The 72,089-nt window shown below is 34.9% G+C and overlaps 4 protein-coding genes across 10 annotated transcripts; all 4 read left to right on the plus strand.

The window, feature by feature from the left end:
* Positions 1-2,735: 2,735 nt before the first annotated feature.
* LOC115982551 (polygalacturonase At1g48100) lies at positions 2,736-8,511 on the plus strand. Of its 2 annotated transcripts, XM_031105178.1 has the most exons (8): positions 2,736-3,115; positions 3,161-3,359; positions 4,268-4,399; positions 5,454-5,681; positions 5,776-5,820; positions 5,905-6,112; positions 6,855-7,045; positions 7,888-8,511. In XM_031105178.1, the coding sequence occupies exons 1-8, from the start codon at positions 2,766-2,768 to the stop codon at positions 8,278-8,280; spliced, it is 1,746 nt and encodes a 581-aa protein (XP_030961038.1). In that variant the 5' UTR covers positions 2,736-2,765; the 3' UTR covers positions 8,281-8,511. The 2 variants fall into 2 exon arrangements, with proteins under 2 accessions (XP_030961038.1, XP_030961037.1); XM_031105177.1 differs by having other exon boundaries at positions 2,736-3,359.
* Positions 8,512-11,525: 3,014 nt separating this feature from the next.
* Positions 11,526-15,197, plus strand: LOC115981175 (1,4-dihydroxy-2-naphthoyl-CoA synthase, peroxisomal). The gene is given in 10 exon segments (XM_031103345.1): positions 11,526-11,624; positions 11,626-11,696; positions 11,698-11,779; positions 11,844-11,966; positions 13,216-13,317; positions 13,537-13,575; positions 13,786-13,914; positions 14,646-14,783; positions 14,919-15,012; positions 15,148-15,197. Coding segments are annotated over 10 exon segments (927 nt in total).
* A 9,298-nt stretch (positions 15,198-24,495) lies between these two features.
* On the plus strand, positions 24,496-41,033 carry LOC115982555 (phosphatidylinositol 3-kinase, root isoform). Of its 6 annotated transcripts, none has more exons than XR_004089655.1 (19): positions 24,496-24,766; positions 25,572-25,668; positions 26,125-26,221; positions 26,668-26,826; positions 26,932-27,141; positions 30,103-30,281; positions 31,642-31,789; positions 34,273-34,368; positions 35,136-35,271; positions 35,524-35,645; positions 36,091-36,285; positions 36,442-36,612; positions 36,703-36,840; positions 38,640-38,794; positions 39,530-39,673; positions 39,824-39,971; positions 40,063-40,246; positions 40,436-40,562; positions 40,935-41,033. XR_004089655.1 is itself a non-coding variant. In XM_031105185.1 (18 exons), the coding sequence occupies exons 1-17, from the start codon at positions 24,655-24,657 to the stop codon at positions 40,198-40,200; spliced, it is 2,445 nt and encodes an 814-aa protein (XP_030961045.1). In that variant the 5' UTR covers positions 24,496-24,654; the 3' UTR covers positions 40,201-40,246; positions 40,929-41,033. The 6 variants fall into 6 exon arrangements, 2 of the variants coding, with proteins under 2 accessions (XP_030961045.1, XP_030961044.1); XR_004089654.1 differs by having other exon boundaries at positions 40,466-40,562; XR_004089653.1 differs by having other exon boundaries at positions 40,063-40,562; positions 40,929-41,033.
* Positions 41,034-46,255: 5,222 nt separating this feature from the next.
* Positions 46,256-50,571, plus strand: LOC115982558 (ADP-ribosylation factor 2-like). Its single transcript, XM_031105186.1, has 7 exons — positions 46,256-46,404; positions 46,915-47,084; positions 48,466-48,536; positions 48,737-48,856; positions 49,792-49,910; positions 49,997-50,078; positions 50,281-50,571. Exons 2-7 carry the CDS (start codon positions 46,937-46,939, stop codon positions 50,284-50,286), a joined length of 546 nt encoding a protein of 181 aa, XP_030961046.1. The 5' UTR covers positions 46,256-46,404; positions 46,915-46,936; the 3' UTR covers positions 50,287-50,571.
* The last annotated feature ends 21,518 nt before the right edge of the window (positions 50,572-72,089 follow it).

Consider the following 72,089-nt stretch of genomic DNA (forward strand, 5'->3'; position numbering starts at 1 on the left):
CAGGAGAGTTTGTGTTGCTAAACCTTTGAGTGTGATCTCAAAGTCACAAATGGGGGTGTTTTTGTTTTGCAAAGGCCAAAGAAAGAAGGAGTCCGTGAATTCGGAGTTTGCATGTGGTCATGTTAGTAAGTTCTACTGGTAGGTAGCAATAAGAAGTCGAGCATGGGGGCTTGTAAGTCTTATTGTATGAACTTCAATTCTTTCTAGTAGATTTGCTTTTTACCTTGAAGATAGTTAGGTTAAATCATCCCCAGGTTTTTTACCGGTTTGGTTTTCCTAAGTTATCATATCGTTGTGTTTTTTATTTTCCGCTACTATGCATGATATAATTGTTTGATTGTGATAACCTAGACTTGGAATTTGGACTAAATAACAACTTGGCTAATTAACTAGGTTAATCCAATTGTGTTTTAAGGGGTCTAAAAACCAACAGTAATATTAGGTGAGTTGTAAAATGAAATAATAAAATAAATAAAGTGGTATTTGAGGATGTAGGATAGAGTTTTTTTTTTTGCATCATCAAGTGCTAGTGCTCTTATTGCAACACTTCATTGTAAACAACCAAAATCTCCATCTCATCTCACAAATGTCTATATGATCATTCATTGAAAGTCGATAATCAATTGTTTTTTCTGTACACGCATGGAAAAGACAACTAAAATGGTGAGTTGAAGACAAGATTTTGAGTTAATTATATATGTGATTATGTTCTCTCTCACAGTATAATGTAGCAACATAATCACTGCTACTGAGTTCTGAGCTGTAAGAAATCTCAGCTTTAGCGTCAGATTAATTTAGAATTCCAACTCACTAACTGCACTTTCATGTGACTGTGGCATAGCCTGGTAGGTTAAAGAAACACTTTAAGTGGTCCTTTTTGATGAACAAAGATTTCAGGGTTATTCGTTCAATTCACTCAAATCCCAATCTTCAAAAGCAGATAGCCCGATTCCACAGTTTTTCCGTACTTTACATAATTGATGTTATAAAAGTACACCACTTTTTGAATCCTGCTGGAAAAAATCACAATATTTCTTGTTTGTCCTTTTTAATCGTTATCTCTTCATCAGAGTGGTACTCTGCAAACAGGTATATTAAACATGTGATCTGAAAACATAAAAGGCTATTTCTTAAAAAAAAAAGTTCTTGAATTAAATTATTATTGATTGGACATATATACCATACCCCTTGTATCTTATTTTCGGTTACTATTATTGAATGAATAATACATCATACAGCAAAACTATGGGCGCATGAAGGTTTCCTTCAAGTACCATAGGCAGTTTCGAGCTGTATACTATTTTTCCCTTTTATGTATTGGAAAAAAATTTTTACAGCATATTCATGACGTTTTCCAACAAAACTTAAGTACCGAGTTGTTATTTACTGTTTGGATGTTTTAAATTAAAATTAATAATAATTTATCATTTATAATTTGTTGTAAAAGTATAATGAAAAATGTTATATTCACGACAAAACTTAAGTAACAAGTTGTTATTAATTGTTTGAGTTTTTTAAATTAAAACATATAACAACTTATCATTTATGATTTGTTATAAAAATGTAGTAAAAATATTGTAAACAGTATCACTTTTCAGGAAAAAAAAAAATCAAAATTTAGATAGCCACATATTTTCTCGGAGGCAGTTTCTTTCAGTTACTTTCTTTTTTCTTTTTTTACATTCTTTCTCTTTCTCTCTCTTCCATCATTGGGAAATAGGAATTTTTTTGCTTGAACAGAAGGGAATAGGGGAGGAGAAACAAAAACTTCACATTTGTGATAACAAAGCAGCCTCAAGTTTTTTTCTTAGCCATATGGGTGCGGGGTTAAGAAGACAAAGTACAAAAAGTCTTAGCCCGTGAAGGGTGCATGTGACCGTGTAGAGCTGTTATAATCAGTGCCGGCCCTTGACACCTCATTACATTAGACCCACTCACGTGCCGCTTTTTGGCTTTTACATCCAATGCTAAATTATTATATAAGTAACATTAAAATATGTATATCATATGAGTAATGCCAAAGAAAATTTGGGAAACATAAAACTTAGGGGCAAAAGAAACTTCATCGATGTATGGTTTAGAAGAAATTGTGTGCACTTCACTCATTTACATAATTTCTTAAATAGAAATATAGAACCAAAAAAAAAAAAAGTTGAATATGCTAATTAATAAGCATTTGCTAATCCACAATTGGTGAGCCACACTATTTTCATAATGGAATGACAGGTTTTTTCCTTCAAATTTTAGTTTATTATGATGAACTTTCTTCTTAATCAAGATTGTTGTGTCAAGCTTTGAGCTGGAAAGAAAATGAAAACTCTCATACCACGATAGGTACATTTGGCTTTCATTGTTATGAATTATGATAACAAAGTCTATATGTGTCAATAAACTGGCATTCCATCCAATCCTTAGTATTTGTGTGAGAGTGAGACCGCAAGTTCATGATCCTGCTAGTACTGCTATCTAGTATGTGTGTGAGTTACTTTATCATTAGAAAAAACAAAAATATAAAACACAAAGCTTGGCATATACTGATAATTGATTAACGACGTGTTGGGTCAAACAAAATGGATGAATCACATGCCAATCACATATCGACATGTGGCTAAATGGGACCCTGTTGTTGAGCTAAAACAAATTCCAACCAAAATTCACATAAAAGATAACAAGATAATTAATAAACGAGAAAAGAAAAAAAAAATGAAGGAATTAAAGAATGAAACGTAAATGCCTATACCAATATCAAAACTTTATCTCTGCTTATGTCTGCACAATACTGTTCAGCTTTGGAGTTCTCTTCCTATTTAAACACAACCATCACTCATTTTGGCTATCTGAAGAATCTCTCTCTCCCTCTCTGTCTCTCTCTCTCTCACACACACACACAAACACACACATTTGTGCTAAACATGATGAGAGGTTTGAGCTTAAGAAGCCTCACATTCATGCTTTTCATTGCTTTTATACTTTGTTCATCAAATTTTGAAACTTGCAATGCCAGAAGAGGCAAGCATTGGAGGCATAGCAGAGGTATTTCGGCTTCTTTGTTTAAGAAGAAAGGAAAGAGTCAAGGAAGTAGTAATAACCACCATAGTGGAGGATCAAAACCAAAATCTCCTGCTCACAAAGCTTCACCGCTTCCAACTCCTAAACCAAAATCTCCTCCTCACAAAGCTTCACCGCTTCCAACTCCTAAACCAAAATCTCCTCCTCACTCTCCTAAACCAAAAGCTCCGCCGCTTCCAACTCCTAAACCAAAAGAAGAGTTCCCATCAAACCCGCCTGCGGGTCATTCTACCACCTTTAACGTGCTAGATTTTGGTGCCAAAGGTGATGGAAGCACAGATGACACGAAGGTGATTCCCAATTCTCATCAAATGCTAAAGAAAATATGTCTAATGTTGCTTTGTAATATATATGGTTTACATGCAAATATTCGCAAAATTTTTTTTTTTAAAATAATTACAAAATTTTCAATTTTGCAAGAAAATTCAGGGGAATGACAGAATTACCATTGAACAAAAAAATATAGAAAATGGGCAATTCATTGTAGCTTTTTCATCTAAGGTGCAATGCAAGTTGCTTTGGTGATTTTAAGGATCATTTGGGGCACAATAGCAAATTGAATTTTCATATGAGTTTGTAAAACCAAATAGGGAAGATATTTTCTCACTCGTTAGTGTACCTTCCATACATATAATGTCCATAATTTCACACATATCGTCTATATTTAACACATAAAATAGCAAGTGTGTATGAAATGCACACTAATTAGTATGTAGTAATCAATGTCCAAACAAATAAGGGTAATATAGATAAACTATAATTTCACATGCACTATCTATATTTTCAAAGTATATTGATATTTAACACATAAAATAATTAGTATATATGGAAGGTGCACTAACAAGTACGTAGTAATAGATGTTCAAACAAATAAGAGCGGTATAGATAAGTGTGTTGTCCCCATTCTCGATGGAAAAAATGTATAGGTCCCAATAGTTAAACAATAAACCAAAAGAATTAAAGATACAAAAAGATAAAAGACACAAGAACAAACCAAAGCATGTTGATGTGGGGCCCACAAAGGGAAAAAAAAAATTGATTCCCGTTATGACAGTTGGGTTGGGTCACGAACTCACGAATCCAACAACTATTGTATACTGTTTTGCACACACGAACACCAACCGAATTATTTAGAAAATCAGTTATTGTTAATACTGTCATACAACTAACACAAAAAAAATGTTATGGTGCATCGCAGGCATTCCAAGCTGCATGGGCAGCTGCGTGTAAAATAGAGGCATCAATGATAGTCGTTCCAGCAGAATATGAATTCCTCGTGGGACCCATCTCATTCTCTGGTCCGTACTGTCAAGCAAACATAGTGTTTCAGGTAAATAGCAACACAATATAAAATTTCTCTACCATAGAGGAGTAATTTTATTGGGTTAACATTCTGAATTCAAATACTTGTTGGGTATGAGCATGAAGGATCTCTTATCCCATTTCTAAGGCCTCTCATGCATTGAAAGGAATGTCTATGGTCTCCTATCTCTTGTCTCCTAGATAGTATTTTAAGTATCTGAATATATGCATCATTCTTTTCACATTTTATGAGACTAGATAATATTTTAAGTATCGAATATATGCATTATTCTTTTCACAATTTATGAGTCTCACACAACTATAAGATTCACATGCAGCAAAATGAAAGATGCATATATTCAATATATAAGATAATTATTACATGCCTACATCCCCTCAAGTATTGATATCTCCATTACTAAACTGGCATAAGGAAGTGTTTAGGGTCCCCCCCCCCCCCCCCCCCCCCCAGTTTTCCATTTGTACCCCTCAAGGTCCCCCTTCCCCTCTAGGCCACTCCAGCGTACAAATGTCAAAATCTATAATAGTACATCTTCTAACTTCATGTAGAACAAGAGACAATTTTTAATGCGGTGAGGTTTGTGCCCTGTTTGTGTCCAAAACTGAACATGATGTGGACTTACAATGGGTAACACAAACCCTTTCCACTGGCAGTTTGTGCTAAAAATTTATAAGGTACAATGGTAGATACTTGTGTAAATCCTATATACACACTACACAGGATGACAGGACAAAGAGCAAGGATGAAACTGAAATCTTATCTTTATGTCTTGTCAAAACAATATCCACCAGTAAAATTCAGAAAGAGTTTCATCCTTGTAAAATTCTGAATGATTATTTTTATCTTGCATGAAAATAGTCAATTGCATAGACAAAAATTTATAATCCGGCCAACTAACTACTATAACAATGCTTTCACCTTTCACCTGTGATCATCCCAAGTAGTAGCTGTGATTGATAATTGATCTTGTCTTCCATAACCATTACCATTACCATCCAGTAATGCATAAACAACGACTGACAATTGAAATTAAAGACTGAAGAGAGTATATTTTTCTCAGCTAGATGGGACGATCATTGCTCCAACAAACTCCAATGCTTGGGGCAAAGGTCTCTTACAATGGCTTGAGTTCACAAAGCTGAGAGGAATTACAATTCAGGGAAATGGTATCATTGATGGAAGAGGCTCAGTCTGGTGGCAAGACGCCCCGTTTGATGATCCTATAGATGATGAAATAAAACTTCTTGTCCCATTAAACAGCAGTGTTGAAGAGAATCCACCAATGCCGGTAACAATCTCCCTCACTTTGTATATTTCCCTGCAATTATTGTCTCAATTATCAGAAGCTAATCATTTATGCATCTCATACAACTGTGTGGTAGGTAAGCAGCAACCTTGGGAGGATAATGCCAAGCATCAAGCCAACTGTGAGAACCATTTCAAAACTTCTAAATTCCAAGCATATTCCATGACCATACAATCCTTTAACATGATGCATTTTTATTGCACAGGCACTGAGGTTTTATGGGAGTTTTAATGTGACGGTCACAGGCATAACAATTCAAAGTAGTCCACAGTGCCACCTCAAGTTTGACTACTGCACGGGAGTGCTGGTCCATGATATAAGCGTCTCATCTCCCGGTGACAGTCCCAACACGGATGGAATCCACCTACAGGGCTCAAAAGACGTTCTAATTTACAGCTGCAATCTCGCTTGCGGTAATTAATTGCTTCTACATGAATAATTAAGTTATTCAATAATTGTTTAGTCAATGTTGTAGACCACATGCTGAGGTAGGGTGAAGATTATGACCTGCAGAGTCAAATATTTGAGGATAAATAATTTGATGCCAATATAGAAATTACAGACAAAAAAAATATGGTAAGTGACATCCGTGAGATAGGATCATGAGCAAACATGGCACAATCTTATCTTGTCATAGCCTTATTGCTAAGGGCAACAATCTCTGACCACTTATAGCTTAGGACATGGCTCCTCTCACATTTCAAGCATTGCAGCCACCTATTATACGACACATGTCATGCCCTGAACCATTACTGGACCATCCAGTATAGGATTAGGTCTTGAACCCTACAGATAAAAGAAAAATTTTTTGTTGTATTTTTCTCAACTTTTCTTGTCTTTTATCAGCAAGTAGAACTTCTGGCTTCCATTCCTTCTTCCCTTTGTTTATTTATAGTTAAAAACAGGGCCAACCTAGAAAACATAGAATGGACCTAAAAAGGTCATTACATCCAGTATAAGCTAAATTTAGCTCTTCATAGCAAATCCTTTGAGCATGAAATGACAGCATCCATATAAAATTAAAAGCCCAAATATTATACATGGCACTGAATGTAAAATAAAATGTGATGTCAGATATGACAAGGATAATGAACATAACTAAGTCATGTATATAAGCTGACTTTAACTTATAAAATGCCTGAATGACATGTGCAGGAGATGACTGTGTTTCTATACAAACTGGATGCTCAAATGTATACATACACAATGTCAACTGTGGGCCAGGGCATGGAATCAGCATTGGAAGTCTAGGAAAGGATAACACCAAAGCCTGCGTCTCAAACATTACTGTCCGAGATGTCATTATGCACAACACAATGAACGGTGTCAGGATCAAGACATGGCAGGTATGGATACCATCTGTCATTCTATATGATTGGAAAACTCAAGTTAGAAGTAACAAATCAAGACTCTGCTTAAAGAGGCAGATCCAACTTTTATAAAATCAAAAAACATTGAAAGCTGAGCACTTCATCTTTTGTTGGCTGCTAAAATGGCTCAGCCAATATATTCCCTTTTTATGAAAATTTAAGTTAGCATGAAGGTTTTGAGTTTCAACCATTTTTATTGACTACAAGTGAATTTTAGAACTTTCACGTTTCTTAACTTTGACCCAGTTCAACATATAGTTTCCAAGAATTTGACCACTATGAAAACTTCGATATTCTTTTTTTTTTTTTTTCATAAGTAATAAGCTTTATTGAAAATCAAATATACTTTATGTTCACGAATATGAACACAAAGGATCAAAAAGTACAGCAATCTCAAAAGAAAAATCTAAGAGAAACTTGAAACTCTAAAATAGAAGAATACTGTGTGAAAACCCAAACCCAGGACCAATTAAAAAGAGTATGGGCAAACAAAGTTTTCAATTGATCCAATGAGCTCTCCATATCTTCAAAAGTGCATCTATTCCGCTCCTTCCAAACAAGCCAGCACCATAATCCAAATATCTGAACCATGCTTACCAAACAAATCAAAACATGGGACCTTTCAAGAACACAATGATATTCACCATAATTTAAAATGATTCCAATCAAAATATGGGGACCTTTCAAGAACACCATCTGAATGATGAACACACATTGTTCCTAATGCCAAATATAATCTCTAAGTTGTTACTTGTTACACATGCTAGACATAAGCCACCTTTATCTCTGACTCATGATTTCAAATGTTAAATTTGCAGGGAGGATCAGGCTCTGTGCAGGGGGTACTGTTCTCAAACATTCAAGTTTCTGAAGTTGAATTCCCAATTGTGATTGACCAATACTATTGTGACAAAAGCAAATGCAGCAACCAAACATCAGCCGTAGCTCTATCAGGAATCAATTATGAAAGGATAAGAGGGACATACACAGTTAAGCCCGTACACTTTGCTTGTAGCGACAGTCTACCATGTGTGGATGTATCACTAACTGCCATACAGCTAAAACCGATGCAAGAGAAATACCACATGTATGATCCCTTCTGCTGGCAGACTTTTGGAGAGTTGAGGACTCCCACCATGCCGCCAATTGGTTGTTTACAGATAGGCAAGCCATCAAGCAACCGGATTCAATCCGATCATGATCTCTGTTGAGCTCAAAAAGATTTATTATTTCACGGTGTAGTTACTTGTGTGGTCGGCATGAGTTCCAGACCCCTTTCGCACCATTAGCTATTTAGGTAAATCATGTATACCATGACAGTGCTAGTTTACACGAATTCTTCTCTAGCATGGTTATATAGATTCAGATTGTGAGAGAGTACACAGACATTGCTTTTAGCTGGAGTCCCATAATAGTGTATAAGTCAAGCTTCTTTGTTATAATAGATTTCCAAAGTATGAGATAGTATACAAATTTCTCTATTCAAATTTGCGATAAAAGAATATCCTCTATACATATCCAGATTCAAGTATATCACCATCAAAATAGAGCAAACAAAGCTACATGCATTTGTGAAACAATACCCATGGTTAAGTAACATGTAATATCACAACAACTTTCATGAATCAATGGGAAACAGTGAATTTAATCATGAACTCAAGACCATCTATTATGATACTACCACAATAAACTGCACTTATCCCAAAAGCGCAAGCAGATTGGAAATGATGAATTTAATCGCTTAATTGTTAATAGGGTGGTCCCTATGGATGAAAAGATGAGAGAGAGCCGCTTATGAGAGTTTGGTAACGTGCAAAGGAGAGAGATTAACGTACCAATGAGGAACGGTAAGTTGATTCAAGCCAAGGGAACAAAAAAGGAGAGAAATACCCAAAATAACATTAGTAGTAGTAGTAGTAAAAAAGAACGTGCGAATTATGGTGATTATGATCTCAAATAGAAGAGAATGGCAGTAAAAATACATGTGCCTCATCAAGAATAGTCGGTTAAGGATCTATAACCGATCCCAAAAAGTACATTATACACACAAGATAGTTGAGAAAATGTAAGTTGATTTAAGTCAAGGGAACAAAAAAAGTACAGAAATACCTAAAATAACATTAGTAGTAGTAAAAAAGAACGTGCCAATTAAGGTGATTATGATCTCAAATAGAATAGAATGGCAGAAAAAAATACATAAGATTGATCTTGTATAGTCAGTTAAGGATCCATAACCGTGTCCAAAAAATACGTTATACACACACGCACAATAATATTTGAAATTATGACATCCTTTACCATGAAGCCAAAAAACCAATTAGTTTTTAGTGGCTGTGCATTTCGACACCAGTTCACGACAAGAGACTTTAGTTAACTTTGAGTTAACTGTAACCTATGACAAATTACATAATAATAAACAAACAAGATCAAACATAAGAACCAAAACGAAATGAGCGAATTCATTATCATAATTTAATTAATTAATGAAAAAAAAATTAAAAATCGAATTCATACATGCATATATCAAAGCTTCTCTTTAGAATTTAAATAGATGGTATTAAAAGTAAAAGAATTCGGAGTAATTGAAATTGAGAAGTACCGAATAGCTGGGTTGAGAACAAGGTGATGTGACATTTTTCCACCGTTTTTTTGACTTCTTCGCTACTCTTAGAGTCAGAATTCAGAAGCCAGTGAGCTCGAACTCGAATAATATTTGATCTGCAATTGGCTTCACTTAGATGCGGCACCGTTTGAGGGCTTTGAGAATTGAGCCTTCAATTCATGGGCGGTGAAATCACGCCTCCACCGACGACTTGTAGTACAGATGTCAATTTCTGGTTGTACGATTTTGGCCTGCGTTGTTTTCATTTTATTATCTCTTTATATATTTCAAATTTTCCATTTTGACGCTGCATGTACTGTTTAGGGGCTTTATAGCAGATTTGTTTATAATATGTTTTGAGTTTTTAAACAATATTACATGAATTTTAATACATTTTTTTATTTATACATATTTTTAAAAAATTTGAAAATTATTGTTTAAACACACATACCAAATGCGCCTAATTGTTTTTGTCTTGGTTGTTTTTAAAGGTTTTTTTTTTTTTTTTTTTTTTTGCATATTCAAGTTAGCTTAGTTGGTAAAATTTTTAATAATTTTAAATAAAATGGTTATATAAAATAGATAAAAGTGGTTTTTTTTTTCCAGTAATTACACCTAATTTTCATCTCATGTAACAATGTCTCAAGTATAAAATGTATTTTGTCAAGGAAAACAATTTGTTTTCGATGTGATGTTTTTGTTGTAAAAAATATTTTTAGCATTTGGCATGTATGAAAAATCACAAGTTTAAATAAAAAATTTGGTTCTCTCTCATAATTACAAACACTTAAAACCTTAAAAAATGACACTTTGAATTGTTTTTGTGTTCCTTGTAAAATTTAGAGGCATACCATGAGCCCATGATCATTTTGGAAGTTTTAGGATATATTTTCATCATTTTGATAGTTTAGGGTGTTTCCTTTCTTTTTTTCTCTTTTTTTTTTTTTTTTTTTTTTTTTTTTTTTTTTTTTTTTTTTTTTTCTTGTGATTTTAGAGGTATTTTAAACATATTATATTAGAGGTTTTTAGGGGAATTCTATCATTTAAAAAAATTTAAGGGTATTTTCATCCTTTTATAGGTTTTAAATGTATTTTTGTCATTTTAAAAGTTTCACGATTAATTTGGTCATTTTAAGAGTGGGTTTGGATTGCACTAAAATTTCATTTCAGCGCGTTTGCGTCTCTATCAGTGGGTCCTGTGCACTGTTCACAAGACCCACAAGTTGTCTAATTTAGCAAAATTTTTATTAAAACTGGGTTATACGACACTATTCACACGTTTAAAAATTATTTTGTTACAGTATTTTTAGTTTTCAACAATAAAGGGTATCTAAATAAACCCTAAATGTTTTAAGAATATTTAAAGGTTTTAAGTGTATTTTAGTTATTTTAGAAATTTTAGGAGTATTTTTCTCACAATAAAAGTTTCTAAGATGTTTTAGACAATTAAGAGGTTTTCAATAGTATTTTTGTCATTTTCATGGTTTTAATGGTATGACGGTCATTTTAAAGATTTTCGGTACATTTCTATCAATTTTAGATTTTTTTATTTTTTTTGTTAAAAGTGACTAAAATGTCTTACGTCTTCTAAATGCATGAAACACTTTTTTATTTTTTAGAATCTGATTGGTTTCACCAAGTTTAATGAATATTTGAACTTTTTTTTGTTCTTTAGATAAAATTGATGAAAGCTGATGCCATTTCCAACAATGCACCTTATCTTATTCGATGATGTCTGTCATTAGAAATCTAAACCAGCATCTTCTCTGCAACAAGAGCCATCAAGCTCAACCCCAACAGTAACTCTCATTTTCAATAAGTAAAAAACCAGAGCAATTAATTCTATCTCCTTCAATGGCACACACTGCAGAGAAGCACTTGAACACAGCGAGAAGAAGAATGGCTTGTGTGACCAACCATTTCATTCCGCTCGATCATTTGCCTCCAATTACTTGGTTCAAATATTGAATTATGTAACACCTCCATGAACGACAGCTACCATAGGATCCATGGTGAAGTTCCCACTTGCTTGTGATGATGAGTCCGGCAATGAGTTTCACTTCACTGACATTATCTACGAGAAAGCCATTGGCGAAGGGTTAGCAAAGGTCAAGCATTTGTTATGGAACTGAATTCTTAAATATGTAACTGTCTCACAGTGGTTTGTAGCAGATAACTAGTAATAGGACAGAGAGACGAAATGCATTCCGGCCACTGACAATTAAGGAGCTTAGTCGTGCATTTGATGATGCGAGGAATGATAGTTCAGTGGGAGTTATCATTCTTACTGGGAAGGTATCTTAATCTAACTTACTTTGCACATCAAAGTATTTTTTACGTGCTAGTCTAGATTGCAACATCTACATACAAAACTTAATTATAGACTTTATAGTTCCTTATGTTCACATTTTAGGTTCGCAGTTAAATTCAACCAAAAGTATGCATTGGTCAATGAATCACATTGTTAAATTTAATTGTTTTTGTGAGAAGATAACACATTTTGTGTTGTTTGGGTCAATGTAATCACATTGTTGAATCCAATTGGGAAACTAAGGTACAACACTTAAAAGAAATTGTACCTATGTTTTGCGGCCATTCGTCTATATATGCTTGTCTCACCTGATTGTTTAGTATCTGTCAATTCTAGTGTCTGTTTGTTAGTGAGTTCCATTATTGTTTAATTCTATTTAGTGGTTATATAAAAACATAAAATTCTTTTACAGTTTTACTTCAATTTCTAGCCCTTGTGACATGGGTATGTATAGTGCCTATCATTTTGGAACACAATGACCATCGTGATCTCATGCATTGCTAAAGGATGCTGTGTTGGCCCTTCATGTAATGCTTTTGGAGTATAGAAAAAGAGAGAGATGAGTTTGTTAAGTTGTTTATTTTGATCAAACTCAATAGTAGCACCCACTGGTTGTCTTTAGTCAGTACTATTATTTTCGGCTTTGTACAGCTTTACTATGAAATTATTGAGTACTATTATTGTCATACTACTTCAGAACCATGCACCTTGCTCATGTCTACCTTCTTGTCGTCTCTAGTGAATGCAAAGTAGTCTCAAATACAAGTCCTTGTGATTGTGTACCGACCCTACTTGCATATTTATTTTGTATTAGCTATGTTTTGTGTGGGATGATAGTTGTCATACCACAAAATCTGATAGTGACCAAGTCTCTTCTTGTTCTGCAAAATTAATTCAATTTTTAAGCTAACATGATACAACCTTGATTGTTTTTTCCTCATTAGTCTGTGTGTTGAGGAAGGGGGGCTGTTCTTCAAGATGAAATGAATGAAGATATGTCTGCAAGTTTTGGGCATGAGAAAGACTACTCACCTGCATGCCCAATTTGAAAACTATTGACGTATTTGTGTTTCCTATCTATCAAGGAAAACAAATGGTCCTTTTGCCTTCTAAGAAGGATTGAAAATATGAATATGTTGGATGTTGGTGCCACTAATGTATAAATTATATTGATATTCTGTATGTCCATGGAACCTGTATTGATTTGCTGTTGTTAATGATTTAATGCTGTAGGAAACCAAGGCATTTTATAGTGGTGGTGACCAGGTGTTGAGAACCAAGGATGGTTATGATGACTATGAAAATTTTGGTCGTCTTAATGTTTTAGATTTACAGGTATATGGTTTATCCTAACACAATTTATCCTCTTGACTCTATTTAGTGCTTGCATAAGTCCCTTGAGGCCTTGATCCCCCAACCAAAACCTGGTTGAGCATGAATCTTCATGATTAACCCTAAATATTGCTTCCAATTGTAACCCTTGAGCCTTGATTAAAAAATAAAAATCAAATGCTTCATGGCCAGTCTTCTAATTTTTGGTTTAATCATTACAAGGTACAGATTCGTCGTCTTCCAAAGCCAGTGATAGCAATGGTATACTCTGCTTCATTCCACTTTGCATCTAGTCTTAATGCTGTCAATCTCATGGACTCCTGATGTAACTGAGCTGTGTACTTTATGATATATATATATTAGTGCACTTCAGTGTTACTTAGTATGAGGTTGACAGTTCCTTACCATCAGACTTGCTACCTATCAATTACTTTGTTCACAGTTCACACCTATCCTAAATAGTAAAATCAGGTGGCAGGTTATGCTGTTAGAGGAGGACATGTGTAACACATGGTCTGTGATTTAACCATTGGAGCAATTAATGCTATTTTTGGTCAAACTGGTCCTAAGGTAGTTTTTTTTTTTTTTTTTGGGGGGGGGGTAAAAGAGGGATCTCATTCAAAAGCTAAAAAGAAGACATTGAAATCGAGCTAATGCTTTGATCATACAGGGTACCAGCAGCATCCAGACTAGGCAAAAAGGAAATATCAGGAGGTTCCATAAGAACAACAAAATCTTGTGTCAAAAGAGCTCCCGTCGAGAGAGAGCATCAGCACATCTATTGGTTTCACAATAATAGTGCTGAATTCTGAACATAGGGATTTGCCGAAAATCTGAATTGTTGATTGGTGTGCTACAACTATTCAGTCATGGTTCACAAGAGATATCTTATTTGGCACCACTCAGTTGTTTAATTTTTAACAATTTTTAAAGGACGGAATACTAGGACTTCAAAACTCACAAGGTTTTTTTTTTTTTACAACACCAAATGTCACTTAATGTTAGTAAATAACTATTGTTAGCACCGTAAGCCCTTGATGCAATGGTCACTCCACAAGTATAAGTGCTTGTGGGGTGTAGGAAGTAAGGGCCAGGAATCAAGTTTTATAAAGGGAGCTTCACATGTATATACACTTAAATTAAGTTAGAATAGAATTTCTATCTTGTATTAAAAAAAAACAACAACAACAACAACTGTTGTTCTAATGCTTTGCTCCTTATGTTGTCATTGGTTTACTTATAATTTTGCTCATGTGGCAGGTTTTTAATTAAGTGAGTTATTTTTATATTTTAAATTTTTATAAATTTGCAAACCAAATTTTGTTAAACAGAATGGCCCTAAAAGAACACGTGAGATGCGGTTTTTGGCAAGGTTCTACACAGCTTCCGAAGTATATAAAATGGGACTTATAAACATTGTTGTACTGGTGAGTTCATTTCCAGTATAAGAAAACCTGAAAATTGTTGAGGTACAGCATCCGTAAGATGCCCTTTCTCATGAACTATGAGTCCATGAACACGGATATCCTCATGGATTTTGTTTTATAATACATCTGGGATGCGGAGCTTACACAAAGAAAATCATATAGTCATTTTATGATTAGATTAAATGGTGTCAAGGGAGTCTAAGAAACAGCCCAACTGCAATTCGGGTGCTCAAAGCAGCTCTTAATGCAGTTGATGATGGCCATGCTGGCTCCAGGAACCTTGAATATTTGTTCATCAAGTCAGTGTAATTGCCTGCTAACTTTTATAGCCACATTGGCTATAATTGCTTCCATTTTTCTCATTGTTGTTTTCCTTGTATACTTTTCAACTAATGTGTTCTCATTATGCAGGAAATTGGTAGAAATGTTGCACTCCTATTTCCTCGACAACCTTAGGTATTATTGTATTGTGGCCATTTTTGTGGAGTTCTTTGGTTGTTACATGGTAGAAATTAATATTATAACTTGTACCAATATATTTTCTATTTCGACCATTATTGATTTTGCTTGTGTTATTCCTTCTTAAAGAGGCAAATTAAGACATAGCCATTAATTTATTATAATTATTTTTGAAACTAATATTTGTAGTTAAAAATTCCTTTTCATAATCTAATTCATACATTGAAACACATAAGTTAAGGAATAATTTAGTTAATGGTCATGCATCGGGTATTATGGTTTTTCTCTTTTATTTCTTTATAGAATCAAATAAATTCGAATTAACTTTTGAACATTCGGTTTTATCTCAAATTTCAGTAAAATAGAAAAATTTATCTCAAATTTCAGTAAAATAGAAAAATTTATTATCATGGCTAGGTATATAGACCAAACAAGAGAACACAACAATTAGAGATTTTAGCTTTGAATTTTGAATCTCTTTTCATGGAAGAGTTATAAATCTTTTTCCATTAAAAGGTAGAGCTCAAGAATCTTGTTATATAGCCCATGGTTTTAATGGATATTCTATAAATAGATTTTGATTTTTTTAATTAACGCAGACTCTTCTCGTGCTGTAAAAACAGAAAATCACATAGAACTCAAAGAGAGCTTTGAGAGAGAAAAGAAAAGTTGCATTTACTAATCAAGAAACGGTTAGAAAACTTGCATTTACTAATCAAGAAACTATTACTGAATTAGTTACAAGATAATTAGCTTACAACTGCCTATATACATGAAAAACAGAGACTAAAACTTGGCGCTAAAATTCAATAACTAACTCTCAAAACTATCCACCAATGATACAATGACACCTGGAAGAATAAGTAACCAACTCTCCACTAATTCAAACGGTGCGTTTAACCCTTTCCTTTCTTTTGCTTCTTTGCCGTTTTACACTTAAACTCTTTGTTACTGTTGTTGTTCTGATTCTACATTGTTTGTCGTTGAACTACCATTTCAGCTTCAACACTTCCCCTCAAGTCCAGTGTCTTAGACTCTGTGACTTTAACTGAACTAGCTTCCTTCAAGAATTTTGGTTGGAAAATATCTTTCAATCCCAACTTTCCTGACAACCTTGTAAACGATGTCATACCTAAAGCCTTAGTAAATATATCAGCTACTTAAGAATTGGTTGCTACATGAAAAGTCTTTATTTTCCCTTCCAAAATTTTGTCCCTGACCAAATGACAATCAACTTCTATGTGTTTGGTTCGTTCATGGAAAACTGGGTTTGCAACTATGCACAATGCTACTTGATTATCACAAAACAGCATTGCAGGGGCTTGTGATGTTCAATCTTTAGATTTTTAAGTAGTTGCATTACCCAAGTAATTGCACAAGCTACACTAGCCATTGCCTTGTACTCAGCTTCTGCAGAGGACCTAGACACCACTCCTTGCTTCTTTGATCTCCAGGATATCAAAGAATCCCCAAAATACACTGCATATTTTGTGAGAGACCTATGAGTATCAGGACATCCAACCCAATCTACATCACAAAAGGACTTAATATGCAACTTTGTATTGCTAGGGAAGAAAATCCATTTTCCTAGTGAACCTTTGATGAATTGAAGAACCCTGTGTGCTGCTAGCAAATGAGGTTCTCTAGGCTATGACACAAATTGACTCAATCTGTGCACAGCATATGTTATATCAGGCCTTGTCAAAGTTAAGTATAACAATCTTCCTATAAGTCTTCTATACATCCCTGGTTCTGCAAGAAGTTTCCCTTCATACTTAGACAACCTTAAGTTTTGTTCCATAGGAAATTTCACAGGTATGCAGCCCATAAAACCTGTATCTTTGAATATCTCCAAGGCATATTTCCTTTGGTTTAAACTAATGCCTGCACCAGTCCTTGCAACCTCTAAGCCCACGAAATACCTTAATGAACAAAGGTCCTTTAAACCAAATTTATCATTAAGCAACTTCTCTAAAGCAGTAACACAAGTGAGATTATTTCCTGTAAGCAAGATATCATCAACATAAACCAAGAGTATAGTGAAAGAAGCACCTTGTGAATGTGTGAATGGGGAATAGTTTGATTTGGATTGTACAAAACCCATCTGCAAAATGGTAGTTAAAAACTTCTCAAACCATTGTCTTGGAGCTTGCTTAAGACCATAGAGACTTTTATTCAACTTGCAAACCAAACCCTCCTCCTTGTTGTGGAAACTAGGTGGTAAGGACATATATACATCCTCAACCAAGTCACCATGCAAGAATGTATTATTAACATCCATTTGATGCAAATACCACCCTTTCACAACAGCTAAAGAAAAAACAATCCTGACAGAAACAGATTTAGCAACTAGGGGAAAAGTCTTAGAATAATCTAAACCATGCTTTTGAGTGAATCCCTTAGCAACTAAACGAGTCTTATACCTCTCAATTGATCCATCAGGTAAATACTTGATCTTGTAAACCCATTTGCAGCCTATGGCAGTCTTACTAGGTGGCAAAGGAGCTAAAGTCCATGTGTTGTTCACCTCCAATGCCTCAATCTCTTTGTCCAGAGTAGCCATCTATTTAGGATATTGAACAACCTGATGAAAGGAGGCAGGCTCTGAAAGAGTAGCACTGACTACTAGAACAAAGGACTTAAAAGAAAGACTCAAGTGAGAATAACTCAAAAAATATTAAATGGTTTATGGCAGACCAGATTGTGGTTTAGCACTAACAGATTTACAAGAATAATCTGATAGGTAAGATGGAGGAATGTGAGGTCTAGTGGATCTTCTTAATTGGGGCTGTATAGGTTGATCAATAGGAATTATAACAGAATCATAATTTGATATAGGGTTTGGTATGGAAGTATTAGCATTAGGATCATCTAATGGGGTAGGATCTAAGATAGAAACAGCAGAATTATGAGCATCTAATGATACTGGTATAGAAGTGTCATTAGAATTAGAATGATCATGAGTAGTGGAAGAAAATAAAGGAGAACCAAAGTCAGTGGTACAAGGAACATCTGAAGTTGCATGAGGAAAAACAAAGTCATCTAAGTAAGAAGTGGAAGGATGAGAAGCAAATGCATAAGCAAAAATAGACTCATAGAAAACAATGTCCCTGGATATGAAAATAGAATTGGAATCAAGATCTAATACTTTGTAGCCTTTAATGCCATGTGGATAGCCCAAAAACACACACTTCCTAGCCCTAGGTGCAAATTTGTGCCTATGATTAGGTGAGGTGGAGATAAAACACAAACAACCAAAACTCCTAAGATGTGTATAAGATGGTGGAGTATGAAAAAACATTTCATAAGAGCTTTTGTTACTTAGAGATTTAGAAGGAACCCTATTTATCAAGTGGACTGCAGTGGGAATGTAGTCACCCCAAAAACACAAGGGAACCTTAGATTGAAATCTCAATACTTTAGCAACATTAAGTATATGCTGATACTTCCTCTCAACAATGGCATTTTGTTGAGGAGTATCAACACAAGATAATTGGTGCAAGATACCATTGGAGTGAAAGAAGCCTTTAAGGTAAAATTTTGTACCATTATCACTTCTAATGGTCTTAATGTTGTAAATTAAGTTTTAACCATATTAGCAAAACTTGGAAGTAAAACTTGGGTATCTGATTTAAGTTTGAGAAAATAAACCCAAGTGCATCTTGAAAAATCATCCACAATAGTAAAAAAGTAATTGTAACCTCTAACAATGCAGGTAGCAAAAAGACCCCAAAGATCACAATGAATCAATTCTAAAGGGGTAGAAGATACATGATTACTAATGGAAAAATGAAGTCTTTTTTGTTAAAAGAAATGACAAACATCACAGCATGAAGCTTTATTAGAAATATCAATGTTTACAACATTTTTCAACAATTGAAGTTTAGAAAATGAAAGATGGCCTAATCTAGTATGCAATAAATTTGTGCTTGAAAAATGACTAGTAGCAACAGTAAGAGCAGAAGAGCTTTGCTAACTAGAAGAATCCAACAAATACAAGCCATTGTTTTCTCTACCCTGACCAATCATGCTCCATTGAGCAAGGTCTTGAATAAAGCAGCAATGACCAAGAAAAATGAGACAACAAAACAGATTTTTGGTAAGTTTACTAACCGAAATTAGGTTAAAATCAAAAGATGAAACACACAAAACATTAGTCAAAACAAGAGTAGAAGAAATATGCACATTGCCAACATGTGTGACTAAGGCTTATTTTCCATTTGGCAAATAGACACAAGTATTGACAATTGGAGTAATAGAGGTAAGTTGAGTCACTAAATGAATCATATGATTAGTGGCTCCAGTATCTATAATCCAAGAACTAGATTTATAAGCAATCCTATCTACTACTTGAGCAGAAAAAACTGAATGAGAAAAATTAGGTGGAATCCAAAAAGGATTACTTGAGAAATTAGAAGAACAAGAAGCTGAATTGGAAGTAGAAGGCAAGGATGATTGAAGTGTGACAGGTGCAAATGTCTGTAGTGGGGTAGAAATGGTATTGGGAGTTATGACAGATGTAACTTGACTGGTTTAAGTGCCAATGCCTGAATCTACACCTATATACCCTTTTAGAAATGTGAGTAATTGCTCACATTGAGCCTGAGAGATAGGGCATTAAGTCTGAAAAGATTGAGGACTTTGCTGCAGAAAAGAACCACCAAAAGAACTATCAGATGCACCTTGTGTAATACCAAAATGTGTACTTACAATATCATTCTAAAAACCAAATTGAACACCAAGAGGAGTATTCACCAAATTCTGAAACATGCTGTCAAATTGGACTCCAAAATTAGGTAATCCAATGGATTGAATAGTGGAATTAGCATCAAACCCAAAATTGCCTGAAACTTGATTAGCCATTGGCTTGTTACCCCCTTTAGGCTTGTATCCAGGAGGGTAGCCATGGAGTTTATAAAACTTATCTACTTTATGCCCAATAAAACCACAGTAAGTACAAATAGGTCTTTCATTCTTTCCTTTTTCACCACCTTTGTTATGACCCTGATTTCCTTGAAAAGATCTATTGTTATTCACATAAATTGCCACAACATCCAATTTTTGAACCATATTAACAGTATTTCCTATACTTCTTCTTTTCTCTTCTTGCAAAATCAAAGAACACACTTTGCTAAGAGAAGGAAAAGGCTCAATGAGCAAGATTTGCCCAATGAGGTTTCCATAGCTATCATTCAAGCCCATTAAGAAATGAAATACATGTTCTTTATGCTGTGCATCTAACTGAGATGACTTAGAACCACAAACACAAGCACAAGTGCAAATTGTGAAAGGTTGATAATTGACAAATTCATCCCTTGAATTTGGTAAAATAGGAACTCACTAAGAGTGAATCTTGAACCAAGTGTGAAATCTCCTTTTGAAGCTCAAACAATCTTGGTGTGTTCTCCTGAGATAGCCTATCTTTAATATCAATCCACAAGTCTTTTGCTAAATTGATGTACATCACACTTGCCTTGAGATGAGGACTAAGTGAATTGGTCAACCATGAAAGAATCGTAGTGTTGCATCTACTCCAAGAATTGAACAAAGGTGAGGTTGGATCTGGCTTTGGAATTGAACCATTCACAAATCCAAACTTGTTTCTAGCACTCAAAGCCAAAAACACAAATCTTGCCCAACTCATGTAATTCTCCGAACTAGTGAGAGGTTGAGATGTGAGAATTAAACCAAGATTCTCATTTGTTGGTAAAAAGAAAGGATTATTGGTAGATTCATTTGCCATAACTGCACTTGTAGGTGGTACAATTGAAGACGAAGGTACACTCGATGAATCTGAAGCCATGAAAGCTAAGAAAAAATCTAATTCATAAAGAAAACTTTGTTTGGTAGGAAGGAAAGTGAAGGAAAATTTGCTCTGATACCATGTAAAAACAAATTATCACAAAGAACTTGGAGAGAGCTTTGAGAGAGAAAAGAAAACTTGCATTTATTAATCAAGAAATTGTTATTGAATTAGTTACAAGATAATTAGCTTACAACTACTTATATACATGAAAAACAGAGATTAAAACTTGGCACCTAAATTCAATAACTAACTCTCAAAACTATCCACCAATGATACAATGACACCTAGCAAAATAAGTAACCAACTCTCCACTAATTCAAACAGTGTGTTTAGCCTTTTTGTCTTTGCCATTTTACACTTAAACTCTTTGTTACTGTTGTTGTTCTGTTTCTTCACTATTTGTCATTGAACTACCATTTCAGCTTCAACATGTGCAAATCAAACTCTTTTGATTTTTTTAGTTAAATTAGACTCTTCTTGTGGAAATCAAACTCTTACAAAACACGTAAGTTAAGACCAAATGAAAAAAATAAAAAATGATAAAATAACGGATTTTGCTTTTTAGGTTTTTTTATAACTAATTGAGCTCTCGATATGTGGTGCATTTTAAAATCGTACTAACACAAATATCACTAATTTTTTATTAGTTTCCTCCAATATTTCAATAATTTTTTTTACTAAAATTTATAATCTTTAGTGTTTTATTTTATAGACAAGCTATAAAGACAATAATAGTGGTTAGTGATTTGATCATATTATATGTGTTTACATGATATAATGACTGATACATATAGGCATGTTTTATGCCTACTTAAGAATGCAAATATTGTTTTAATAAAATAAAAATGCAAATATCCTTCAATTAATTCTTTTACATCATTGATGGTGTGTTATTAAATTTATTTATTTTCCTTTGTTTTGATTGTTGCAAAAGCAACTAAATTTGAACAAGAATATCACATTTCAAATCACTACAATGTTAATTCCATACATAATATATATAATGAGTTAAGAAATCTAAATGATTAAGATTAGTTTTTGTGAATTTACAAAGATATAATTTTTTTTCACTTTTGTGTTAATTGTTGTCAAAGGTAACTAAACATAAGGAAGAATGCCACATAATTGTATCAGTTGCTCTTCAACTATTGTGACATAATATAGTTGAAAAGCAATTGACATAATTAGGTGTGAAACTCCCTCCTAAACATTTGAATCTCGACCTCTACCAGTGGCAGAGCTAGGGATTTGTATTTGGGGGGGCCAAGTTTAAAATGAGAACATAAAATTTTCTTCCGTATATGCTATATTTATATTATGTACAATGAAAAGTGCTATATTCATAATATTTTCATTATACTTTTACAATAAAGTTTAGGTGGCAAGTTGTTACTTGTTTTAATTTGAAACCACCATTGAAATTACTTTTTTACGCATCAATAACAATAAATAATAACCCATCTCCTAAAATTTATTGTGAAAATATTTTTAAAATGTTGTGTACATAGGATTTTTCTATATACAGTAATTTAAAATAGAATTATAAGAAAAATGCTATGATCATTGAAGGTATAAAAACAAATACGTGAATAACCAACTGTATATTTTTGTCAAATTTATAATAATATATCATATTTATATGTTGTGGAGGCAAGAAATTAAACCGAGCTTAATAACTTGGCTAAGAACACAATTAATTTAGATTATGGGCTTATAACAATCAGTAATGGGAAGTTTGAACAAGAATTCATAATTTATCTCATCCTTACACAAGTATGTAAAAAAATAAAAAGGAAAACTCTTATTCATATCCTCCTTTTTTGTTACAATTTTTACTCTTAATGTTTCACACTTAGTATTTTATGTGTCTCTCTCCTTTTTCTCTCTCTTCCTTTATCTGAGTCATTTCCTTCTTTTTTATGTTTTGTTCTCATCCACCTAGATAACTTCTGGTCTTATCGGGCTCTTCTTTTTTGGTTTTTCATAATGAACGAAACTTTCCAAGGCTTCTTCTTACTATTCAAGTGTCCACCCGGATAATTTCTAGTCTTATTAGGCTCTCCTTTTTGGGTTATTCATCATGAATGGAGACTTCTAGGGTCTTTTTTACTATTCAGGCTTGTCCCTCTGCATTAAATGCGGTGATGGCAGGCAGGTGACCTTCATTTAATGCAGGGGTTGTTGTGGAAGTATTTGGAAATCTCAAACAGCTTCCTTGGTGAATCTTCTTTGGTACTTACCTTAGTAGTTCAGACATTATCTTGAAACTAGGCTGGGACTTACCTTGGTAGTTTGGACACTACTTCTGAACTAGGCTAGGACTTACCTCAGTAGTTCAGACACTACCTCGGAACTAGGCTAGGACTTACCTCGATAGTTTGGACACTACCTTGGAAGTAGGCTAGGAAGGGGACTGGGCCTGATCAATAGTTCGAGGTTCTGTATCTATTGTTAGAACAGATCGGTCTATGTTGTTTTTGTTTCCTACATTTAGGCCATTGCTTGAAATGGGCCCAGCATTTATAATAAGGCCGAATGTTTAGCCCACTACATATGCTATATAATATAGTATATTTATCATTTCAACAAAATATTATTGCCATTTTAATATTAAAAAAAATGCTATGTTTACAATATTTTGCAACATTTTCATAATAAATGCTAAGTGACAGGTTATTATTAGTAATTACTAATGAGCAAAAAAAATTAATTTAAATTGTGAATTTAAATTAGAATTTATAACAACTTACCAATTATAATTTATGAAGAGTGCTATGTCCACAATATTTTCACAACAAATCATATGTAGTAAGTTATTATTGGTTCTAATTTAAATCCACAACTTAAAGTACTTTTTTATCCATTCATAACAACCAATGACAACCTATCACTTAAAATTTGTTATAAAAATATTATGAAAATGTTATAAACATAACATTTCTCATAATTTATTGTGAAAATATTGTGGAGATCACCTTTTGCTTTTGAAGTGTATAATTTTAAAACCATACACATGTGGTCTCCTTGGAATTAGAGCAAATAGTAAAGCATTTTTGGGCTTATAAATTTGTGAAGTACTAAAGGAAAGTAAGACGAAAAGAAGAAATAGTTTCCAGTTAAACTCGTAAATTACATTCCTATGAATTAAAAAAAGATTTGGGGGAACTATGATCCCCTTCGGTCATAACGTGGTTCCACCACTAACCTTTGTCTAATTGCCTCCTATTCATAAGAATTTGTATTTATAAAGTGACCATCACAATAAAGAGAAAACGATGAGTTATTTGAAGTTCTCACTTCTCCCTTGTCGGGATTTTAGTTTTGTAAACAAATATATATTATTTAACTTCCTAGCCCATAACGGTGCTTATTGGGCTGCTGGGATGGTCTGCTAAACATCAGACTTTCAGGCTCTCTCCCCGCCCACGGCCCATCTCCTTAATTACCAAAAATATATACATAAAAAAAAACGTAACGTAAGTACTTCGGTTCTATACGTTAACAAGGCATCTCTTGAATCTTGATCCCCACAAACCAATTTAAACCCAAATGCCCAAAATAAAACCAATTCAAACTCAAATACCTTAAATCAAAAACCAAATATAACGAATCAAAGCAAGAAGAGGAAGAGGTAGCAAGCAAGCAAATATGAGCGGGAACGAGTTCCGGTTCTTCTTGTCCTGCGACATAAATCTCCCAGTAACCTTTTCCATTGAGAAATTGGAAGGTATTTTGCCCCCAATCAAGTCAACCAATTCAGGTACCTTCTTCTTCTTCTTCTTCTTCTTCTATAATTACATCTCTTATGTTCCGTTTGGTTACCAAGAAAATTTTCAGTCTATTGGGGATAATTGAATTTTATTTATTTATTATTGATTTATGTGCTTTGAACAATATATTTATTTCTATGTGCTATTGGGTCTAACGAATTAGATTTAGAGTAGAAGCTCAGCTCAATAAAGGACTCAGCTAATCAACTTTAATTTTGTGCCAAGTGCCCCAACTTAGATTTCAAATCTTCTCTAATTTTATGTCAGTTGCCCCAACTTAGATTTCAATAAATGACTGAATGTTAATTACTTCTTTGAAAAATGTAATAAAACTTTTTTTTTTTTTTTTGTATCATAATAGCAAAAATTAAGTTAAGAAATACTAAAAACTAAGTGTATAAATGGGTCAATGAATTACTTTTTACTAAAATGGGGCAATATGCATGTTCTACTAAATTATTGATATTAATTTAAATAATTTTTTTAAGTACCCAAATTTGCAAATCATTAGTGTCAATAAGCTCTAGCGAGGTCGTGGGTTCAAGACCCACCGGGTGCATGTGTAATTACTAATAAAGAAATATCTGCAAGTCTTTTCTGCAATCCGCTGTTTTTGCAAGCTAGTTCGAAATTTGAATTGGAATGATATTACTGACTGATTATCATCTGTAGTTTTGCTTGATAATCTATTGAAAATGCTATAGATCAGTGATGTGAGCAATACGCAACACAGTAATGCTTTTTAAAACCGTTACAACTTTATGCTAAACTGTGTGCTATTAACTTCTCCTGCAGAAACTGAGTCTGCTACAGAGGAGAGGAGGGTAGAGCTATATGTTGAGTGCACGTTGTACATTGATGGTGCTCCATTTGGCCTTCCTACAAGAACAAGGTTTTACATGAATTCTTTTTGTGCTTTTCATTCTCAGGAATAAAAAAGAGGTTTCAATTTTGTGGTGAGGTCTGTCTCAGCTGGTCATATGGGAAGAATGGCATCCACGTATACAAGCAAGCACATGAATGTGCATATTCTATATATATGTATATGTATATATATATATATATATATATATTTTTTTTTTCATTTCTCGTCTTTCTTCCCCTTTCACCCCTCAACATGAGTTTGGCTGTACTTGTAATTTAATTTCCTGTTTTATCGACTTTTAATTTCGTGATTTTTTCCCCTAAATTTTATTTAGGCTGTTAGGCATTGGTAGAATGCAAGATCTTACGGGTTGAAATCATGCTACTTCTAACGTATCAATTGAATTTTATTGCATTTTTCTTTTAAAAAAAATATCAATCCTATTGCTGTCTTATATCTATTGAATTTAATTTTTGGTGCCAGGTTGGAATCAACCGGACCTCCATCTTGTTGGAATGAACTCATAACATTGAGCACAAAATATCGAGACTTAACTGTTCACTCACAACTTGCTTTAACAGTAAGTTGGCAATAATCTGCTTATGTTGTTGTTATCTCCAATTTATCATTGTATAAAGTCAGGTGAACTTATCAACATGCTCCTTTCAGACTCATTTAGCTATCCTAAAGAATTCGGGCAAAGGCATGGTTCAGTTTAGTGGCTGCCTTCTACTGTACCTTGAATGTTTTGTTGCATTGTTAGCAATCACTAGAGTGTAAACAAGAGGTTTTATTTTTAGCAGTAAAAGTAAATGTTGTAGATGCATGACTATTCTTTTTTGGTCCACATCTTCTGTGGTCCTACTCAGTGCTCACCCTTTTGTTGCTCTACATTTCCATCATAGTGTAGTCAGTTATATATCTTGGTTATTGTATTAGTTCGTAATACATATCAGTTTCCTTTTTTCCCCCACTATTGAGATCCTAATAGCTGAGCTTTTATCCTAAATCTTACTGGGAATATAGGTTTGGGATGTTTCGTGTGAGAAAGATGAGGGATTAATTGGTGGAGCAACAATTCTTCTCTTTAACAGCAAGAAACAACTCAAAACAGGGAAGCAAAAGCTTAGGCTTTGGCCAGGAAAAGAAGCAGACGGGTCCTTTCCTACAGCTACTCCTGGAAAGGTTTTCTTATCACTTTATTAGGATATAGCATTTCAAGCTCTTTGCCTTGCTAGTTTTATGAAATAGTTAGATCTTTTTCTCTATAGTGTGGTTTTTTTCGTATAGGTCCCACGGCATGAGCGTGGAGAGTTGGAGCGCTTGGAAAAGCTTGAGAATAAGTACGAGAGGGGACAGATTCAACGTGTTGATTGGTTGGACCGCCTCACAATTAAAGCTAAGGAGAGAATCAAAGAGCGTGAAAGCTCTAAAAATGGAGGTTCTCATCTGTACCTGATTGTTGATTTCTGTAGCTTTGAACATCGGGTTGTTTTTCAGGTAGTGCCCATCTGCAATTCACAAATTTATTTGTTGCCTGATAATTTATTTAATTGCTTTTGACACTGTACTATCTGTGCATGTGTCATGAGACTCATGAGTATCTTTGCATCCTTCGTATTTTTTATGAGTTTACTTCTATCAAGTAGTTTATGTTTTTTGGGATAGAATCATTTTATTTTTATTTTTTATAAGTAATAAGTTTTATTGATATCAAAAAAGGAACACCCTAGTACATAGGGAGTGTACAGGTGGTCAAGAATTCAAGTACAAAAATTACAAGAATCAAGGAAATCAAGAAAAGAAGAGAATGATTGGTTTCGCATAGCAACCAACCAATCCAATAAAGTTCCTAAAAAAAAAAAACTTGAGTTCTAGTATGGATCTCTCATTATCTTCAAAACACCTACTATTTCTTTCCCTCCAAAGAGACCACATTAAACAATGGGGAACAATTTACCATATATGACCATTTCAATGATGAACAAACCTGCCTTGCCAACAAGCTAGTAGCCCTACAACGGATTGCGGCATAACCCAGCTTACTCCAAATAAACCCAAAACCATAGACCACAAATCTATAGCAACCGAACAATGAAGAAAGAGATGGTCAACCGATTCACCATTACACTTGCACATGTAGCACCAATCCAATATCCAAACCTTCCTTTTTCGTATATTGTCAATCGTCAAACATTTTCCTAAAGTAGCAGTGCAAACAAAGAAAACTACTCGAGAAGGAATCTTCTGTTTTCAAATACTTTTCCAAAGAAAATAGTAGTCATTAGAGCCCACTAAAATACTATAATAATCATTAACCATGAACCCCTTATATATATCAGGTTTCCAACACATCTTATCCTCACCAAACCCCCTTACTGAAGAACCATATATGGTATCCGTGATTTCTGACATAGCCTCTAATTCCCAAGCATGCACACCCCTAAAGAAACTTACATCCCAAAAGAGGACTCCATTAGTGGACTTCGTAAGTGTAGCCACACTAGCCTCCTTATCTTAGCAAAATCTAAACAATTCAGGATAGTTGATTGCAAGAGATGTCTCACCACACCAACGGTCTTGCCAAAACTTCACCCTAGACCCATCACCAGTATCATACAGAATATAGAGTCAAAGAGAAGGCCATGGGTATTATCACTCTCTCCCCTTCTATTGTCGTATCTTTCTCGTGGAAAATGGTGTGGCAATTGAAGGTTCCTCCTCGGGTAGCTTTTTTCTCTTGGACTGCTTCTTTAGGCAAGATTTTAACTACTAATAATCTTCGGAAGAGGCATATTGTTGTACTGGAGTGGTGTTATATGTGCAAAAGGTGCGGGGAATCTGTAGATTATCTATAGCATATGAGATCTGGAGTATGGTCTTTTGCTTGTTTGGTATTGTTGGGTGATGTTGCAAAGGGTAGTGGATTTGTTGGATTCTTGGTCATGCAATTTCAAATGACATCACAATAGAGATATATGGAGGATTGTGCCGCGCTATTTGATGTGGTGTATATGGTGGGAATGGAATGCTAGAAGCTTTGAGGGATGCGAATGGTCCATTCTTGAGTTTAAGTCTTATCTTTTTTACTCTACTTGAATGGTGTTTAGTTTTACCATCTTTTTCTTGTCTTTCCCTTCTTGTTTTTCTTGATCTTTGTAACTTGGTATCTTGATGTTTTTGCCCCTTTAGTACGTTTCCTATGTACTGGGTTGTGTTATTTTTTTTAATAAAATCTTTATGTCACTTACCAAAAAAAAAAAAATTCCACAAACCAACACCATATGGACCATTAACAGATCTGGTACACCAGCCATCCCATACACATCCATATTTCACCTCTATCACTTGCCTTCAAAGGGCATCCTTCTCAATCCCAAATCTCCATAGCCACTTCCCAAGTAAAGTTTCATTAAAAAGTCTTACCTTTCTTATCCCTAAGCCACCCGAAGAAATGGGAGAACAAATAGTAGCCCATTTATCCAAATGAAATTTGGGTTTGTCACCAATGCCACTCCATAAGAAATTCTATTGAAGTTTCTCAATTCTGTTAGCCATAACAGCAGGTATAGGAAATACAGATAGCAAATATGTGGTTAAATTAGATAGAGTGCTTTTGATTAAAGTGACTCTACCTCCCTTGGATAGGTACAAATGTTTCCATCCCGCTAATCTCATTTCCATCTTCTCCAGAATCGGGTTCCATAATCTCTTATCCTTGAATTTAGCACCAAAAGGAAGACCAAAATAGGCAAATATTTCATTGGAAGAGTACCTTGCTTGCAGCCAAGGACATTCAACTATAAGTCAATATTATGCACCACTCCAACAGGAACCAATTCTGACTTGCCCATATTTATCTTTAGACCAAAAATTGCCTCAAACCAAATAAGGATCATATGGAGAATCAAAATCTGATCTAGATCAGCATCACAAAAAATTAGAGTGTCATTTGCAAAGAGGAGATGAGACACTGCCAAGGATCTTCCCCCTAAATTACCCACACTAAAGCCTGACATGCGACCTTGACATGTAACCTTCATTGATAGCTTTATCTAACATTCTTCCAAGGGCTTCCACCAAAAAAAAAAAATAAATAAAAAATAAAACAACAACAACAACAAAGGAGACAATGGATCACCTTGACTCAACCCTCTGGAGCTCTCAAAAACCCATAGGTTTTTAATTATGCCTGCATTTAGATTAGGCACCTGTGAACTTGATCTTAAATTTTATCACATCTTAAAACGACTTGGATTTTGGTTGTGGTTTTTTGTTGAAATGCCATGTAATTGAATTTATTTCAGATTTATAGTGTGGATTGACTCTTATCTTCTATTCTTCTATTGATCCAAGATTTTTTTTTTGGTTAAATTATTGATCCAAGATTTATACATGGTAGCAACTTTATTTTCACTTTTATTCTTAATCTGAAGTAATCTTTTTTTGTTGGAAATGTAGGAATCAGGAGCAAATTTCTTATTACCATCTCCTCTAATGTCAACAAATGAAATTGTTATTGTCTGGGACCCAGAAGTGGGAAAGATAAATCCCTCTGAGCACAAGCAACTAAAGCTCGCTAGGAGTTTAACCCGTGGTATTATTGACAGGGATCTTAAACCAAGCTCTAATGAGAGAAAGTAAGCTTGAATTTATTATTTATTTATAAGTAAGCTTACTTATCAAAAATTTATTTATAAGTATGCTTGAAATTCTTACATCAAGATTCAATTGGGTTAAACTCAAATTATTGGTTACTTTTGTTTTATTTTTCTCAATATCCTCCTTATACATTATTGGTTTTTTTTTTTTTTTTTTTTTTTGGGATTCATTTTTTTAATGAAACTTATTACTTTGAAAAAAAAAAGAACAGGAATCATGTATAGGCATATATGTTGAGATGCTTGACTCGCTTCTTGATGGAAAGCAGTTTGGCTACTGCAACATTAATAATTTAATATATTTGATTGTGGTTGAATCTAGGAACTTCAAAGCAAATGATGGTTTTGTGTAGTAGGAATTTGTTTGTGATAATATTTGTGTTATAGGAAGCCCTAGATGATCAGAACTGTAAACATCTTCATCATTCTTTATAAAATATGAGGGGACTATCTAATAAGTTGTTTGTTTGTGGATATGTATTTAAGGTGGGTTGGTGGATAAAGCTTGGTTGTCTAGGTTGGATAATTGAGCCTTGCTTAGGAAAATCATGTTTGACCCCTTAACTGTCATGTGACTATGCTAGAACTGGCAAACTTTGGCCCTACTATGCCCAAGCTAAACAGGTTTTACTTTGCCTCTGACTTTAGTGTCTTATATAAAAGTTTAAACATAAATTTTTCTATATGTTTAAGTAATTTCCTAAAGTTATCAACGGTTTTGGTATTGCATTTAATTTGTTTTTTAACACTAATTTCCTATTGTGAACAAGTTGGAAAGATGTTCCTGGTTGGCCAGTTTTTGATAGGCCTGACCTCTTTATCTTGAAGAAGGGTTTGAACTAATATTCTTGTTTGACTTCAGGTTCAAAGTCTGCAATTAGCACTTAGACCTTCAAATCATCTTCCTTAATCTAAAAATATTAATATGTGGAGTAATACAGTCCTGAACAAATAGCTCTTAAATCACTTGAAAACAACCAAGTGTCATGCCTACTAGGAATACATTAAGCATTTATGTAAAAGTATGTTTATTTTTTTTTAAATAAGGTTTTTTTTACTAAAGGTATCAAATTGAAAGGAAAAAGAAATGTATTTGAAATGTAATACATGGGACTCAAAAAGCCAAATCCTGTGTGAAAGAATACTTAAATTCTTCAAAATTAATGATTTTGGATCTTGCTGGAGTTATGCATTTAAAGCACATTATTACATTTGGATAAATTCAAATGATAGCTAGAGCTAGATTTTCGTTTTTTCTTTTCATTTTTTACCATCATTTTGTTCATTGAAATTCTTATTTTATTTTATATATATCATTTTTGCATACTCCTTGTTGAAGGTCAATACAAAGAATACTGAAGTACCCACCAACAAGGACTTTGAGTGGAGATGAGAGGCAGCTACTTTGGAAATTCCGTTTTTCATTGATGTCTGAGAAAAGGGCTCTCACAAAGTTTCTCCGATGTGTTGAATGGAGTGATGTTCAGGTCAGCCCTTTTTTTTTTCCCAATTATTTATGGACTGTATAACTGAAGCTTTAAAGACTTACTTTCGTTCATTACTTGTTTTTCCATCACATCTTTTATTGTGTATAACTTTTATTATATTATTGGCCCATCTGTACATTTAAGCGTCCCCCCACTAATCAAGAGGGGTAGAAAGGTAGGTGGTGGTGGTCAGAATTTGAACTAGATATTGATAGAGTGGTTAATCTATATCCTCTTATTTCTTTATTGTATCATTTATCCTCTGACTTTTATCAAGATTGTTTCAGCATCTGCTTTTCACACTCTTCTTCTGATGTAACTTATCTTCTATATATTTTTTGATGTGAATGATCATGTGTGTAAGGCTTCCTCTAAGAGAATTACAAATTACATGTAATAGCATAAGATGGAAAAAGCTATTATATCTTTAACTTTTATTCCTCCAAATGTGGAAAACTTAGATCATTATTTGAATGACATAAATGCTTGTTTTAATTAACAGTCCACATTATAGACATTTTTGAGATTTTGTAGTGGCATTCTTCTCTTTTTTTTTTTTTTTTTTGGTTGCAAGTATCGAAAATTTTATTAAGAATAAAACAGACCCATGTACACTGGAAATGTACTATCAAGAACCCAAACTACAATGATCAAACAAATCAGGAAGGGAAAATCCAATTTTTAAAACATGACTATACGACTAACTTGAAGCAGTCTGAATATGGTGCTTGACAAGTTGCCATAACTTGAGACCATTTTCAATATCATCATCACTTGAAGTCACCATGCACCTATGAAACCTTGCTGATAGTGGATGGGTGCTTTAAAGCTTTACCAGGAAAGGAGAACTGCTAAAGTAAATAGGATTGACTCTAGCCTACCCCTTAGGCAAGAGACTTGTAACGCCGTAGAGCTTCTAGCTATATTGTTGATTGATACCCTGCTGATTTAGCAATTATAAGTGGGTTTTGAACTGTGTTCTTTGGGGGAAGATCAGTCTGAAAGACCTCATAAGCGGGAATTTTATTCCTTTCTATTCTCGGGACAAGTTATTTCAAGAATGTTCATATCCTCAAACATATAAACATATAGAAGCTCAGGATTTGACTGTATCCTTAAGTGATTCACTGATAAAAATACTCATTCAGATATTTATTATAAAAAAAAAAAAGGCGTATTGTTGTTCTTGATTGGTGCTACATGTGTAAGAGGTGTGGAGAGTCGGTGGATCATCTTCTGCTTCATTGTCCTTTAGCCTGGGAGTTGTGGTCATTGGTGTTTTGTTTGTTTGGGCTGCATTGGGTTACGCCTCTTAAGGTTATTGAGTTGTTTGAATCTTGGCAAGGTAAATTTGGGCAGCATCGCAATATAGATTTTTGGAGACTTGTGCCGCACTGCTTGATGTGGTGTATTTGGAGGGAAAGAAATGCTCGCTGTTTTGAGGGATGTGAACGGTCCTTGCTAGAGATTAAGTCTTTTTTCTTACACACTCTCCTTGGTTGGAGTGTGGCTCTGTCGCATTTTTCTTGTTTTTCTCTTCCTCTTTTACTTGATCATTGTAACTTGGGTTTTTGATTTTCGCCCCCAAAGTACATTCCCAATGTACTTGGGTTGGTTTCTTTTTTTTGTTTATTAATAAAATTTTTTAGTTATCTATAAAAAAAAAATAAATAAAAAAAAAAAATAAAAAACTCATTATCAGATGGAAATTAAGATGTTTCTTTCTTTCTTGACATATTAGCATAAAAAATCAATGTAGTTCAAGAAGATTGAACTATGAAGCAGGGACTTGTCCTGACTTGTTTTTGAACAAAAAGGTAGTCCATTCACTGCACCTTAATTTTCAGGTGATGTCACTGCCTTTGTTAGTTTACACAAGGAGTTCGTGCCATAGCATATGCTCCCTCATGCCCTTGAGTTAGAAATCTTGTGTTCAAAATTATTACCTTGAGGATATGGACACAAAATGGAACTTGGAACCTGGTGTACTAGGTTTAGGGGCAGAGATCCAGTGTGCTAGTCTTCCAGTAGTTTCGTTATATTGTTTCTTTCATTTGCCATTCTAGTCACAATGATGCAAAAACGGGGGAAGCTCCCCCTAGCCATATCATGTATAATCCCCCAATGGAGATGGGATAAATTTCAGGTCTCAGGTACTGCACTTTTGACGGTATGCCTCTAGTTATCCGTCATTTGACTGTCTTTCACATATTATAACACTTCATTGTAGATTACTGTATAGTTAACTAATTTTAATATAAATTATGCATCAGTTTATACTTTTATTTTTGTATGCCATCTTTTACCAATAAAATTGCATCTCTCTCTCTCTCATGCTTGTATTTTCTTTAAGGAACAAGTTTAGATGACTTTTTTTAATGAGAAATTTTTATTCTGATTAATTAAAATAGACTATCACCAAAGTTCAAAGTACTCAAAGATCTAGATCATTCTAAAAGATTGTTGTGTCAATGTATGTGCAGGAAGCAAAACAAGCATTAGAATTGATGGGTAAGTGGGTAATGATTGATGTCAGTGATGCGCTTGAGCTTCTATCTCCTGTTTTTGAAAGTGAAGAGGTACGTGTCTGAAAGATAAGGCCTTTGTTTAACAATTTTCTCAATGAATTCCTTTCTCACTCTCTCTATGAATGGCTACATACACATACATGCACTTACATATGATTGCGAATTTCATTTGTGCTTCAACTAATGGATTAAAGGTGTCAATTTTGATTGATGTCACCCTGCCAGCCATTTTTCCGATCAGTTATAGTAGGTACTAACATATTTTCTTTGATATTCCACCTTCAGGAAAGTTGTAGTAGGTAGTTATCAAAGAAAAATAATAGCTCTGTGCTTTCTAATTGGAAGCATGTTGGACTCAGCAGAGCCATTGCAAAAGTCAATGTGAATTATTTATTTGACACCCATAATAGCTGAAAAGAAGATCAAGACAGGGTTTTTCCTTATTTTCACAGATAGGATATCCTGATTTATTAATATTTCACCTTACTCTAGTCAGGCCTCTGATGTGGTTGCAGTAAGTTGGACTGAGCCAATCAATGTTAATTCTAAGAGTTATTACAATAATTTCTTTCTAAGAAATCTTACAATTTAAGAGAGAAAAATAGATATAATAATTCATGGTTGATGTATGTAGGACTCCCTCTGTCCCATATGGGTATTGAACATTTAAATAAAGTAAACCATAAGTGGGAAATTTATAGGACTTCATTTTTGCATCCCAAAATAAAATAGAGGACTAACAATTTGGAATGGAGGGTGTAATATCTCACACATTTTATTTCTTAATGATAATGCCTAATTGTAGTACCTCTTAACAGGTACGTGCATATGCTGTTAGTGTTCTTGAAAGAGCTGATGATGAAGAGCTCCAGTGTTATTTACTTCAATTGGTTCAGGCTCTACGGTTTGAGCGCTCTGATAAATCTCGCCTTTCTCATTTCCTTGTGCAACGTGGTATGCACCATGTTGTACACATATTATGCGTGTGTGATAGCATCTCTCCTTTATCATTTCCTTGTGCAACGCATGTGCATGCGCATTTGTGATAAAATCTTGCCTTTCTCATTTCCTTGTGCAAGGTGGTACACGCTGTAATGTTCACGTATATTGTGTGTGCTCATGGGTGTGTGTGTGTGTACATGTTTAAGTGCTACACATTGCAGTTAAATTGTTGTGGCATCTGAGAGTTCCCATGAACTTTGACAGCATTACGCAATATCGAGTTTGCTAGCTTTCTTCGCTGGTATGTTGCTGTGGAGCTTCATGATCCAGCCTATGCCAAACGTTTCTATTGTACCCATGAAATTCTGGAAGAGCATATGATGAAGGTTTGGGATCATAAACTTTCATTTTTTGAGTGTTATGTCTATTCTGATCAGGATAAGTATCATATTGGTTTTTGTTTTTATTATCAGGATATGTAATGTATGCCCTTATCTGTATCCAGTTGATAAAATGCAAACAAATCTTTCTTTGGGTATTCAGAACTTATAATAATCTAAAACATGAAAATATCTTCCTTTAGCTACATCTGCTGCTTCTAGCATAGGAATATAAAAGGATAGAAGTTATAAATACTCATTCTATGAAAATATTTTAATTTTCATACATGACAATTGCTGTGTGGAACATTATTCTCTATAAAATGTAACTGTCTATGAAAATGGTATCATCCCAATGTAAGTGTGATGGTATGAATGAATGTCTTTGTGGTTTTGGAAATGTATAATTTAGCATCTCTACAGTCTTATAATTTTGTCTACTTTATAACAGTTGGCAGCTGGTGTAAATGGAGATGAAGATGGATTTAAATTGTGGCAAAGTTTGGTACGTCAGACAGAATTGACTGCTCAGTTGTGTTCAATTATGAGAGATGTAAGAAATGTACGTGGTAATACTCAGAAGAAGATCGAAAAGCTTAGACAGCTGCTTTCTGGTCTTCTTAGTGAACTTACCTATTTTGAAGAGGTATTATTAAATTTAACAATCTTTTTGCCTGTTGTTCAACTCATCTATCAAACAATTGGGGCTTAATCAACTTGAACTATTGTATCTGGTTAATTCTTGGAAGCTGCTCAAATTTTATCAGTTATATTAAATTCTGTTAGCTTACCACATTTTCAGCCGATTCGATCACCAATGGCTCCAAATGTCCTTATTACTGGGATTGTGCCATCCGAGTCATCAATATTCAAAAGTGCACTGCATCCCTTGCGCCTGACTTTCCGAACAGCAAATGGTGGAAGTTGCAAAATCATATTTAAGAAGGGAGATGATATTCGTCAAGACCAACTGGTAGCTATTAAACATTCCCTCTCTTTCTTTGACACACAGATGTGCATGTGATAACATGACTGAGGTTATATGGATATGCGGTTCCTGTAGGTTATTCAAATGGTATCACTCATGGATCGATTGCTTAAATTGGAAAATCTTGATCTGCACTTAACTCCGTATAAGGTTCTAGCAACTGGACAAGATGAAGGCATGTTGGAATTCATACCATCCCGTTCTTTGGCACAGGTATTATGTCCTATGAAGTTGCTTCATTGATATGAGTACTGTGTACAATACCATTTACTTTGTATTCTATAAATTTCACTTTCAAGGCATCATTCTTATCTTAATATTTCGATGATGATCATTAAATATTAAATAATAGGAATATGGCATGGTAGATTCTATCAATGTTGATTGTCCTTTTTGGTCTCTTGGAAATGTTGTGAATTTCACAAATATTGCCACTAAATATTTGTGATTTTTTATAAGTATATATGTGATGTTGGAAGGAAAACATCTTCAAGAGAGATATGAGTATTTTTATTTTTAATTGTGGTTATTTTAGACTAAAGGAGGACCTGGGTTATTTTAGACTAAAGGAGGACCTGGGTTGCTTAAGATTGCTTATCTCACACTAGATGAGCCAGAGATGGAGATAAGTCTTGTTGAGAATGATGACTATGTTGATGACGATGATGTTGTTGTTCTGTGATAATCTTGAAAGTTTAAAACTTGTTATCCTTTTATGTTTTTAGTTTGATGTTGAACTTGTTGTTCTATGGTAATCTTGAAAGTTTAAAGCTTGGTTTCCTTTTATGTTTTTAGTTTGATGTTGAATGTAGCCTATTTAAACTTTTGGTTTGTACACTGAACATTTTTTGTGTATTATTGTACTACTTTTGGGTGTTAGTTTACTTATTTGTAGTTCTTACATAATTTAAATTCTAGACATAAACGTATTTTATGTCTAAAAAATATGCCTAAATATAATATTTAATTAATTATTTAATTGCCGTGTCCACGCCGTGTCGTATCCTTATTTTTCAAAAATTACCGTATTGCTATGTCCATGTCCGTGTCGTGTTAGTGCATCATAGATTTTAGTCAATTATAGTTACTTTATATGGGTAAAAGATGCAATTTCTCACAAAAATTGCTGACATTTAACAGAAAATAGATGTCATTCTTGATTTTGAAGTTTTAAATTATTTATATTAGTCACATGATCAAGTATTTTGTAATCATGTTCATTAATCAGAGGCAAGATCCAGGGCATTTGGATTGCGGGATTACATGCTGCAAACCCTGGAGCATGATGATCAACTCTGATATCATGTGTCTTGAAAAAAAACTATTAGATTATATAATCAAATATGCATGCTTGCATTTATGAAGAAAATTTATGATTGATCATATAATTTTTATAAAGATGAACCAAGGTTGCAATTACACACCGACATTGTATAATATTAAAATACATATTCTTGATATGGGATTTTGTGTAACTAGCACATAGCCAGCTAGAACAGACAAATGTTTCAGAGTATCTACTTTTATGAATGCAACCTGAATAGGATTTTAAATTATTAGTGTTGAGCGTACTTGGATGATTTTGACCTCAGAAACGTTGACTTTGTTATGAGAGGCTGTTGGTGCCTAGGTGCTTATGATGAGACCAGTCCTACTATGTGCTTAAAAATTACACAAGTGGCTGTAATTTTGGTGGACTGGGCAGTTGATTTCTTGGCATAATTTTTATCCGAGCACATGCACATGTTTTAATAATTTTCAATTATTTTTACAAAGGAAATTAGATGGAATCTGAACATTGCAAAAAATAAAATTGTGACTTTGGAACATTTATCACAAACATTACCTTGTTGATTAGCAATAACATTCTTTGGTCTTTTTTAGTTACAGTGTTGATTTATTCTTGAGATATGCTTGCACGTATATTTGACCAAATGTTATCCTCCTTGTATCATGTAAAATTTTGCAGTGGGTTAGTAAGATATGTTTTTTTGTCTTTTTTTGGTATCCAGATTCTGTCGGAGCATCGTAGCATTATAAGTTATCTCCAGAAGTTTCATCCGGATGAGCATGGACCATTTGGCATTACAGCTACCTGTCTTGAAACATTTATAAAAAGCTGTGCTGGCTACTCTGTTATCACTTATATACTGGGCATTGGAGACAGGTAACTATTGTTTACAGTTGGTTTCATTGTAACCATCTACATGTGCAGCTTGGTACTAGTATAAAATTTAATGGCTTTATATTTTTCCCTATATAAAATTCATCCCATTTCTTTTTAAAAGGTGAAAAATGCTTCATCATTAGAAACATATAACCATTTTCTGTCTCAAGTTCTGTTGCTACATGTATTTCTTAGTGCTGATGCAAGTCATGAAACTTAGTAATTTTTATCAACATGTCTGCAAGTGGACTGGGTTTATTTGTTTAGACTGACTACAACCAAAGTCATGGCTACTTCAACCAAAAAAGGTCTACCCCCTATTCAAACCGAAATAAGTACCTCATTTCACTTACAAAGAAGTAGTTGGAGCTGGGCTTGAACTATGAGAGTTAGGTTTGCTTTTGTTTCATGTTTATAAGAGTGTTCTGATCCCTTATTTGATCAAACCACTCCTAGTGTTCAGTTGATATTGCGTGTAGAATATATAAGGTCATTGGACATGTTTTATGCTGCAACATTTAAATTGAGCGCGGAGTTTTTCATCCCTGATTTATAATAGAATGCAGTCAGTCCCTTTTATTGACAATTTTCTGTACCTGTTATTGTCTGCTCTGTGAAATGGTGGATGGTTCACCAGGAAAGCATGTTGACATTTCCAGTTCTTATGACCATTTGGAATATGCCAATTCAAAGCACTATTTTTTATTTTAAGACATTGGTTTTTTTGTTCCATAGGCACCTAGACAACCTTCTCCTCAGAGATGATGGGCGTCTATTCCATGTTGATTTTGGTTTCATTCTTGGCCGTGACCCCAAGCCGTTTCCACCGCCAATGAAGCTTTGCAAAGAAATGGTTGAGGCTATGGGTGGAGCTGAAAGGTAAATAGTTTTTAACTCTTTGGTGTTTTTGTTTATGTCATCTTTGCCAGATGAAGTTGCATTAAACTTGTGACATCAAAGGCCCTTAGCTTGGTGCTGCAAAATCAGTTTACAAGAGTGCAAATTGCTGATTGTTTTTTCCTCCTGCAGTCAATATTATACAAGGTTCAAGTCCTATTGTTGTGAGGCATACAACATTCTTCGGAAATCTAGTAACCTAATTTTAAATCTGTTTCATCTCATGGCGGGTTCCAACATTCCTGACATAGCCTCTGACCCTGAGAAGGGAATCCTTAAGGTGAGTTTCTTTATGTTTGTAATCTCATTTTAATTATGGTAAACATTTGTTTGTGTTTTGTGTTTTAACTGGGAATGTTGATGTCATACAGCTCCAGGAGAAGTTCCGCTTAGACTTGGATGATGAAGCCTGCATACATTTTTTCCAGGATCTTATCAATGAGAGTGTTAGTGCATTGTTTCCTCAAATGGTTGAGACCATTCATCGGTGGGCTCAATACTGGCGCTGATCCCCGAAACAATTTGGGTATTGTAAATGCATTTGTAAATAGCCAGGTGATTTCTAGTGTCTTTAAGTTTCAGTTTGCACTTTTTGCATATTCTTCCAAACAGGTTTACTGGAAATGAACCTGTGTTTTTCTGGCATAACTAATGAATTAAGTTATAGTTAATTTGTATGTTTTGCTGAAAATACAAGCTTCAGCTGAGTTGAACTTATAACCAAATCTTGTCATTTTTTATTAGGGTTTATAATTAACCGGTTGAATATGACAGCTCTCCAGCTGATACTCTGGATGGATCTTAAAAATGACAGACAAGAAGGATAGAGAATATGATAGCAATCATCTTTAACAACCGTATAGGAATTATGGTAATTTATTTCTTTGTATACCTTGTTTAGTGAATTTGAAGCAATATATGTGACTCTCTATTTGGATGAACCATAGTTGTCATATTGTTTGGTATAAGGACCATCTCAAACCTTTTTCACATACTATATCTGCATCACAACCAACTAGTTTGGTATGGGTATATATTCTCCTGACCTCTTTTTGTATGCACTTACGGCATGCACATGTTTAGGGTTTTCCAAATTCCCCCTAGTTGGACTCTTTTACTAGATTTTTTACTGAATCTTTGGTCCTATGTGAAAATTTGAGGGAAGTAATTTGGTAATATGTGATGTGTCGAATTGAATTTCTGAAATCACTTCTTTTGCTTTCCCCTCTCTTTTAAGTTTCAGATTAGTAGCCGCAATTTTAAGGTTGAAATGGATCTTTTGAAGCTGCAGACTTGAATGTCATCCTGAAGGATGAGAGAAAAACACACCCCCACCCCCCCCCCCCCCCCCCCCCCAAAAAAAAGGCAGTGAAGTGGATTATCAGTATATATAAATTCTTTAATTGTTCTTTTTATCTGATCTAGGTTTGGATCTAAATATCACAGTATATCTAAATTCTTTTATTTTTCTTTTTATCTTATTTAGGTTTGAATCTAAATATGTATGATATAACTTTATTGAAATGTATAGAAACTCTGTAACACGTGTAAATAAAGTTACACATCTAATTTGAATTCATCCTATCATCTTTACTATTGCGTCAATAATAAATGTTTAGTGATACACCGTTTTGTTTCTTTTTTCTTTTTTGGTAATAACTTTTGAGATAAATAAAAGATGATTATGAGATCAAACTCTCCCTGCCAAAAGAAGTGGGTCTGGGAGATTGGAGATGGGGGGAGGGGCCAAATCTATTACAAAAGGGGCCCAAAAAATAGGTGAGACATTAGCAGGTAACTAAATACACGAGAGGAAGAATAAAATTTAAAGATTGTCAAAAGAGTTAATGTCATTTATGATAGATGACATTAAGTGTGAGTTTGGATAGCGGCAGTTTCCATGTTTTCAGCGTTTCCACGTTTTTGGCTGGATCCCATGGCATTGTTTACGACCCAGCCAAAAACACAAAAATTCGCATATCAATGCATTTTTGAGTTCTGCGGTACTATTCACATATTTAAAAATTATTTTGTTACAGTGTTTTTAGTAATAAGTTTTCAGTTTTCAGAAAATAAACGAAATCCAAACAGACCTTAAAAGCAAAGCATCTCTAAAAATTAATATGATCTAGTCGTGTCTGAAACACATTTGGCAGCAAGTAGTGCAGCTCTAGCTTCAGCCTAGAGAGTCATTATAGACAAATAAATCAACCCAAGTATGAGTTGTATCCTCTGTGATTACACCAAACAACAGCAAGGAAAACGCTTTGTTTTCTTACAGCAATGTTAAAATATATCATGTGCCAGCCTGAAGGAAGAGACTATATTGGAGTGGCGAAAGAGCGGTGGAGAAAAGAAAAAGTAAACTCTTAATGATTGTTTGTGGAAGGTATATACTCTCATCCAATTGGCAAGGACATGTTGAGGGGAAGTTGATACACCTTTTACAATGTTTTCGTGAAACAACAGTTGGTCACCAAGGACGACAACAAAGAGTAAATGTTTTGGGTCTACATAGAGGGGAGGTTTAAGAATAGCTTGTGTTTGGAAGAGATATAGTATTATATAGAAAGTCTAGGTACCAAAAATAAAATGTCACAATATTTTCTCAACGCCTTTATTTTTAGTTGTGGTGGGTTTAGATATAGTATTTTATAACTTTATTTATACTTATGGTGGATTAACATCTAAACTATTATGAAAATGTTATAACATTTTATTGTATATGTAGTGTAATATGGAGCATTCAAAAATGGAAGGTAGTAACGGTGGATGGGCAATGGGAGTTAAGCCAACGAGGGGACATTATGTGAAGAGGTGGAGGGTGGTTTTCTCAGGCATGTCACACAAAAGGACTACTTTTTGTTGATATTTGGGAATAAAAAGTCTATGGCACATAAAATTCACCAAAATATATATATATATATATATATATATATTTTTTTTTTGAATCTCCATTGCTGTGTGTATTATGGTAGGATACAAGTGAACTAAATGGTAAAGGGGGTGAATTTTTCGATACCTATAGCAAGGCTCATTTGGGAAATAAGATGCAAGGGTAGTCTTGACAAACAAAACCTTCCATGCAAATTTTCAGCATAAACATTTTTGAGTGTTCATATCTGTACTTTCTAGAGAAATTTCTTAGTCATTTTCCAAGATTGGTCTTGTGGATGACAACAATGATAACAACAAAATCTTAAATCCATAATTTTGGAGTTGACTATAGATGACATATTAATTGGGATCGGCCGAATTAGTTGTTTTGACTTATGAAGTAACCATTATTATTGAGGTCTAAGTTCCAAAATGATTTATCTTTGGGCGGATAGGAGAGAGAGGTAGAGTTGCAACTCTCTGAGGCTGTATTGAAAAATCAAAAAGTGAAGAAATTTTGTTTCTAATCTATTGCATGGATTCTAGTGGTTTAAAGTAGGAGATCCAATTAATATTGCATGATTTTGTGCCTAAAGGAGAGGGGTTGATGGATCAATTAATAGTTTAGTTGACAACGGTAATGGATACTTGTAAAAAAAAATTAGGAAAGATATCAAATTATCAATGTTGTATTGATCACATACTCTCTAATGTTAAAGTAAACTCTCTTTTTGGGAAAGAAAGTTGATAACTTTTTGATAATCAATGCATACCTTGATAATAACCTAGAGTTTGGTTTATAATGACACTTGATAGCAATTTATGAGTGATTTTTATTTAGGGTTCTTGTTGTTGAGGTAATTTTAAGGTAATAAGTGTAACTATAAGCGAGATTCTTGGGTACATGTTTTTACTCACACATTTAAGTTGACCAATCTTAGGCTTACTCGAGCTAAACTCTTGATTGGTTGTTCTAAGTATGTTTGAGTTGGATTGAGTTTGAAGTGATTTGGCTAAGCTAAATAAGTAACATGAATCCTATGTTGATTGTATGTGTATCAAGGATGAAGTCATCTTTGGTTCAATTTGGGTTTGTTTATGCCTTCCTTTTACTTCCATGGATAGGATGAAAAATAGTGTGTTTTATCTTAAAAAATAGTTAATTATAAAAACCTCCCTTGATGGGTTTGGAAAAATGATACCTTTTTTTTTCTTTTTCTTTTTCTTTTTTGAATTCAAAAATGATACTTTTCTTCTTTAAGATTCCAACTAAAACAACATATTGATCATTCCATTAGTAACAGTAATGGAATATTCTAAAATTTGAAAGTTGGTAAAGTGTGTATGGTATAGCTAGACAGCTAGATTTGCGGATATGTTTTGGAGTTTCTATTTGAAGTGTTTATTTTTTTTGGAAGTTTGGTAACAAGGAAGGACAATATTTTACCTAAAAAGCTTTTACTAACCAACAATCATAGTTAAGGTCTGGTCAATGAAATCTTTTCAAAGTTTAGAATATTTTGTTACTGTTATTAATAGGACTAATATATTGATTTTCTCCAAATCTTAAGGGAGAGACTGCTGTCTCTCTTATAGTCTGTTTGGATTGAAGGAGAGAGAAAAGGAGTAGAGTAGAGTAAAGTAAATTTGACTCAAAATTAACCTATTTTTAACCAACTCTACTCTACTCCCTTTCCTTCTTTCATCCAATGGGCCCTTAAGTTTTGGAGCGGATCTCACTACCCTAAACCTCCCTGTAATTCCCCCCCCCCCCCCCCCTCCTTCCCAAAAAAAAAAAATGGCATGTATCATGTATGTTTTTTTTTTTTTCAAAAGTGTAATAGTGATTGCATATGATTCTTATTTTCTTAAGTAGTCCACACCATCTAACATTTTTCCTCTCTCTAATTACTTAACCTGAGCTTCTAGACTTATAAAAAAAAGAAGAAGCCATCTGAGCTTCCCTCCCATTTCTCTTTCTTATTTAAATCTGTGGGTTTCAAAAATTGACTTTGAATTGGAACTAAAAAAACGACTTTCTTATAAAAAAATTCTCCTCCTTTTTCCCAGTCGGAAACACAATGACTCCTCTGGTAAATTGACATCGCATTAACCAATTAAATCCATCAAGCAACTCACATTCTCTCCCTTTACTGTATTAATTAGGGCCATGCAATTATTAACAAAATATTTTAAGAAAGATTTGACATAATTTTTATCAAAAAAGAGAGAAAGTTGTCTAAATATTATTATTATTTTTTTCTATAAATTTCTAAAATGGTCTACTAATAAAGTGGCGTCTATTAACATTTTCCTATTAAGGTTGTGTTTGGCATTGGCTTAAAAAGCCATATTTTTTTACTATTTAGTTTATTATTCTAATTACCTTTTAACTTTATTTACAGTACTTTCAGATTTTTAACAAAAATTTTTCAATTTTTAACAAAAAGTTTTTAATTTTTAACTAAATAAAACGTTCTCAAATGGACACTAAATATGAGCATTCCCGTCAAAACTTCTAAAAATTTTAGTATTTATCATCTCAAAATCCTACTTTATCTATTTTAACATACCACTTTTCAATACATCTAATATCATAAGTTTTATATTTTTTATCACTTCATTAAAATATTATTTCTTTATTATTTTTAATTATTTTTTATTCTCAATCTCTCTCTTCCTCTCTCTTCCTCTGTCCTCTGTGTATGTCTTCTCTCAAACCCACTTCCCACACCCACTGCCACAGCCACCACCGCCCACAACCTCAACCCCTAACCACCAAAATCACAAACAAAAAAAAAAAAAACCCAAAATCAAATCACAAACCCAAACCCAAACCATAAAACTCACACCCACCCACCATCAACCACCATCGGTTCACCACAAAAAACTATCAAAAAAATACCCACCACAAACCATACCCATCCAAAACCAAATCACAAACCCCCCCAAAATATGCTCAAATTGGAACCCAAGGCATGAGAGAGAGATAATCATAGATTGGCAAATCGAAGACAGATCAGCATAGGAGAGAGATAATCATAGATCGGTGTGAGAGAGTGATAATTATAGATCGGTGAATCAAAGACAGATCGGCGACGAAGAGGTAGAGATTGACAACGATGAGGACAGATTGGCGATGAAGAGGCAGAGTTCGACGACGACGAGCAAAGATCGGCGACGAGTAGAGATGATGAACCACGGAAGAGAGAAGAGAGAAGTGAGAGAGAGGAAAGAGAGATAGAAATATAAAAAAGAGCCGTTGGTAAATATAAAATGATTTTTTTATTTTTTTTTACAATCTAGCTACAATGAGCTTGTATTGATACAAGTTCACTGTAGTTGTGTATAAAAAATTTTGCCATTTGAAATCTTTGATGGAGTGACTTTTTTTGTATGTTGATGATAAAATTTAGCATATATTACTTTTGGTAACCTTAATAGGAATGCTCTAAAAGTCCGCAAAAGTTAAGGGCATTATCGTCAGTCAACTTTCCAAATCAGGAGAACCCTCTTTGGTCCTCCGGGCATTCCCTTTTTTAGTGTCGTGGTTGTCACCCATTGGACAGACAACGTAACCCCCACATCCACGCACGATCCACAAGGTCATTTTCGTCATTTCACCAAAAATTAATAATAATAATAATAAATTTGCTGCAAAGAAAGCAGAAGAGCCCCTGGTTTTTCGATTTATAAAAGCCCAAACCTTTAGTTGACGATCTTCACCACTCCCCATTTCACGCATTCCTGTAAAGCTCATTTTTTTTCTCTCTCTCTAAGCGTTTTTTGTCACTAGATCCCTCTGCGAAGCTCTCTCTCTCTCTCTCTCTACGAAGGTAAAATTCCAAAAGCCTCGTTTTTCTTTCTCTTTCTTCGAATAATCGTGAATGCTTGCTTGCTTTTGATTCATTTTCCTCTGAAAAAAGTTTTTCTGAATTTCGTTCGATTTCGATACGATCTCTTCTTCTGTGATTTGAAATTTTTTTCCTGTGAATTTTTTCCATTCGGTTTTGATTTCCGCTTCATTTCTAGGGTTCGATTTGAAGGTTTTGTTGTGATCTGAAGGTTTTGTTGTGAAATTCATTCGGATCTGTTGTATTTTAGTTCTGCATGCATGTAATTTTTCTTCGAAAACGGAATCTGATTTCGCTAAAGGTGCTTGATGTGTCTGTATGGCGATGATACTACTTTTATTCTCGGATCTGTGCGATCCAGTTGAAAACATAAGTTTATTATGAGATTTATCAGCTTAGATTTGCATGAGGAAAGTTTATCGAATCCGAATTGTGACTGATGATGATTATTGATATTGCGATATGTTAAATCTGAGTGTAAAAACTGTGTAGGGATCCATAGCCAGAATCAGAAATGGGGCTGACATTCACGAAGTTGTTCAGCCGGCTTTTTGCCAAGAAAGAAATGCGAATTCTGATGGTTGGTCTCGATGCTGCTGGTAAGACCACCATTCTCTACAAGCTCAAGCTTGGCGAGATCGTCACAACCATTCCCACCATTGGTGAGTTCCTCAATCGATTCGCTTCCCCGTGCTCATTTGTAGTTTTTGTTAACAATTGATATATGTTTGTGACACTTCCAATGTTGAGAGATTCTAGCTTACCGTGATATACTCAAATGTGTTGCGTGATTTTAAGTGTGATGATAATGCTCTTTACATTTACTTCTTTCATTTCTAGTTCAGGTAGTTTTTCTTCAATATTCTGTTGTTTGATGTTGCGGTTCTCACCACTTTAGAAAGGCCCATTTAATGTTGTAGAAATTAGATGAAGTAATTGGATGGTGTGCCTTATTTTTTGGAAGTATTTCTGTTGTTTAGGCACGCTTAAAGATTAAATCTCAAAACCCCAAGGTGTATCTAAGCCCTTTGCTTGGCCAAAATGAAGCTCGTTTAGCGAAGTGGACCTTAGGCATGCTCTTTAGGTGCTTTTTATTTTATTTATTTTGGCTACATAATATATATGAATCTTTGAATTCAACCACTCGGTTTTGAAGGAAATGACATTGATCATTGATTTATTATACAAATACTATTCTTAAGGTTCTATATTACAAAAATAATTTTTTGTTTGCTTATCGAAAGACACAAACAAGGATAAGTTATTATTCTTGTGCATTTTGAACTTTGCCTTTTGGATTTATTTTCATTGACATACCTCATTTTGATAATAACTATCATAATTTTGTTTTCTATAAATCATGAGAATTATTTAAAATGTTATGCTCGAAACTTTATATGACTAAATTACTATTGTATTGTCCATTGATAATTATTTTCAAATTTCCTATGTAAAAAAATCTAAGAAAATTGAACCTACAAAATTTGTGCAATTGCACTATTTATTTGAACTAATGGGCAATTTTTTTTTTTTTCATTTTTCCCCATTATGTCATGAATCTTTCTACTAGAGGCTATTATTCATTAAAAAAAGTTGTAACTAGTGCATAAAACTCTTACTTTTGTGGGGTTTGGGAGAGTTTATTGGTAGGCAACCTTACTCCTGTCGTTTGATTTTCTTTTGTTGTAGGGGCACATAATTACATGAGTATATGAAAATTCTCAGTATTGTAGTACTCTTCAGTAGATTGGAAACAATCATGATATATGCTTAAATCACTTAAATGTATTTAAGCATATATAAAGAATTGATGAAGATAAAATTTTATGGTTCACCTAAATCACTTAAAAGAGAATGTATAAAGCGACCAGTTTTATATGGTGATGCTCTTCTGATTGTTTTCTTATTCTTTCCTTTTTATGCTTCCATTAAGTGGACAGGATTTATGATACTTATAAAAAAAAATTTGAAAACTTTTATGATATAGTCTTGATTAAATTTATGGTGGATTAGTGTTATTTAGCAAATATGCTTCATTTACAGGTTTCAATGTGGAGACTGTGGAATACAAGAACATCAGCTTTACTGTCTGGGATGTCGGGGGTCAGGACAAGGTATGGAGTTGAGATCCTTCTTTCAGTCTCACCCTTAACTATTGAAAGGATTTTTATGCCCATAAATACCGTTAGATTTAGGTTCCTCACTTGCTTTTAAGGCCTGAAGTTTGATTCTTTTGGATGAGATCACCTTTCTTTCCCTAAAAAAGTTACCTTATAATGGATTGATCATGATTTTTTTTTTGTTTGTTTTACAGATCCGTCCCTTGTGGAGGCACTACTTTCAGAACACACAGGGTCTTATATTTGTGGTGGACAGCAATGACAGAGACCGAGTTGTTGAGGCGAGGGATGAATTGCATAGGATGTTGAATGAGGTATTTCAGATGGGAGTTAAAATGTTGTTATAAACTGGGTTGAAGATAGTCATACCTATAAAAAAAGGATTTTTAATTAGTGGATAGAATTTGGAGTGAATATGTTCATAGTAAATACAATGGCATGATAATATATCATAAACATGCTAGTAATGATGGAAACTCTTTAATGTTGATTTTTTAAATTATTATTTACTATCTGATTATGTGATCCATCACAAATTTTATTAATTTTCCAGCCTATATGACCTATATTTTATGTAACAACTTGTTATGTTTTTTATATTGCCTACAATATTATTTATTGTAGTATAGTTTCATTTGGAATAATTGTGCTTTGACTTTTGAGTAACATTGATTATCAATAATTGTTTTCTGATGTTAACTTTATAATTTATTGTGTTCTATTTAGATTTTTGTAAATTAAGGATTGTTTGAAAATAATGAAAATTCATTTATCAGTTAGTATTGAATAGTCATTGATGCATTTATCAGTTTGCCATTTCTGTGTAGTGAATTTTCTGCCAAAAATAATTGATAGCTAAAGCATTAGTTTAGCTCTGTAATTTGGTGGTATATGCTATAGAAGTAGGTGCATCATTAATAACCCTATTCACATGGCAGAAGTTGAATGTACCTGGAAATTTTCATTCATGAGGTCCAATATATTGGTTGTAGTTAAGAGTCTTATGTGGTATTTGATATAGAGCAGGTTCCAGATTAATGACTTTGCCAAACTGTTTGTGCTGTTACTGAGCAAAAATTACTTGGAGGGATGAATTTCATTGTCAAAGATATATGTCTCTTGTTTTGATAAAGTTTCTTTTCCCATTGAAATTAGACTCTTGAAAAGTCTTTATTATTTTTAAAAAAATTCAGCTTCAGTTTTTTGTATACGAAAGATCATCTTAAAATCTAATACTATATGGTTTTAGGACGAACTGCGAGATGCAGTGTTGCTTGTATTTGCTAACAAACAAGATCTTCCCAACGCAATGAATGCTGCGGAGATTACTGATAAGCTTGGCCTCCACTCTCTCCGGCAACGTCACTGGTATGCTTTATGTTCATGTTGCAATGCTGTATTTCATAACAATATCTTGTCCGAAGTGGTTCTAATATGATTCATGGTCTTTCCAGGTACATCCAGAGCACCTGTGCAACCTCAGGAGAGGGGCTTTACGAGGGTTTGGATTGGCTCTCTAGCAACATTGCAAACAAGGTAAGTTTTGACACTGATTGTCAAATTTACTATGTTTGGAATTTATTTTAGCCATCATTTTCTCTACCTTTTTGCTTCCTGTTTTATCCTCTTCATTTTTGGGAGAAATATATTCTTTTAGTTGTGCATTATTGTACAGAATTATAATGCATTTCTCTTTTTGATGGTTGGTTCTTCTTTTTCTTGTTTTCTTAAATTGTAGGCATAAAGCTCCTGGGGAGTTGTTTTGTGCACTGGCAATTCTGGATGCAGGGGTGAATATTATCTAGTTCTTTTAAAAGACAGTTGGATTGTGGTTATGGCTTTTTTTATTGCGGGAATTTCTCTTTTTATTAGGAACTTTGTGGCTATATTGTAATAGAAAAATGTCGTGGGATATATATACTTGAGCTTTTGGTCTTGGTTGTATGCAATTCTCTTAGCTGTAATCAGAACCAATTTGTTTCAACATTTTAATTGGTTTAATACCTATTATGTTGATTCTTGAGGTTGAGAGTGTGTTTTGTGTGTTAGTGAGTAGATTCTGCACTAGAGTATTTTTCCTTTTTTTCCCTGGAATAACCAGGGCAGTCTTTTGTGGATTATGAGACCAAGGAACTCATTCTAACATTTGAAAGCAGGGAGTGGTAACTGATCTATGTCCTCATGACTAGGTTAGTGCGAGTGCATGTCCTATTGTGGGCGATAATTGCTATGGTAGGTGCTCCTTACTGTTTTCCTGGGAAGCCGCTGGTTCTCCTTTTCCAGCTCCCTTGATTTAGGCATGTTCAGTAGCTGAAATTGCTGTTAATGACTTCGGTTGTCGTCATGATTCATTCATTTGCACGTTTTACCCAACTTGCTTTGATGCTACCATTGAAAGTGTTACACGCTGCAAGGGAAGTATATTACTATTAGCTCTGCTTGGATCAAGTAAATATAACAGTAAGCTGTCCCATACATACGAAGGTGATGTTTCCACTTTCCATGCTGCCAATGATATCAGGTACGTGTTCAATGAGCATCACATCAAGAGATTCAAGACGTAAAATGGAAGGGTCATTGGATTGGTTGGTCGGCTAACTAATTCAAACCGGTGATGTGGCCACTATAACTTGTCTTATTTCTTTCTTTTCTCTCATTTGTTTACTTTTTTTATTGGATATCTCTATCCCGAAGCTGCACGCTTTTTTATTCCATATAGTTACTAAAAAATAGCTTTAAAGGACCGTGCCTTTTGGAGTACCTTGATCCTTAACTAAACTTTGGAGGCAGCAAGTCTAGATAAGTGATAATAGATATACTACAAACCTTATTGCCTAAACCTTACAAGCTACTGACATGTATCACCAATCACAAATTGTTGAGGTGACACAATCATATTCTTGTCGAATTGTTTGTAAGCTTTTTGCAGTAGGTTCAGTATTTTCCAAGTCTAGGAACACACCGAATTTCACATTTTTGTTAATTGTTGAGTTGGAAATGATCATCTTCCTCACGGGATGAAATGAATGTTTTCACTCCTCAAATCTTAGTTATTTGTGAGAGTTTGGTGATTAAATTACATCTTTTGCTGTTAAAATTTGGGATTATTTAAGGGTCATCAAATAGCCCACAGCTCAACTTAGAAACCTGACGGCCCACCGGGCTAATGGGTGGCCTGGTCCGTTTTATTAAGGTCCATGGATAGCCCACTAGCCCAATGGGTCAGGCCGTGAGCTAGTTTTTATGCCCATGGGTATCTGGTGGGCTAGCCCAGTTGCCCAACCCGTTGCTCAGCCCATTGGCTTAACCCGTTGGCCCAGTCCAATAACTCATAATTCATAATAAAAATATATAGGAAGTGTATGAAGGATTGATCTTGAGATATTATAGATGAATTTCTTAAGAGAACTCTCTCAACCACTAAGATATTCAAAGTAATTGTGCTAAACTTAGTTTACTAAATATATATTTTTCTAGTAGTCTAGCAAATTTGAATTAACCATTTGACATTTTTTTTATTAAAGATAAAAAAAATAAAAAACAATTTAAAGCCTTAATAAAAAAATTAAATAGGTTTCCATCAATAAAACAAAAAATTAAATAGATTTGACTGTAAAAAAATTTGTAATTAAGTATTAAATTCTTTAATTCTTTCTTTTAAAAAAATAGATTGATTATTCCTTTATAAAAATTGATTCTTTCCTTATAAAAATAATAAAATAATATGCTAATATAAGCCCATGGGTAGCTCATTAGGCCCAACCCGATAGCCCACCTTGCTAAAGACCAAATGGGCATTGCCCATGGGCAAGATCATGGACTGAGGTTTTCTCTTTCGGCCTAACCCGATCCGACCCGTTAACTAGTTAATAGCCCATTATGCCAAACCCATTGTGCCCATGGGCCAAGTAAAAATGGGCCGGGCCAGCCCAACTCACCTATTGACGACCTTTAGGATTATTTTTATTTTGGTCATTCATATTTAATATGACCCTCTATAATATATTTTTATGCCTACAAGGTTACAACAAGGAAATTTCTATATACTACCTTCCACAGAATTTAAAGAGACGGTAATTTTTGAAATAGTTAAATATGAAAGACATTTAATAGCCAAATTATTAATGGAAATAACACAACATGGTTAACATGAAAACGGATCCAAACATAAAGATTAAAAATGAAAATTTTGGAACGTAAATAGTTTAAGTTTAAGCACGCCGTGCCAATAAATACTGTAAGTCTGTAATAGACTTGTACACCCGTCCCCACGGGCCAACTGGCAAATCTCGCAGCCCTATAGTATTCAAGGGAGAATGACATGGTCCCGGGTGATTCCACGGCTAATGAGAGTTGAGATCACCCCACTAAACTTCAGGAGGAGTCTATTTTTGTTTATGAAGCAAGTTGCTAAGAATAAGCCATGTCCAGTAGTACCAAAAAAAAAGGCTGGATCTTTTATTGGGAGGCCTAGGTTCCAAGAAGAGATATCTTAGTTTTGACACTTTCTCTGGAATGAGCGGCTCAGCCACGCTTTTGGGTTTCAGACACACATCTTACAATTTCAATTTTGTTCTCATCGTTCTTTGCCAATTAACACTGAACCACTCTTGAAAATCGATTTAGCTCCTAAAAGAGCAGGGCCTCCAACCTTAAATGCCCTCCTTGTACTTTTTGTCTTCCGCTACCACAATCTCCATCTCCAACGTTTGGCCAGAGGTAGATCAGACACTTAATAAGAGCGAACTTTTTTGTCAACATCAAGATAAAGGAAAGATTGTACCAAAAAATCAGCATGTTAGAACAAATTGAGAGAAAGTTTCTACTTAGAAACTAGGCAGGAGAACAACTTTCTCTCACTTTATTTCCTACTTAGGTTTTAGGTTTGTAAATTCCATGCGAAAAAATCAATTGGTTTACAATATGTTAGAGCTAGGGTTTTAAGTAAGAAAGTTTGTCAATATACTATCAAAAGAATTTGAAGAATTGTAAGTTGGCTCAAGTTAAGCTCAAGATTGCTTGAGGGGTGAATACTGGTGTTTGGATTGCACAGGTAATCAAGTTTTGTACAATTGCACTCAAGCAAGAGTGGAGAGGATGATTCTTAAGTTTATGTCTAATTTAATGTTTCCCTTGAGCAATCTTAAATTTAATTATACTCTTGGATGAAATATATAATTTATAAGAGTCTGAATTCATGGGGTGTAAAACCCATGTTTTACATCATTCAATAAGAGATTACCACATCGACATTTTTCTTAAAATTCAATACATCCTACCACACCTAATAACGTATGAATAGTGCCGTGTGACCCATTTTTAATGAAAGTTTTGTTGAAAAAAGTTGTTTGTGAGTCCTGTGAACAGTGCACAGGACCCACTGAACAGTGCATAATCCCACTAGTGGTGCTCTTCTAAAAAAAAAAAAAAGAAGTGAAACGCAAAACGCAAAACGCTGGGTTTTCATCCGTATCCAAACAGATACAACATCTCAATTGGATTTTATGAGTATTAGAATTAATTGGGTATAGTTGTACTTATTTTTAAATATGTGCAAGATGATGTGACATGTTGAGATTGGAGAGGTAAAACATTGATTTTACATCACATCCTTACAGAATTTAATCTCAAATTAAAATATAAACAATTACTAGTTTTTAATGTATCTTATTATCTATATGTGGTGAGAGTGAAGAGATGTGATAAATTATTAATAATTCTAAAAGTTAAAATTATTAAAAATTAATGAATTTAATAACTAAATTATAATTTTAACACACCTCCTTATGTGCAAGTTCAAACTGTTCGTAATATGTGGAGCTCAACATATAGGATTCTGTTAGGACATATGTGTTTTACTTGTTAGGAACATATGTCACTATTTTATGTAATTGGTTTATCTTTTGACAAAACACACTTTACTTGTATTTTGGTAGATTTAGAATGTGTTTAAATACTTCAAGAAATCAAGTTTCAAGATCAAGTGTTGAAGCCTTCAAGTCTGTCCAAGAAAACAAGCTGATAGTGCAAATTCATTAAAGCTTGACAGCTGGCTCGATAGCTACATCTATCAAGCTTAAGAAAGCTGTTCAAAGCCCCGTGTGCTCGACACCTGCTCGACAATTGCTTGACACCTACTATCTGTCGAGGTTTAAGAATTTTAGAATTCTGATATGATTTTCTTGGGATCCGTGAATATGTTTTTGGGCTTTCTTCTATTCTAACCCTAGACATATAAAATGATTGTTTTAAGGGCCGTTAAAGAGTTCACAAGTTGCAAAAGTATTGAGCAAACTCTGTTCAAGCAAATTGTGACCGGAGACAAAGTTCTTGCCCTAGTTCATCTCTTTTTCTTGAAAAAGTTGCTGTGTATGTGCACCGTAGGGTTTTGTGACCAAACAACTTCTTGATTTTCATCGTGTAGATGAACTGAAGAACTTTGCAATCAACAATCTTCTTAGTTAGTGATTGAAGTTGCGTACTGGGATCCGCGCAATTGGTTAGTCACGTACTTGGGAGTCATGCATCAGAAAGGGGAACTATCACTACAGAACAAGTCCAATTGGGTATTAGGGTAAGGGTTCAACTATAGGTTGGTAAGGTACTTGGGATTCCTTTACTTGTAACCGCTTGTTGTGATAATAGTGAAGTTTCGGGAGTAGTAACCTGAAAATCACCCGGTGGGGTTTTTGCCGTTAGGTTTTCCCCATTCGTAAACAAATCACCGTGTTATTTATTTTCCGCTGCATAATTAGTTTATTAGTGATTTGTTTGTGCTACCACGCTTTTGCATGATAAATTGATTAATTAATAACTTGGCTAATTAATTAATTAATTTCTATTACAAGGGGTCATTCAGTTTGTGACCTATCAGATTCCAACTTTTGAAACGAGAAAATGCAAACATAATTTAAATTTATATGATGATAAAATTACTTATAGTCTCAAATATTTAATGAGAAAATGCAAACATAATTTAAATTTATATGATGATAAATTGTCTCAAATATTTAGGTTATTAGAAAATTATAAATGTAATAATAATGTTACCGTAATTCTAACAAGACCCAAGGTGATAGTGATGGTAGCGTGGTTGTCAAACACCAACGTTTACTAAACAGACTACAATTTTCAAGAAGAGGCAATTATATTTTATAATCAAAGAAAAGATGATGGTGGAAAGAAGCCCATAACAATTTAGCCAACAATTCTGTTCCTATAATTCCTGGTGCTGTTTCTATGGCCGTGCATAGCCACAACATCACTAGCAACAAGTTCCGTTGCAAAACTTGATTGCTGTTGTAAGGGTTCTTAGTGTTAAGTTTTACCGATATATTAGTTTAATGTAATAAGCCCAAGCTTAATCCAACTTTGTGTGCAAGACAAGTTTACTACTTGTATTATAAGCCTATCAACTATAGTTAATGTATGATTAGTCTAGGGTTTATATTACTATATATTCTCATGTTATTGTTCATTGTAACACAAGATTTGTGTTACACTCTTATGTAATAAAGATATAACCCTTAAGGTTTCCTCTGTAGACGTAGGCTATTATGATGAAATCCTTATGTTCTTGTGTTCTCATTGTGCTCTTGTGTTTTCTAATATTAATATTACTTTAAGGGTTGCTCTCATTTAATATAGATGTAGCCCTTAAAGTTTCCTTTGTGGACGTAGGCCATTAGGCTAAACCATGTAATTTTTGTGTTCTCTATTTTATACTTCCGCTTCCCCATCTATTCTAACATATTCAACATGGTATATCCATGCTAATATAAAACATAGTTTCAGAGCCACCTTCTTATGGCCATGGTTTTCTGTCTTTATAGTATGTTCAAGAGCAGTCTTTGTCTTTTTCAATGTTTCTCCGCTAAATTTGTCTTCTTCGACCTCACTCTAATACCGTTACATCACACTGCAAGACCACTGCCTTTTCACAAACCACTGTCACAAAGCCTCTCATTAATTTGTAGTCCTATCTTTCTCGGTCTTTTATTTACTATCTTAGTCTTTTCTGGCTTCTCCTCCACTGTTAGAAGATTGCATAGTGTTGTAAGACTACTATCATTTCAGATTTATTTGTTAAATTACCGATTGCCCAAAAAGTTTAAATTATTGGGATATGGTAAATTTAATCATTTAACCACATACTTCTAACACTCCCCCTTAAGTGTGGGCTGAAACTACCTCTTAATGAAGACGCAGATTAAACTCAGGATTTCCTGCTCTAATACCAGGTTAAATTACCGATTGTCCCAAAAGTTTAAGCTATTGAGATATGATAAATTTAATCATTTAACCACATACTTCTAACACTATTACCCCATATCTATTAACCCTGTGAACCTCCTTCTGCGGCACCATCACAAATTCAAGCCCCTATCAGATCCGATTTGTTTTTTAAAAAAATCCTTTGTCTTTCTTAGATACCATACTAAATATGAGCATTGATATACTATGTTAAATATGTTAGAATAGATGTGGAAGTGTATGCATAAAATAGATAACACAAGAACATGAAGATTATGTGGTTCAGTCTAACAGCCTACGTCTATGGAGGAAATCTTGAGAACTACATCTTTATTATATGAGATTGTAGTACAAATCCTGTATTACAATGAATAATAACATGGGTATATATAATAAGCTAAACCCTAGACTAACCATACACACACTATGGTTAATAAACTTGTAGTACAAGTAGGAGACTTGTTTTGCACACAAAGTAGGATTAGTCTTGGGTCTATTACATTGGACTAATATATCTCTAACATATCTCTAATAGGTATATCAGGTACCAATTTGATTGTATTTTTTTGCAATCAATTTGATGTATTCAGTGCACTTTTGGGTTGTATTATATTGTATTTAAGATGAGAGTGCATTTGCTAAAAAAAATAGTTGCTATTGCAGGTTTTTAGCTCAAGTAAAAATGGCATCAAGGGAAAATTCTAAGCAAGTTGTGAATTTTTAAAATATCATTGGCAAAGAATTTCACCTGAAACTCACTTGATTTTAGGTTGAGTGAAAATCACAACTTGAGAGAAGTTATTACTTTCCTTCCATGCAGTTCCTATCCAATTACTCCTTACAAAATCTTACTATACCTACAAAATTACCTTAAGAATTCTCATATTGAAGAGTAAGAGAGCTAACAAATTCCCTTAAGAGAAAAACCCATTATAGGTTTCTTGGGTGATCTTTATTGAAGCTTTGTGACAAAGGAAGCTTGGTCTTGCAGATGATGGCTCAACTTGCATAACCAGAAGCTAGTAAGGAGAAAGAATTGACCTTGTGATTGCCTTTTCTTCCCCAAAAATAAAAAAATAAAATAGATAGTAGGAGTGGGGAGATCAAATACATCTTTGTTAGGTTCTAAGTACTTAGGAACTAATGTATTAGAATTCTAATTTGTATTGTTGGCAAACCATGATCAAAACAGGTTTTATAGTCTTGTTTAGACTTGCTCAAAGTGTATGCGTTTTATGTAAAGTTGGAATCGAGTTGCTGCAGAAGTTATAGTATGATTCTGCCTGGCTCGATCGATCGAGAATTACACTTAACCGATTGAAATTCAGGCAGAACTTTTTTCTGCAAAATTTTCCAACTCAGCCATAAGCTCATATGACGTGTAGGGTTTTATGTTTTGCCCTAAGTATAAAAGGGAACACCCTATCTTTTGTGAGATCTAGAGGTATTTGCCTTCACATATACTTAGGATTATCAAGAAGGAGAATTCGATTCAAGAAAGAAGGAGTTCGTGGTTTCAGAGCTATCACGTGGTCGTGTCAGTAAGTTTTCTACTGGTGGGTAGTAATAGGATGTTAGTGGTCTAAGTCGCTATTGTAAAACTTCGATTCTTTCATAGTGGATTCAAGTTTACCTTAAGGATAGCTAGGTTAAATCCTCCCCAGGTTTTTACCGGTTTAGTTTCCTAGGTCATCATATCTTTGTGTCCTTTATTTTTTGCACTTTACATTGATATGATTATATGATTGTGTGTTAACCTAGATCTGAAATTTGGACTAAGTAATCACTTGGTTAATTAACTAGGTTAATCCAATTGTGTTTTAAAGGGGTCTAAAAACATACAAGTGGTATCAGAACGGGTAGCTCTTTTGTTGTAGATCTTTTGATCTCTGAGCTAATTCTTAACCCCTGTTGTCATGGAATACAGACACTCTCTGGTTATTCCTACTCACTTTAATGGGAATAATTATGCTTATTGGAAAGTAAGGATGAAAGAATTCCTGAAATCTATTGATGAGAGAGTCTGGAACTCCATTGAATACGGATGGGAGAAGCTCACTACTCCTGTGAATGAGTGACAAACTTCTCAGAAAGAAGTAGCCGCTTTAAATAGCAAAGCTATAAATGCTATTTTTAATGCTGTTTCTATGGAGAAATTTAAGAGAATCTCTAATGTTGAGATTGCTTACACTACTTGGAATATCCTCCAGACTGTGCATGAAGGCACAAAGGTAGTTAAAATCAATAAGTTACAGCAATTAACAACTAGATTTGAAAGCATTAGGATGTCTGATGATGAATCTTTGATGAATTCTATGCTAAGCTTAATGATATTGTTAATTCTGCCGATAATCTGGGTGAAATCTATGATCAATCTAAAATTGTTAGGAAGATTCTTAGATCTTTAATTGAAGATTTTAGACCCAAAGTGACTACCATCACTAAGAGCAAGGATGTGGACTCCATCCCTGTTGATGAACTTGTAGGATCTCTTTAGTCTTATGAGTTGGACCTACTCAAAACTAGCAAATTCAAATCAATGGCTCTTAAGTCTGTTGCTGATGTTGATGTTGGTGGATTTGATGATGATCTCTCTACTATAGAGATTGCTTACCTTGCCAAGAACTTTAGGAATTGTTTAGGACATATTTTGTGTAATTAGCTAATCCTTTGACAAAACGCACTTTACTTGTAATTGGATAGATCTAGGATGTATTTAATACTTCAAGGAACAAGAGTTCAAGTCTAGTATTGAAGCCATGCAAGTCTGTCCAAGAATCAAGTGAAGAAGTGTTGATTTTTTAAAACTCGATAGCTGCTCGACACCTCTTAATAGCTAGGCTATCTATCGAGCTTTTAAGTTATTTCTTATCACAATCTTGACAGCTCCTTGATAGTTGGTAGATTGATCGAGAAAGCTCCTGTCTCCTCGATAGCTTCTCGATAGCTGTATCTGTCGAAGTTTAAATCTCGACACCTCCTGATCGATCAAGGTTACGGGAATTCAGATTTTCAGATCTGATTTTTTGCCCATGATGACATGTATGTGTAGGGTTTCTTTTCTCATAAACCTAGACCTATATAAGGCTTATTTTAGAGGCCGTCACAAAAGAGAATACAAGGAGAACATATGCAAAAGGTGATCGATATCTTATTCTCTCTAAAAGAAGCTACTGCGTCTTTGCGCCTTTCGGTTTTGTAACCAAGTGCTTCTTAATCTTCATTGCTGATGAAGTGAAGAACTTTGTAGCCAAAAATCTTCTTCTAGTTGGTGATTAAGTCGCGTACTGGAATCCACGCAATTGGTTAGTCACGTAATGGGATTCGTGTATTAAAGGGTGGCGTTCGTATATTGAAGAGTTCAGAGGTTCTGAAGCTGTAGAAGGTTCCTGCTGTAAGTTCATCTACGGGGATTGTAAAATTTAGGGACAAATGTTTTGTACTAGATCTGAAACTTCTCTTTATTATAGTGAATTGTTTTTCGGGAAGGTTTCCCTCCAGGTTTTTTACTGTGAAACTAGTTTGTTTCATTGGTTTTCCTGGGACATCAAATTTTGTCTTATTTATTTTTCCGTTGCATGATTTTGACATGATATTGATGTTTGTTTATTTTAACAAGGTTTATTCATAATTAATCTAATCAATAACTTGGGTTTAAAACTTGTTAATTTTATCAACCGGGGTCTAATTTTCCCAACAGGAATTTCCTTAAAAACATCAACAGAAGGGCAAGAGGTACGAACATTGTTGAACCTAGAAACTTTAGGAAGAATGATCCCACTAAGGTTAACAACACCGAAAAAACTAAAGAAAAAGTAGGTCAATCTTCTATTAATTCTATGGGTCCTTAATGTTTTGGATGTCAAGGGTATGGTCATATAAAATCTGAATGTCCTACATACTTGAGGTCTAAGGGTAAGGCCATGGCTGTAACCCTTAGTGATGATGAAGTTTTTGATGATGAGTCTGGGTGTGACGAAAATGGAAATTTCATTGCTTTTACTGCTACTGCTGTAGTCAGTGAAAGCTTGTCTGTTAAAGAGAACCTTTCTAATGGGGAACTCTCTGAGGATGCAGATCTTCAAGAAGCCTATAATAAACTTTGCAAAGTTACTGCAAAGGATGCTATGAATGTTGATCTTGGCTTGAAAAAAATTGCATCTCTTAAGCTTGATAAGAAAAATTTGCTTGTGAAACTGTTTGATGCTAATGAATTTTTGAACAATGTGAAAATTGAGAATATGCTTTTACTTGATAAAGTTAAGAATTTGGAACTTGAATTATCTGTTGCTAGAGAACAAACTAATAGATCTGTTAGTTCCAAACTTGATCATATGCTGAGTGTTCAAAAGTCTCCTTCTGACAAATCTGGATTAGGTTTTGTAGAAAGTATCTCTGTGTCTGCACCCCATTCCACAAACTTTATTCCTTCTTCTTCCTTTGAACCCCCTGTGAGTGAGGTTGTGAGTGAGACTGTTAAACTTGTAGAGGTCACACCTCCTAGGAAGATTAGGGCTAATCTAAAAGAGTCTAAACCTAAGGAGTCTACCCTTTCTAAGGACAAGTTGCATGATAAGCTTGCTTGGGTTTGTCATTTTTGTGAAAAGTCTGGGCACATTCGTCCAAACTATTACAAGCTGCAAGCTGCTAAGAGAGCAAACAAACCAAAAGTACCTGTGCCTCAAGCACAAGATCCTGTGGTACTTATTGGTGAATTGGTAAAAGCTCTAAACCTTTATTCCAATCCTGGAGTTGGTAATTATTCTCATGTGAATAAGAATTGCAATGCTCAAGGTGCATCTAAAAAGTTTTGAATGCAAAAGGCTCAATCAAATTGAGTCTTTCTGACATAGTCCTTGTACTTCATTGCCTTACCTTTTGTGACCATTGTTATTTGTTGTTTTTTTTTTTTGTTTTCTTTTTGTTTCTAGGACTTACATTGCATAACATTCATGCATTTCATTTTAGGACTGTTTTTGTTTCTTCTTTTCAAAAAAAAAGAAAAAAAAAAAGGGAAAAGGAAAAAGGGGAAGCAAATTGTGTTTTGCATTATTTTCTTGGATTTGAAATCAAGGTTGGCTAATTTATCTTTACATAACATGTCTATGTACCTTGTTTGGCTTGGATGAGCTTATTTATTGCACTTTACTAGTTGAAACTTTGTAGTACATGTTGTGTGGGAAAGATGTTTATAGTTGTTGATCACATGATCTTGATTTTGAAGTTACATGCTTTTGATTGTAAGGACTAAAAAATCCTAAGAGAAAGGCATAAATAACCATCTCACCACTGTTTACTAGTCAATCATGAACATCTTAGTGCTTATCATAATATTTTGTGCTCAAGAAAGTGTAGCACAAAAAGAACATAAGGTGTAGCCTCGGCTTAAATAATTAAAATTGGTGTGTACATTATTGGGCTATAATGAATTCTATTCTAAATAAAATTGGTGTGTACAATATGAGGCAAATTTAAAAAAAAATATACATGAATGCAAGCTTGTTTTATAGGAGATGTGGGAGTTATATGATGTAACTCTTTAGGTGATAGTCACTTTCAAACTCATGTGATGAATTTTGTAGAAACTATGATTGATTTCTATTCACATATCACCTCACATGTATCTCAAGTTTTTGCTAGTTGCACACACTACACAAGTTTCTCTTTGCTAAACTTTGTACATGCTATTGTGTGTGATTTTGGTTTGGCCAACCTAGTTTGAAAATTCCTTGAGTTTTTTGCAAAACATTTTTGATGCTTGAAAATATAAGGGTCTTGATTGAAAATCTTAATTTTAGGAAAATTGGGTTCAAAACAAGTGTTTTTGAAAAAGCATTTCATCACATACTCATGCATTTTTTTTTTCCATAAAATTAAATGCTTTGAGGAGTTTCTGCAAAATAATGCTGTGTTTTTCAAAAAATTGATTTTTCTAGAATTTCGACCGATCGAACCTGTTTTTCGATTGATCGAAATTGCGATAAAAATTTACTATGAGTCTCTGTCTGTTTTGATCCGTGCTCGATTGATGTTGGATCAATCGAAGCATTTTCGACCGATCGAATCTAATTTTTGATGAGTTGAAAATCGTATAGAGAGTTTTTTTTAAAAACTGAGTTTCTCACGTGTTCATACACTTTTTCAAAAATTTTCAAACTCTTTCTCTCTCTATTTGATCGGTCAAAGGCTCCAAGCAAGATTTTTGTTCCTCCAAACTTTTTGCAAGGTTTTCCTTCTACAAGGCCGGTAAGACTCTTTTGCCCCTTCTTTTTCATTTATTTTATGTTTTCATGCATTAAATCATGCTTTTTTTTGGGGAAATTTCGAACCTCTTAGATTTTGGGATTTTTGTTGATTCAAGCCATATTTATTGAAATTGATCAATGAGTTTTTGTTGGGGGATGTTATAAACATAATCTTTGGTGTTCAATTTGATCAATTTGTTGTATTGTGAGAAATTGAAAATTCTAGGGCTTGAAACTATCCGATTTGGGGATTTTGTTCAAATTGAGTTCAATTATTGAAATTGGCTTGTTGGATTGATTACTTTGATCATTATAAACTATTTTATAACTTGTGTGATGATCAATTGGTCAATTTAGTTCAAATTGAACAAGTGGTTTTTCAAAATTTTGGGGTTTTTGTTATAAACTTTATGCTCAAGCCAATTTTGTGATTCTAAACTTAAATTGAACTTGTTATCATTGTATTAGAGCATGCATCATGATATTTTTTCTGTTAATGCATCATATAGATTGCTATTTCTATATATTTTTTTTGTGCTGGCTTGCAGTTTGCCCTTGGTTTTTTCTTTTTGTTCCTTTTGGTTCTTTTCTGTGTGTCTTGTCCTTTCCTTAGCACCATGCCTAGGAAAACTAGAGCCAATAGGGCTGCCTCCACTTCTTCTAACCCACCTTTTGATAGTGAGAGGTTTCCAAGCTTGAAAAATGAAGAGAAGTATTTGAAGCTAAACCTTAAGAGAAAAATTTGGGCCGAGCGTCAGGTGTTGTTAGATGAGCTTGATATAGCCATTAGGGCTAATTTTGAGCGTAGGGGTTGGTTGCCTCTTTTGGACATAGACTATCCTCCTCCTGCTACCCTGATTAGAGAGTTCTACTCGAACCTCTCTATCCACGTCTATGATTCCAACACTCTAGTTAAGTGTTGGATACGAGGTGTAGTTCACCATTACCCCTTTGGTAGTGGCTGCTGCTCTTAGGGTACCCGTGGTTTAGGACCCTATCTATCCTTATGATGAGTCTCCTTTCTTGGATGATGTCATGTCATACATCACTAGGTCTTCCATCCAGTGGGGTTCTGATCCTAAGGTCACCACTGCTGAGCTCACTGAGATTCATTATCTTTTCTTTAGGATAGCTTGTCATTCTTTGTGGCCTATTTCTGATCTTCACACCATTCCTCTTGAGCGATGTGTGTTTTTGTACGCTCTTGTCACGGATGCTCCTATTAGTTTCCCTCATCTGTTTCTTCGTTCTTTAAACAAAGTTCATAGGTGTGCTTCCACTGGTCATGCTCTCTTCTTTCTGGTTTTCATTCAACGGATTTTGTTACATTTAGGGTTAGAGGATTTCCTTGCTTCTGAGTCTATTCATATTGTAACTCTCATAGGTGCCACCTTTCTTAGGCAGAGGGCTGCTCAGTTAAGACCGAGCTCTAAACGTCCTAGAGTTGAGCCTTCTAGTACCGCACCCCCTCCTCCTTCTACTATAGGTACTACTTTTGGTGAGGCGTCTGCTGATCCTATTGATGATGTTGCTGCTGTTGTTGTTCCTCCACCACCATCTGCTTCAGATGATTTTGACATTCAACGTACGTTGGAGACTGTCATAACCGTTCAGGAGGCTCATGGTTAGCTTTTGGTGGACATGCTTGATGAGATCCGTGCTTTGAGAGCTGATCTGGAGCATCTTCGACGTTCGCCTTCGCCACCTCCTTTTGATGATGGATTCTGAGTGTCCTTTGGCATTTCGTCACAAAAAAAGGGAGTATACTTGTGTTTGTAGATGTGATTTTTGTTTTAGGGGGAGTTTTTTTTTTTTTTTTTTTTTTTTTTTTTTTTTTTTTATGTTTTAGAGCTTGTGGAGTTATTTAGATTGTATCTAGGTGCTTCATTGTGTATTTACATTTTTTGGCTCTTGATGTATTTTTTGATAGGGGGAGATACATTGTTTTTGTTTATATGTTTCTTGTTTCACTGCTTATTGATTTATATTTATGAGTTATTCAGGACATATGTCTTTATTTTGTTTTATGTGAAATCAAGAAGTTAGTTGTGTTTTACTTGTATTTTCCACACATGCGTTTATGCATTTTGTTTAAGTGTTTCAGGAAATATACAGGTTGATTCAGTCGTGCTGCTGTCTACACTTGCAACTGATAGATAGTAGTTAGGTTGGATTTGTTATAATGGGCATTATTTGTGTAATGGGCTTTTCTTTGTAAACTTTGAGCATTTTAGTTTGTGTTGTGTCATGGATTGCCAAAGGGGGAGCTTGTTAGGTTCTAAGTACTTAGGAACTAATGTATTAGAACTCTAATTTGTATTGTTGGCAAACCATGATCAAAACAAGTTTTATAGTCATGTTTAGACTTGCTCAAAGTGTATGAGTTTTATGTAAATTTGGAATCGAGTTGCTGTAGAAGTTATAGTATGATTCTGCCTAACTCGATCGATCGAGAATTAGACTTGACCGATCGAAATTCGGGCAGAACGTTTTTCTACAGAATTTTCCAACTCAGCCCTAAGCCCATATGACGTGTAGGGTTTTATATTTTGCCTTAAGTATAAAAGGGAAAACCCTAGTCACGTTTTAGGTTGCTCCTTTTGTTGTGTGTGTGAATCTTTTGTGAGATCTAGAGGTATTTGCCTTCACACATACTTAGGATTATCAAGAAGGAGAATTTGATTCAAGAACTTGATGATCATTCAGTTGCTGTAATAACAACTTAAAGATACACAAGCACAAGTGCTTGTACTTGCTGGAGAATCCAAGAAAGAAGGAGTCCGTGGTTTCGGAGCTATCACGTGGTCGTGTCAGTAAGTTTTCTACTGGTGGGTAGCAATAGGATGTTAGTGGTCTAAGTTGCTATTGTAAAACTTCGATTCTTTCATAGTGGATTCAAGTTTACCTTGAGGATAGCTAGGTTAAATTCTCCCCAGGTTTTTACCGGTTTAGTTTCCTGGGTCATCATATCTTTGTGTTCTTTATTTTCTGCACTTTACATTGATATGATTATATGATTGTGTGTTAACCTAGATCTGAAATTTGGACTAAGTAATCACCTGGCTAATTAACTAGGTTAATCCAATTGTGTTTTGAGGGGCCTAAAAACAAACAATCTCCATTGCTTAGCTTGGAGGGTTTTGAAAGTGTAATGTATCACAAGTATTCATAGTAGTGGATTGGTTGGTGCTGTAGGACCTATAGTTTTTTACCCTTTATGGGTTTTCTCTTTGTAAACATGTCCTCATGTTTTAATGAGTATGCTTGTGGGATTTATTGTGGTTTGTTGTGTATATCCATGCATTTTATCAAATGGCTAATTAATTAATTGGGATTTATTGTGTGATTAACCTTAAAAAATTCAAATGAAAGCAATTCGGAAGATGGCTCTTGCCTAGGTTTTAGATGATGGCTTTTGCTTAGGTATTGAATTCTACTTAACCTGTACTTTCAAGCACCTCAAAAAGTTACGTTTGATTGTTAAGGACTTAACCAATGAAAGTAATGATTTGCTGAGTGATGTTTCATGAATTTATGCATTCTTAATGGATCCAAACTTGTTCAATATGTGCATTATGCCACTATATACCTCCACATTGACCCATCAGTTGATAAGTGATACTCTAGTTAGTTTGTGGTGCTTGAATGTGTGGTGGGAAAAAAAAGTGTGAAGCAAGTGAAGGTTTGTCAAGATATGTCTATTGCAACATTGGAACTTTGTTCTCCTTCCCAACAATGCCCAGGGATATCGTTGCTTATGTAAGGAAGGACATATGAAAGAGAAGTGCTATGTCCACAATATTTTCATAACAAATCATAAGTGGTAAGTTGTTATTGGTTTTAATTTGAATTCACAACATAAATTACTTTTTTGCCCACCCATAACAACCAATGACAACCTATCACTTAAGATTTGTTGTAAAAATGTTGTGGACATAGCATTTTTCTATATGAAAACACAATCTCCCCCAAGGTTGTCAAAGTAATTTAATCAATTAATTGCAGTTTTTTTTTGGTTAAATATTGATGATGCTAAAAATCGTCAGTTAGTCACACAGTCCTTACGTGCTCGAGACAACACCTGCAAACAAAAATAAAGAGGACCTTGTAAAGAGTACTGGTGTGGTACCGGCCAAATATCCTACGAAGGTCAAGTCAGAGAACTTTCACAACTTTAGAGTTCCAGAGCTAGGGAAAATTATGTGTACCTTGGTTTGTGAGGGCTTTGGGGTTTTTATAATAGTGTAGAGTTGACATTCGTTTCTTGGCATAGAGGGCTTTTCCTTGTGGGGAAGATCTTCATTAATGAGTGCATCTTGCGGGATACATTCCTTGTAGGAATCCCCTCGATTAGGGTTAGTCGTGGAGCACAAGATGTTTCCTTACATATTCATGCGTGGGGGCCAAGTAAAGCCACGTCAAACACATCATAGGCTTACTTTCGTCAGCTTCTTATTTCGTCTATGTGTTCAAGTTGTCTCATTCAAGGCGAACTCGTCGGCATTGGGACGATACCGTTGGCCCTATGGTGTCGTTGCTTATGGATGCACAAGCAAGGTCGTTGGGTTCATTAGGCCCGTCAGTTTCACCTTGAGTTCCTAAAACCTCTAGAATTACGTTTATCAGCTGCCCCCTACTCTATGGTCCCGTCAGCTTTAGTTGACGGGTTATGGAGTTTGATTTGTAGCCCTTCTTTTTATTTTTTATTATTTATTTATTTATTTTTTAACAAGGAAGGGATTGATGATGCCTCGAGTAGTCAATATTAAATGTCAGAACTCGTGGCATAAGTTGGTTGGCCTTGTTTCTGAGCAAGGGCATTGCTTCATCCTCGTGCATTCTTTTTCCTATATATATCTCACCTCCTCTCTCATTTCTCCTATTTCATCATTGCTGATCATTAGAGAGAGAGCTCATCACTTTGAAAACTTTGCTACAGTCATCTTGCTAACCTTGTTGCCTTTGTTGCCGTCCTTTTGCTAAGGCCGTCACTTCTTGAGGAACCGTCTGCTAACTTCGTAAGTCACTTTTTCTTCTATTTTATTCTATATTTTACTTTCATTTTTTCAGGTTGATCGTAAGTCACTTTTTCTTCTATTTTATTCTATATTTTACTTTCATTTTTTCAGGTTGATCGTTTAACTCTTTTAGAGAGGCTGTCAACTTAGGTTCTTAGAATACCTCCGTCGCTTGTAGGTGAATAGATGTCTAGAGAAGTGATGGGTGAGCAGTTATCAGTTCGTGAGGGAGTGGGCTACGATGAGGTCTTCCAATCAAGTCATGAGCTTGAGGAGGGCCTTTCCTGGTCATCAGAGCGGGAAACGTCAGCCCATTTCCCTGATAAGGAAGTTGAAAGTTGTGATGGAGGGGAAGGTGAGGAAGAGGAGGTAGATGAGGGTGAGGATGAAGGTGATGAGGGAGAAGAGGAGGGAGAGGATGACAGGGATGAGGATGAAGTTGACAAGAGAACCCTCAAAGGTGGAAGTTCAAGAAGCCCTGGGGATGGGCATACCCGTCCATTTATCCTCCCTAAAATGTGGACCGTCAATGACTTCAAGCCAACGATGACGGCCGACATTTTTAAGAATCTGAGGGATCGTTACCAAATTCCTAACCATATCCCAATCCATCTCCTTGGGAAATTTGAGAAGTGTTACTTGGGGAAGACTGTGGACGTTGGCATGTATGATGCCATGTTCGCGGCAGGACTAAGATTGCCACTGATGGCATTACGCAGTCAGTTGGCTAATTTTCTTGGATTGTCCATAAGCCAGATTGCTCCAAATGCTTGGAGGATCTTTATAGGAGCTGAGATTTTATGGGGTCGTCTTAGTGGTGGAAACCGTTACTTTCTTTGGACGAGTTCTTCTGGTGCTATAGACCCCAGCACATCGTCTCATCCCAAGGGATATATCACTTTACTGCACGGAAAAAAGGACTTAGGCTCGTGTCAGATATGCCTGATTCTAATGGGAACTGGAAGGGCATATATTTCTTTATTTAGGGGACGGACTGGGTATGCTATCCAATGGGCTACAATGCCCCATGACTTTGACAATACTTGGGGTATTGTCAAAGATTCAGGTTTAGTATCGTCAGTTTTTCCTTTTACTTTTTCTACTTATTCGTTAAGTATTTAATGTCATTGTTTCCCTTTTTCAACCAATGTTTGTCCACGAATAACTGACGAGCAAGAAGCCTTCATACGTCGGGTTCTTGAAATCCCATTTGAGGAATGGAAGTGTAGGGATCTGATTACCCTTGATATGATACATGCCTATTGTGGTGGTCTCTAGCCAACGCCCGCAACGCGTAGATTAAATACTTACTCTCGTCAGCATAAGTCATTACCTATTTCTTTTCATCGTTTTTTCTTTTTTGTTATCTTTGTCTAACTCCCGTCACTTGTCCTTTGCAGAAATGGAGGCAATCAAACAGAGGGCATTGGTGAGGGTGGCGGCGGTGCATAAGAAAGTGGAGAAGGGGAAAGAAGGGGTGTCTTCGTCAACCCCTAAGGTCGTCGGAAAGGGGGTGCCTAAAAGGAAGGCTAACAGGAAGGATGACCATCCTTCTAAGAAAGCATCAATCACCCTTAGGGAGAAGCAGCCCAAGAAGCCGTGGCCTCCCAAGGCGATGAGAACCCTCAGGATGCCCCGGCCTTCTTAGTTTAGATTTTTACTTTTAATGATAACTTGTTATGTATTACGTCTAATTTTCAGACAATGTTAAGTGCCCATTTTTTGGGCTTTGTTTTGTAAACACTTTGCTTTATTTATGGTTTATCTTTTTACATCCGTCTCTTTTATCATGTGTTGACCTTTTATCTTTTGATATGCATGTCCACCTGTCGTTGTGCTTATACGTTAGGATGTATTTGTCTCAAGGGGTTTTGGTAAATAACTAGGATAAACCCGTCTACTTTGGTGCACTTGTCCACCTGTAGGCTTGATTAATGAACTCGTCTGCTTAGGTATTGAACTTGTCCACTTTGTTGACTTAACAAGGAACTCGTCCACTTGTGGACTTGTACAATTTATGTGCATCCTCATGGGATGAACTCGTCCACTTTGTGGACTCAACAATAAACTCATCCGCTTGTGGAATTAACGTTAAATTCGTCCACTTGTGGTCTTGAATAACTTTTTTGCATCCTCATGGGATGAGCCCGTCCACTTTGTGGACCCAGCAACGAACTCATTCACTTGTGGACTTAATATTAAATTCGTCCATTTGTGGACTAGAATAATTTTAATGCATCCTCATGGGATGAACTCATCCACTTAGTGGACAATTTCAAGGCATCCTTATGGGATGAACTCGTCCACTTCGTGGACTTTTCATTGAACCCGTCCACTTATGGACTTAAATAATTTCAATTTGTCCACTTTGTATACTTTGTAATAAACTCGTCCACTTGTGGACTTGGTCATAAAAGTAGTTTTGCAGAGACAAATAAATACACAGGTCATATCTGAATAACTCCTCTTATTATTGTAAAAGCATGCATAGGTAAGAAATTTTTCTTAAAAAGGATAAAAACCTGCCTTTTGGGCTTAGAAAGTACTATAGGTAAAAATTAACTAAAAGAAATAAATTGGAAATGAAGAGTGTCGCTTTTCATGCTGTCATATACTAGTAGTATTTCCTGAGATGCTCGGAGTTCCATGGGTGGTGCAACTTCTATTCGTCTAGCGTCTCCAGGTGGTAGGTGCCTTTCCTCTGCCATGAAGTGATTCTATAAGGTCTCTCCTAGTTGGGACCAAGCTTTCCCTGGGGGGGATCTCTAGTAGTGCTCGTTACCATCATCAAGATGAGGTCTCTTACGTTGAAGTCTCTGTGCCTGACTTGGGAGTTGTAGTGCTTGGACATGAGGTCCTGGTATTACGCTAGTCTTTGTTCGGTATCCGTCTTGACTTCGTCCATTAGGTCAAGCTGTAGACGAATGGCCTTGCTGTTCCTTCTTTCATCATAGTTGTCCACCCTATAGCTTGTGAGTCCGACCTCAACTGGGACTACTGCCTCGCTTCTGTATGCTAGCCGAAATGGCGTCTCTCCTGTAGGCGTTCTGTCAGTTGTCCTGTATACCCATAGTACGCTTGGCAATTCTTCTGGCCATATACCCTTTGCCCCTTCGAGCCAAGTCTTAATGATTTTAAGCAAGGATCGGTTCATGACCTTAACTTGTCCGTTGGCATGAGGGGGGGCGAGGAAAGAGTAGTGGTTTTTGATTTCCAACTGTGAGCAAAAGTCCTTGAAAGAGTCGTTGTCGAATTGCTTCCCTTCATCTGAGACCAAGACTCTAGGGATCCTATATCTGCAAATGATGTTCCTCCAGACAAAGCTTCGCAAGTTCTTTTCTGTGATGGTAGCTAGGGTTTCAGCTTCTACCCATTTGGTGAAGTAGTCTATAACGACTATTAGGAACTTCAGCTGTCTCATTGCTATTGGGAATGGGCCCATGATGTCCAATCCCCATTGAGCGAAAGGCCATGGGGCCGTTATTGGGATGAGCTTTTTTGTTGGCTGTTTGATGACGTTGCTGAACCTTTGACATTTGTCGCAAGCTCTGACATAAGCTTGGGTATCCTTCAGTATAGTAGGCCAGTAGTATCTAGCTCGAATGAGTTTGTGTACCACTAACCACGACCTTGAGTGGTTCCTGTAGATCCTTTCATGGACTTCTCTCATGACATAGTTCGCTTCTTCGGGGCTCAAGCACCTTAGGTAGGAGCGTGAGAAGCCTCTCTTGTACAAGATGTCCTTTATCAAAACGAATCATGCTGCTTGGACCTTCAACTTCCTTGCGGCTTCTTAATTGTTTGGTATGTGTCGTCTTTTAAGTAAGAGACTAATGGGGTTGTTCAATTGCTTTTAGAACCTATCTCCTGTACATCAATGGGGTCTATTAGTGGTGAAAAATGAACAAAGAAAAGTACCTTGTCAAGAATGATCATGTGTTCTACTGATGTAGCCTTGGCAAGACGGTCGGCTTGCTCATTCTCTCCTCTAGGGATTTGAATAATCTTGGCCTGTAGGTCGTCCACCCTTC

The sequence above is a fragment of the Quercus lobata genome, chromosome 3, assembly GCF_001633185.2.
Source record: "Quercus lobata isolate SW786 chromosome 3, ValleyOak3.0 Primary Assembly, whole genome shotgun sequence".
NCBI lineage: Eukaryota > Viridiplantae > Streptophyta > Magnoliopsida > Fagales > Fagaceae > Quercus > Quercus lobata.

Bases quoted from the DNA above. Each gene is read 5' to 3' on its own strand.
- LOC115982551 (XM_031105177.1), top strand. From the start codon at position 2,766: ATGTCTGCACAATACTGTTCAGCTTTGGAGTTCTCTTCCTATTTAAAC. The intron at 4,400-5,453 runs GTAAATAGCAAC...TATTTTTCTCAG, and splicing joins AAGCAAACATAGTGTTTCAG to CTAGATGGGACGATCATTGC. The intron at 7,046-7,887 runs GTATGGATACCA...TTAAATTTGCAG, and splicing joins TCAGGATCAAGACATGGCAG to GGAGGATCAGGCTCTGTGCA.
- LOC115982555 (XM_031105185.1), top strand. From the start codon at position 24,655: ATGAGCGGGAACGAGTTCCGGTTCTTCTTGTCCTGCGACATAAATCTC. The intron at 24,767-25,571 runs GTACCTTCTTCT...CTTCTCCTGCAG, and splicing joins AATCAAGTCAACCAATTCAG to AAACTGAGTCTGCTACAGAG. The intron at 30,282-31,641 runs GTAAGCTTGAAT...TCCTTGTTGAAG, and splicing joins CCAAGCTCTAATGAGAGAAA to GTCAATACAAAGAATACTGA.
- LOC115982558 (XM_031105186.1), top strand. From the start codon at position 46,937: ATGGGGCTGACATTCACGAAGTTGTTCAGCCGGCTTTTTGCCAAGAAA. The intron at 48,537-48,736 runs GTATGGAGTTGA...TTTGTTTTACAG, and splicing joins ATGTCGGGGGTCAGGACAAG to ATCCGTCCCTTGTGGAGGCA. The intron at 49,911-49,996 runs GTATGCTTTATG...TGGTCTTTCCAG, and splicing joins TCTCTCCGGCAACGTCACTG to GTACATCCAGAGCACCTGTG.